This window comes from Myotis daubentonii, chromosome 1, assembly GCF_963259705.1.
Source record: "Myotis daubentonii chromosome 1, mMyoDau2.1, whole genome shotgun sequence".
Taxonomy (NCBI): Eukaryota; Metazoa; Chordata; class Mammalia; order Chiroptera; family Vespertilionidae; genus Myotis; species Myotis daubentonii.
Window position 1 is genome coordinate 2,781,289 of NC_081840.1, and position 70,694 is coordinate 2,851,982.

The 70,694-nt window shown below is 52.1% G+C and overlaps 3 protein-coding genes across 5 annotated transcripts in view; all 3 read left to right on the forward strand.

Annotated features, from left to right (window-relative positions):
- LOC132229147 (serpin A11-like) overlaps positions 1-9,684 on the forward strand; it is a 10,734-nt gene extending 1,050 nt beyond the window's left edge. Inside the window, exons 1-5 of one of the 3 annotated variants that reach the window (XM_059685907.1) lie at positions 456-668; positions 2,024-2,654; positions 5,141-5,414; positions 8,576-8,723; positions 9,437-9,684. In XM_059685907.1, the coding sequence (XP_059541890.1) occupies positions 2,027-2,654; positions 5,141-5,414; positions 8,576-8,723; positions 9,437-9,640 (1,254 nt within the window). In that variant the 5' untranslated portion in view covers positions 456-668; positions 2,024-2,026 and the 3' untranslated portion in view covers positions 9,641-9,684. Of the gene's footprint in view, positions 1-455; positions 669-2,023; positions 2,655-5,140; positions 5,415-7,537; positions 7,884-8,575; positions 8,724-9,436 lie in introns of those variants that run through there. The other 2 variants (XM_059685900.1, XM_059685915.1) reach the window with 2 other exon arrangements.
- Positions 9,685-26,428: 16,744 nt separating this feature from the next.
- SERPINA1 (serpin family A member 1) lies at positions 26,429-35,860 on the forward strand. Its single transcript, XM_059685927.1, has 5 exons — positions 26,429-26,546; positions 31,034-31,659; positions 33,399-33,669; positions 34,614-34,761; positions 35,594-35,860. Exons 2-5 carry the CDS (start codon positions 31,038-31,040, stop codon positions 35,783-35,785), a joined length of 1,233 nt encoding a protein of 410 aa, XP_059541910.1. The 5' UTR covers positions 26,429-26,546; positions 31,034-31,037; the 3' UTR covers positions 35,786-35,860.
- Positions 29,806-48,910, forward strand: LOC132229178 (alpha-1-antitrypsin-like). Its single transcript, XM_059685939.1, has 5 exons — positions 29,806-29,834; positions 43,436-44,037; positions 45,466-45,736; positions 46,514-46,661; positions 48,637-48,910. Exons 1-5 carry the CDS (start codon positions 29,815-29,817, stop codon positions 48,820-48,822), a joined length of 1,227 nt encoding a protein of 408 aa, XP_059541922.1. The 5' UTR covers positions 29,806-29,814; the 3' UTR covers positions 48,823-48,910.
- The last annotated feature ends 21,784 nt before the right edge of the window (positions 48,911-70,694 follow it).

Here is a 70,694-nt window from a genome sequence, read left to right on the forward strand (position 1 = left end):
AGGTTCCTTTGCACAGTGTCGCTCAGTGAGTGACTGCGGGGCCTTGATCCAGACCCAGGCCTGGCAGCAGCTCCGTCCCCTTTGGGACCAGACCCTTCAGCGAGTCCGGGACGCCTGGTCAGAGTAGGTAGGAAATGGTAGCCCACTCAACGGGACAGGGAGCATAAGCCAGAGACAGTTTCGTCATAGTTGTATTTCTTGTTTTCCCCTGGGCAGACCAAATCTTCAACTGCTCTGCTTCTTCCAAATCCCCCTCAAAAGAAAGGCCACGGCGAGCGGAGGGTGGTGAGCAAGCCACAGCAGCGGAGCTGCAGGCAGGCTGTGGTCTTGGAGCCGCACAGGCCTCTGACCGGCGTTTCAACATCGTAGTGTTTCAACATCACCAACACCACGGCTGCATTCATCTCCTGACCACTGGCCTTGGGGTTCGGCAGGGCACTTAGGGCACAGGCTCTGTAGGCACCTGCAGAAATATGGTGTCTCCCACACCACCGTGGCGCTGGTCATCTATCCAGAGGCCACTGGTCTGGGCAAATCGTATTCAGGTGCTGATTAGGACACACACACAATCAGGACAGATGGACAAGGGCCGCCGGGATGGAAGGGGGCGGTGCAAGTGTCCGTTTTGAAGGGAGCAGGGGACGGCACTCTCCTCACCGGGACATCAGGTGTGGATTCTGGTGGCAGCGTGGGCTCTGAGCACCTGGGCGGGTGTGGAGACCCTGAGAGGGGCGGGGCACTAGACAGGGCAGGGTGAGCAGAGACAGGCCTGTCTCCACTGCGGCTTCCCCTCAAGCTGAGCTGGCTCCTCAGGGTGGAGCCTGAAGCAGGAGAGACGCTGGACTAGTGGCCTCGGCTGCCATAACCCAGGGCCGCAGACGGGGCGGCTTCAACCACAGAAATGCACTGTCCCCTGGTTCTGGAGCCAGAAGGCCAAGGTCGAGGTGTGGGCGGGGCTGTTCCTTCTGCGCTGAGGGAGGCCGTGCGGGCCTCTCCGGTCTCTGGCTGTTTGCTGGGGCCCGGGCTTGTCCATCTCTGCCTTCCTCTCACGGCGTTCTCCCAAATGTGTCCAGGTCTAAGTTCCCCTTGCTATCAGGACGCAGTCTTACTGGGTCAGCGTAACTAGTTACTACATCTCAGTGATCTCCAGACAGAACCACACTCCCGGACACTGGGGATCAGGACTTAAGCATATGAATGGGGGGCGGGGAGGGCACAATGAAACCCATAACAGAAATCTTTCCAAAATCTCTGATCAATTAAGAGAGAGTTTGAGCCACGGCATGTGACAAGAGGTGCTCGAGGAAATGAGCCTGATGGAGGCAGAGGTGATCTCTCTCTCACGTCGGCCCCCAGGCTCCATCCAGCTCTGGCGAGGCTCCCTCAAAGGCTGCCCTCATCCACAAGGCCCCCGAGGCTGCCCATCACAGCCACACTCCGGCTATGGAAGACCAACGTGGAGAGGGCACGCCTCCCCCTGCCGGGGCCTGTCCCAGGAGTTACACACGCCTTCCTCTCCTCTCCGACTGACTGGCGAGATTATAGCTCATGGTCACACCCAGATGCAAAGGAGGACCAGCAACACGCATTGCCACCATGTCCTCAACATTCGCTCAGGAGTTCTGAGCATCGTTCTCATCTCGTTAAAACGTAATGAATTAGAGGAATGACTGGAAAGAAGGGAAAAAAGAAAGGGAGGGGGAGGGGGAGTGGGGAGGGAGGAAAGATGGATGCAGGGAAAACAGACCATGGGAGGGAGGGAGGGGACCATGGAAGTTGCTTTTATAACCCAGAGTCCTTTTCTCAGCAACATCCTGTAACGTATCAATATGTAGAGCAGACAAAGGCCCCCACTCTGACTGAAGCCTTGGGGGGAAGTGTCCCGAGCCCGGGCTGCTCACCCTCCCTCATCCTCTGCAGGGCCTCATGACCCTGTGGGATACAGTCTGGATGTGAGGTTTGTGGAGGGAGCAATGGGGAGCTGTGACGTCACTGAGTGATGTGCTCAACCTCTTGTTTTCAGAGGATGGAGCCAGCGTGGCTGTGGCTGTGGCTGCTGGGAGCAGGGATCCTGGCCTCTGCCCATGGAGACAAGAGCCCGGGGTTGCCTCAAGCCCCCAGGGGTGGGCTCCCAGAGCCAGCGCCCGCCTACCGCCAAGTCACACCCACCATCACCAGCTTTGCTTTGCGCGTGTACAAGCAGCTGGCAGCGGAAACCCCAGGAAACATCCTCTTCTCCCCGGTGAGCATCGCCAGCACCCTGGCCCTGCTCTCTCTCGGGGCCCAAGCCGACACCTCGACCCAGATCCTGCAGGGCCTGGGCTTTAACCTCACGGAGACCCCGCAGGCCAGCATCCACCGCGGCTTCCAGAGCCTCATCCACGCCCTTGACCTGCCCAGTCCCAAACTGGAGCTGAAAGCAGGCCACTCCCTGTTCCTGGACAAGCAGCTGAAGCCTCGTCAGCGCCTTCTGGACGACATCAGGGAGCTGTATGGAGCCGTGGCTTTCTCCGTTAACCTCACGGATTCTGCCACCGCCTGGAGGCAGATGAATGACTACGTGAGGAAGCAAACGTACGGGCAGGTGGTGGATGGCCTGCAGGGGTTCAGCGAGGACACGCCCATGGTTCTCCTGAACTACATCTTCTTCAAAGGTGAGTGCTAGCCTGGCAGACTGATCACTTCCTCCACCTCCAGCTCCGCCCACCACCGCGGCCCCACCCTCCACCTCCAGCCTCTCCCTCAAAGACACCATCCTAAAGTCACAAATGTTTCTTAAGGCAGTGACCCCTGCATCCTATAATAAAAGGCTAAGACACAAATCAACCGAACGGTGGAATGACCTGTCATGACATGCACTGAGCACCAGAGGGCAGACACTCAATGCAGGAGCCGCCCCCTGGTGATCAGTGCGCTGCCAGAAGCCAGGCTCACAGCTGCGAGCCCAGCAGCAGTGGTGGGAGAGGCTCCAGGGCAGCGCTAAGGATGTCTGATTGCTGGCTTAGAGACACTCCCGGCAGGGGCTCCTGGACTGTGAGAGGGCGCAGGCCCAGCTGAGGGACCCTGCCCTGAGTGCATGAATTTCATGTACCGGCCCTATAGTATTTCAATAATGTTCTTATACCACTACTTCTTCATTTGCAAATAGTTGGTTTCTCTTGCTATTTTTTCTATTCTATTTTTATTCTGATTCGTTTTGTTATACACTCAGTCTCACTTTTCTATTAACAATTCAATTTTAGAAAGATGTCTTTTACTTATTCATATATTTTTATTTCAGAGAGGAATGAGGAGGGAGAGAGAGAGAGAAACATCAATGATGGGAATCATCGCTCAGCTGCCTCCTGCACGTCCTCTACTGGGGATTGAGCCCACAAGCCCGGCACATGCCTTGACTGGGAATCAAACTGTGGCCTCCTGGTTCATAGGTCAACGCTCAACCACTGAGCAACACCAGCCGGGCAAATATATTATTTTATATTATTATTGATTTCAAAACATACAGAAATATACAAAGAAAAACATAAAACCACCATACACTCCCCCCACCAAGAATGAAAACATTAGCATTTTACCATTTCATTCATACTTTAAAAAAAATCTGACAGATAAAGTTCAATTTCTTTTTAATGCTTCCCTCATCCCCTTTGGTTCCCTCCGTCCCTCCCGGAGGCCAGGACTGTCCTCGGGCAGGTGTGCATCCCCCTCACCCATGTGTGTGCACCGTGAGCTCATTAAGGGTATATACATCAGTTACACACTAATGTGTGTAAAGATTTTACACAAATGCTCTCGTCCTGTATGTATTATTTCACACTTACGTGTTAGTGTCATTACCATGTTATAATTTATATAATTTTGACTGTTGCATTGAACATGTCACAATTTTTGTTTTTGTTTTTACTTCAGTTCTTTCCTGAATTCATACATATATCTTTATACTTTTCATGCTTTTTTGTTTTTACCTCATGTTGTTTCCTATTCCGAGGTCCCATCCATGATCTACCGTACACTCAGTCATGTCAGTTTAGGCTCCTCTTGGCGGGGACAGCGTCTCAGCCTCTCCTTGCCTTTAATGGCCATGCCGATGGGGAGGAGGACTGCCAGGTGTTTCGTAGAATACCCTCAGGGGGATTTGTTTGATGTTTTTCCCAGGAGGAAGGCTGGGTGAGAGGGCTTGGGAGATTTATGGTAAGAGACGGTTCCCCACCCTGTAGCGCAGGGTTGCACGTGCGTGCGTTGTAGATGAGGAGAAAGGCAGTCACAGCTCAGTGGGAACGGCACTCTGCAGGGGGAGGGGGGGGTGCCATGGGCTCCCGCAGAGACCCTCGCCCAGCCTTGGGGAGAGGTGGGAGGCTCCCTGGGAGAGAAGGAATCTAAGCCAGACATGAAGAATGAAGCTGTGGGAGAGGCGGAGAGAAGGGGTTTCAGAAGAGACAGCAGTGTAAGTAGAAGCCCGAGGCACAGATACCACGTGTTCTCAGGAATGAAGCACACTGGTTGGACTGAAACAGAAGGACCTGGGGGATGCCTGGGGGATTGCGAGCGCTGCAGTGAGAAGATGAGCCTGAGCTGTGCTGAGAGTCCTAGACTGTCTCTGGGACCCAGGATTCCCAAACAGCTGGAAGAGGGAAGGGGCATGGCCACATCTGTTTTGAGCAGGGGTCCTCAAACTTTTTAAACAGGGGGCCAGTTCACTGTCCCTCAGACAGTTGGAGGGCCGGACTATAGTTTAAAGAAAAACTATGAACAAATTCCTATGCACACTGCACATATCTTATTTTAAAGTAAAAAAACAAACGGGAACAAATACAATATTTGTATTTGCATGTGGCCTGCGGGCCGTAGTTTGAGGACCCCTGGTTTTGAGGAAGATCAGTCTGGCTACAATGTAGAAAATGGGTTGGGGGAAGTGAGGGTTGGAGAGACAAGTAAGGACGTTCTTAAAGTGGAACAAAGTGAGGAAGAGGGTGGCCTCGGATACAGCAGTGGCTGTGGAGAGAGGATCGGCGATACTTGGTCATTGGTTGGGTGTCCTCACGGATCTACGGGTTTGTGTCCTCACGATTCTATGGGTTTTGTGTTCTCATGGTTCTATGGGTTCTGTGTCCTCACGGATCTACGGGTTTTGTGTCCCAAGCCAAGTGGAAGCATCCTTTCCAGCGCTACCAGACCCCGAAGCAAGAGAGCTTCTTCGTGAACGAGAGGACCTCCCTCCACATCCCCATGATGCACCAGAAGGAAATGCACAGGTTCCTGTACGACCAGGAGCGGGCCTGCACGGTGCTGCAGATCGAGTACAGCGGCAACGCGCTGGCCCTGCTCATCCTCCCGGACCCGGGGCAAATGCAGCAGGTGGAGGCGGCTCTGCAGCCCGAGACCCTGCGGACATGGAGCCAGCTGCTCCTGCCCAGGTAAGCGACGAGGAGCAGGACTCCGGCACACCTGGTGCAGGTCCCCGAGCTGTTCTTAACTCCAAGTGCAAGGGGCCAACCCTAGGTTAGGATGACCAGCTGTGATCTTGGGCAATTTTCTTACCTCTGGGCCTCAGATTTCCTCCCCTGCACACCGAGGCCCTGGTCACCACCACACTGGGTTGTTTGGAGGATTAGCCGCGTGAATATACATGGAGCATCGAGGAGCAACCTGGTGCATGAGAAGTGCTCACCGGGGAAAGTGAGGGCTGAGTCATTCTCCGCCCTCCCGGGCATCTTTCTGCTCAGCCTCCCTTCCCTTGCTTCTCCCTTTGTCCAAATCATGATTTACTGTCAGAAGATGGTCAGCTGTGGCAAAAAAATCAGGTGAAGGACAATTACTATGAATAATTATGACTCCCACAGGACACTGTGAATTTCTTAAAAGTGCATCTTTTTGTTAATTAAAACATTTCTTAAAGAAATTAAAAACCAAGAAGAGCACTGTAAAATCAGATCCCAGTTTAATGGGATCGCAATCTGCCCCCCTCCTGTCTCCTGCTTGTCAGTTTGTGGTTTTCTCAGTAGTTTTAGTCTTTTCCAGTTTGGCTAGACCCCTTCAAGAGCCAGCTCCTTCTTGGGGTGTGTCGTCCCTTTTGAGGCACCTGGGATGAAAGCTGGCCTTGAGTTCTAATGACCTCTGCTGCTAACAAACCACCCCAAAACGGAATGGCTTGGAAAACAACATCTACTCTCTCTCTCCATTCTGTGAGTGGATCAGCCTCGCTGGGCAGTTCTGATGTGGGGTCTCTCCTGCATTGGAGTCAGATGATGGCTAGGGCTGGGGCATGAAGACTCCTCCGCTCAGATGTCTGGTGCCTGGGCTTGGTGGCTGTCATAGCTAAGGGCTGGGCAGGCATCTCTCTGTCTCCATGCAGCGTCTCCATGAAGCTAGCTTGGTCTTCTGTCTCCACGTAGGGTCTCCACGAAGCTAGTCTGGCCTTCTCTCTGTGTCCATCCAGCGTCTCCACGAAGCTAGCTTGGTCTTCTGCACAGCAGCTCAGCATCATTGATATTGTTACATGGCAGCTCTGGGCTCCAAGGAGACACGGAGTGAAAGCTCCTGCTCTCTTAAGGCCTCAGCTAAAAAGGACAGCTTCTGTCCTGTCCTGTTGGCCAGAGTATCACAGAATCCACCAGCGTCGAGGGGCGGAGTACAGACAAACCTCCTGATCCCTCTCTAGCCTACCACCAGCCTTCGCTCATCACCCCAGCCACACCGAGGTTCCAGGGAGAGTAAAGGGTGCTTTGTGTTTGGACAGAGATTCCAGCACCAAATAAAAGAGATATGGGTCAAGGACAGAGGCCAGGTCCAAGGACGTTTCCTTGTTGACGGTGAATCTACATAGCTCCTGTCAGTTTCTGAGTCCAACCCCATCACCTCAGCTCCCTTGGGGTGAGCTTGCCTCTTCCCCGTCTCACGAGGAAGTCTCATAGGATCTTCTAGAGCAGCGGTTCTCAACCTGTGGGTCGTGACCCCTTTGGGGTCGAACGACCCTTTCACGGGGGTCACCTAAGACCATCGGAAAACACATATATAATTACATATTGTTTTTGTGATGAATCACTATGCTTTCATTATGTTCAATTTGTAACAATGAAAATACATCCTGCATATCAGATATTTACATGACGATTCATAACAGTAGCAAAATTACAGTTATGAAGTAGCAACGAAAATAATTTTATGGTTGGGGGTCACCACAACATGAGGAACTGTATTAAAGGGTTGCGGCATTAGGAAGGTTGAGAACCACTGCTCTAGACCAATAGGTTTTCCTTCAGGATGGGTCTGTTTTGACCTCTTACTTGGACCTTCAAGAAGCAAAACCAACCCAAGTGACTTTCCTAAATCTCAGATGTTTCTCAGGCCAGAGTTAAATTTTAGAGCAGCATTTTAATGGGCTTTCAGCATGAAAACTTCAGACCTGCCCCCCTCCTCCGGTCTGGCCTCCCTCCGTCCACTCAGCTGGGAGGACGGTTCGCTAGCCTGGGGAAAGCACACTTCCTGGTAACTTCCTTCTTCACGCGCATTGGGTGGACACCTGGGGTGTGTCCAGCAGCCTGCTGGACTTGCACTTGCCAAGGTTTGCCATTTTTGGAGCATATAACCTGGAAGAGATACTTCCCCACATCGGGCTCGGCAACATTTTCAACTCAAGAGCCGACTTGTTGGGAGCCCCTGGGCGGCTGAATGGAACCATCTTCCGGGTACGGAGGCGACTCTACGCAAACCCCCCTCAAGGGTGGGGCCTGCCCTGCTCTCCACCTCCGTTTCCTCCTTTTCACAGATTAACCCCAACTTCTGACTGCCCCCACTTCACATGGGCACCTGGACCCTCACGCTGCCCCCAGGAGCTAGACTCTAGCTGCTACAGTGTAAGGGTTCCCTAACCTGGATTCGGCTCTCCAAGCTGGATTCATTAGAGGCAGAAGTTTCTGAGCTGGTTGTTCACCAGCCCAGCTTGCAGGTGCCCCCAGTAACTGTCGAGTAACTGAGAAGAATAGCCCCCAAAAGAAAAGGACAGGTTTGCTCTGTGTTCAAAGAACCTGCAAACTGAACCCAGGAAATGCCGGTCATGGCATGTCAGGAGCAGGAGAGTCACGCTGGCGATCGGTGCCCACGCTTGACGGTCACTGCCTCTCAGACCCTGAAGCTCAGACGGTGAGAGGCGAAGGGCCAGTATAGGGGTTGCCAATAGGTGGGTTTAGGAAGTAGTTCAGAGGCGAGGCCGACAGGACTTGCTGAGGAGCAGACGTGGACGTAGGAGAATGTTAACAACAGTCGCCTTAGGTGGGAAGTATGTGGATCCGAGCAGTTAGCTTTGTAAAAACCCTGGCCCAGTGCCGGGCGTCTAGAAAGCCCCCTCGCTGTGCCCCTTCTCAGATCAGACGGAGAGGCCTGAAGGGCCCTGGGAAGAGGCCACCGAGCTCTACAATGTCCGAGGAGAAGGGCTGTGGGCTGGGGGCTGTGGAGTGTTCTGGCACAGCAGGCAGTGTCCCAGGAAGACTGGTTCCCCTCACTCTGGGAAACACTTCTTCCTGCCAGCACGCAGGCTGCCCACGGCCAGGGGGGCCTCCCTGTCTGGTTCTCTCCGCAGCGTGCTGGACTTGCACTTGCCAAGGTTTGCCATTTCTGGAGCATATAACCTGGAAGAGATACTTCCCCACATCGGGCTCAGCAACATTTTCAACTTAGGAGCCGACTTGCTGGGAGCCCCTGGGCGGCTGAATGGAACCATCTTCCGGGTACGGAGGCCACCGGGCCGGGCAGGTGGGAGGAGGTCTTCTCCCCCTTGACATGAAGTGTAGATTTGAAAGTCAAGTTCTCCTTTCTCCTTCCTATGCCGGTGCGTTAATGCCACAACCTGTGAGGCTCCCTTTCCCAGCAGCACCTTTTCCAGCTCTCTCTCCAGTCCTCAGAGCAAGGAGACAGAGTCCGGAATAGAGATGACACATTCAGTGACATCCAGGTGTGGGACAACTTTGCTCTGTCTCCTACACTTCCTCCTAAGACAGAGCTGAGGCGAGCAGAGAGCCAGCACCACAGACAGCCGGTTCCACGGAGCGCATTTGAACCGCTGACTGAGGCTGAGCAGGCCATTATAGAGATGAGAAAACTGAGGCTTAGCGAGAGGAAGTGCAGCTGGTGGTGGAAAATGATACCTGGGCCTGTGCCACATGCTCCCAGGGGCTGAGAACGCTCTGGAGGGCACTGCTGGGTTTCTGCGGCCTGGCTCAGGCTCGCTGGTCTCCCCACCACGGAGCAAATGCACCTTCAGGGTGAGCCCCCAGAACATGGCAGGGGAAGAGGGGGAGAGGAGGAAAATAACACGAAGGTGCCGTCTTGGAAGGCAGGGCCTGGGAGACCTGGACACTCTGCTTGCCTCTCCTGGTGCCCCACAGGGCAGACTCTGCCCTTGGAGGGTCCTGAGCTGTCCCTGCCCTCTCTTCTCCTCTAGGTGTCGCACAAGGCAGCCATGGACATGAGTGAGCGGGGAACCAAGGCTGGGGCTGCCTCCGGCCTCCTCTCCCAACCCCGGCCTCTGAACATGACGTGGGCCCCCCACACCCGTTTCAACAGGCCTTTCCTGGTGCTTGTCTGGGAGGTGACCACCCAGAGCTTACTCCTCCTGGGAAAGGTCGCCAACCCAGCTGCAGGTTGACGCCGGGGAGGCAGGAGGGTCCTGTCGCCTCTGCAAACCCGCAGGCCGATGGGAGGAATGTTCATCTGTGCAGAGGCCCGAATAAAGTTGCCTTGGGTGTTGTGAGCACTGAGAGCAATGCTCACAAGGAAGGTGGCTCCGCATTGCCCTTCATTCGCCCCACAATCCCCTTGAATCTAGTGTCGCCTTCACCTGTGGTCAAAAAGTTGACAAAGAGAAGAGCTCCATGTTATGTCCTGGAAGATGGCCACACCACCGTCACCAAGTGTCCCAGGAAAAGGCACAAAGGACATCAGGAGAAATCAGAGTCTCCCCCTTCACAGTGGCCACCGTCAGCTCTAAAGCAAAGCGAGGTTGTCCTGAAACGTCACTGCCCAGGCGCCAGGGCAGGTCCCTTGGGAGGTGGGTGCCAGAGAAGGCACCTGGCACCATGCTCCATGCAGAGGAGGGTGGGAGGATGGGCCAGTGCACAAATGGACCAGTGCAACATGGGAAGTCACATGTCCAAGGGCAACCCAAGGTCAAAGGAAGTGGGAGAGTTAACATGGCCAGGAGCCAATGTGTATAGGCCAAACCCGTGGTTAGTGGGATGGACTGGGGCAGTATCTGGTCGCCATGGAGCATCCTTGCAGAGGTCAGAAGTCCCTCGCCCACAAGTGTGTCCCTGAGTCTTAAAGAGGCAACTGCCTGAAACTGTGGGAGACGCAGAGGGATGCCACCTCAGCTGCATGCACAGGGTGGACCACCTGCTGCAGGAAGATGGGCGGTTAGAAGGCAAGTGGGGCGCGGAGCCTTCTCCAGGGTGCAGAAAGAACAGACATGAGAGCTTGCTCGTTGGCTCACATGCTAACCCACGGGGTCTGCACTCATGGGTATAGTTCCCAAGGCCAAGTGTCAAATTCAGTTTGTGGGCCACCGGTTTTCAATCCCTACAAAATGTTCAGGCCACTAAATGTTTAAATAATATCAGGATAGAGAAGTCCATCCACTTACACCAAATAGAGTAAGATTAATGAGGCAATACTGGATCATAAGAGTCTGTGGAGATGCCTTGATCAACTTTGTGTTTGGGGAGGGGGAAATGTTTGTCAAAGTAATGGGGATCCCTCAGATAAAGAGGGCTAAAGGGTAACTTAAGCCTGTGTCTTATCCACCATTTACAAGAGAGAAGCAGAGAGGAAAAACCCACACTCACTGCCTTAAAGGCTAGTGCTGCCCCCTGCTGGTTAGAGAGGGTGGCTGATACATTCCCTCTTCTCCCTAGAGCAGTGGTTCTCAACCTTCCTGATGCCGTGACCCTTTAATACAGTGCCTCATGCTGTGGTGACCCCAACCATAAAATTATTTTCGTTGCTACTTCATAACTGTAATTTTGCTACTGTTATGAACGTAATGTAAATATCTGATATGCAGGATGTATTTTCATTGTTACAAATTGAACATAACTAAAGCATAGTGATTCATCACAAAAACAATATGTAATTATATATGTGTTTTCCGATGGTCTTAGGCGACCCCTGTGAAAGGATCATTCGACCCCCAAAGGGATCAAGAGCCACAGGTTGAGAACCGCTGCCCTAGCAGCTGGGCTGAGGAACAGCTGTGGGAGGGGAAGTTAAACCTGAATTTCAACAAGTAACCTTTTAGTGTAAATATAGCCCATGCAATATTTGGGACACACTTGTACTAAAAACTTTTGTTTATATAATTTCAAGTGAACAGGGTGCGCTGTATTTTTACTTGCTAAATCCAGTAACCCAGGGAGGAGTGTGTGGTCAGCACTAACGAGGGGTCAGAAGAAAATCCATCGAGCTAGAGGGCAGGCTGGTCTGGCATCGGGGTGGAGGGACCAGTGAGTCTGGTTAGAGAACACAGTAGGGCTGACAGAATATCCAAGGAGGCTCCCCGCCCCCCGGAGGGGCTCAGTTCGCACTGGAAAGGTGCTGTTGCAGCCACTGGTGTCAGAAGCACTGGTTCTCCAGGGCCAGAGCTGGTCTGCAGCCCCTGGACCATCGGGAGGCAGCTGTCCAAGGCATACAGAGGGAGTGAGGGCTCTGGTGTCAGTGTCGGGAGGACCACAGCATCAGAAGGGCCACAGGACACAAAAGTCCAAAGGGAAGGGTGGGCAGAGGGAGTGGGGGCTCCAGTGTGGACAGGAGGCCTACAGCTCGTGAACTGTGTGGAGGGCGCTGGGTTATGGCGGTCACGGCGCCGGGCCAGGTGGCCGAGGGACTGCACATTTCCAGCACGTCCTGGATGTCCTCACACCCTCACTGCAATCCTCCCTTCATCCTCCCCCCACACACACCAACCACCACCAGCCTGAGCAGCAGCCAGAAGCCACAGCGGAAGCCAGCCTCCTCCTGCAATGCCCCTCTAGCATCCCCTACTGAGAAAGCGTAGCAGGCCCACCGAGCAGGGAAAATATGCTCACAGGAACCAAGGCCACTGTCACAGAGCCCGCATGGAAGAGTAAACTCGGAGGAGAGGCCCTACATCGATACTGATCAGACCCAGGAGAAAAGAGGAAGTGGCTCACTCACTGAAACTGCTCAAGATAAAATTAATTACTTGAAATTTACAGAGTATGATACTGCATATATATTAGTTCTCTTTTATTTGGATATACTGCTCTATTCCTAGACTAGAGGCCTGGTGTACAAAAGGCATGCAGTGGGGGGAGGGGGAAACGAGGGGTCCCTCAGCCCGGCCTGTGCCCTCTCGCAGTCTGGGAGCCCTCAGGGGTCCCAGGACCCCTTGCTCCTTATCATCCACCTGCTTGCTGCTCCTTACCACTCGGCTCACTGCTCCTTAGGCTCCCACCACCGCAACTGCATTCGCCAGCCGTGAGCCCGGCTTATGGGTGAGAGGCGCTCATCCTGTGTGAGCACACTGACCACCAGGGGGCAGCTCCTGCATTGAGCGTCTGCCCCCTGGTGGTCAGTGCACGTCATAGTGACTGATCGTTCCTGGTCGTTCAACCATTAGGGTCAACTTGCATATTACCCTTTTATTATATAGGATATTAGGCCCTACATTTAGTGTCAGAAACGTATAAAAACATGTTAGAATGCTATTTTGGCTCATAGAATTTCTGAAAGAGAGGTTCTGAAATAATGCTCCCTTATTAGTAGTACTTTGGTTCTGCTGGTCTAAGGCTGACACTGGGTTTTCCCATAAGGAGTTCAACTCCCACTCAGCCCTTTTTCTTTCTTTCTTTTTAAAATATATTTTTATTGATTTCAGATAGGAAAGGAGGGAGAGAGAGATAGAAACAATGATAAGAGAGAATCATTGATCGGCCACCTCCTGCACACCTCCTACTGGGGATCAAACGCGCAACCCCTGGCATGTGCCCCCGACCGTAATCGAACCTGGGGCCCTTAAGTCCGCAGGCCAATGCTCTATCCACTGAGCCAAAACAGCAAGGACCAGCCCTTTTTCTTTTTAATCTTCACCCCAGGATATATTTATTGATTTTAGAGAAAGAGAAAGGGAAAGAGATAGAGAAAGAGATAGAGAGAATTATCAATGTGAGAGAGAAACATCGACCCATTGCCTCACATACACACCCCAACCCGGGATCAAATCCACAACCTAGGTATGTGCCCTGGCCGGGAATCGAACCCACAACCTCTTGGTGTGTGGGATGATGCTCCAACCGACTCAGCCACCCGGCCAGGACTCCCTCTCAGCCCTCGTGTGCTTCCCCTGGCCCGTGGCCCCTGGATGGCATGACCTGGCCTCTGAGCTGGGCCTGAGGCTCCTCTCGGCTCCCACTGGCCCACTCCCAGGAGTCGTCCAGAATCCCAACACGCCGGCGATGTGCGTCTTATCCTCCCCAAGTCACGACCGTTCCCATCACAGATCAGTGTCCTGCAGCTACAGAAGAGGCACCGGCCACGTGCTGCTCGCCATGACCCCCGGGGTGGCACCCCAACTGGCACAGCATCTTTCATCGGCTCTATTTTGTTTTCTGCAGGAAGAGACACTTTCATAAAGCACCTGCACGTCTTGAGTGCCATGGAAGTGCTATTTACTTACTTATTAAATCTATTTTTATTGATTTCAGAGAAGACGGGAGAGGGAGAGAGAGAAACATTACGGATGAGAGAAAATCATTGAACAACTGCCTCCTGCACGCCCCACACCGGAGATCGAGTACGCAACCCAGGCATGTGCCCTGACTGGGAATCAAACCGTGACCTCCTGGTTCATAGGTCGATGCTCAACCGCTGAGCCACGCTGGCCAGGCTGTAGAGTTACTTAAATACAAGTAGATCCTTGCTGCATTGCATGAGGACATTGCCTGGAGGTTGCTGCTTCTCTGAAAAAGGGACCCCGACAGGCGCCCTCCTGTGGCGGAGCAGGTTGCATACGCACCTGTGTCCCCTTCTCTGGGGTTGAGGATATTTCCACTCCCAGCTATTTTCCATATGAAAACAAATATCAAGTAGGACGAAACCTGCAATTGAATGAAAAATGAGGTAAAAAAATTCAGATGCTGCGCTGCACCCCAGAGAATTCTGGGGTGCGGATTCTGCCAGGGCCGGGCATGGGGAGGGGGCCGGGGACTCGTCCCTCCGTGGACGCCGGCTCGTGCTGAGAGCCTGTTCCTGCGAGTCTTTCAGAAGGAAAGGCTGGGAGCGTGGCCAGCCCCCCACTGACGCCTGTGTAGGAGGCCTCGCCAGAGGCACTGCCTGCGCATCTGTGCCTCACACCTGTGCAAGGTCAAAACGGAAAAACAGGCCTTTGGACTGGGCCTACGCAGCCTGTTTTCCTAAGAACTGTTTGCAGAGACGACAAGAAAGCAGTTACTATGACTCTGGGCTGCGAATGAAAACACTGTTTAGAATTAGCATCACTGTTACGTGATCTGCACAAAAGGAACGCGACCTTCCACTGATGTGATCATCCCAGTCCCTCCTCACAAATGCCCATTGTGTGTCTCCGAATGGAGCACTGTATGGCCTTCTGCCTGAGTCAATGCTCCCCCAAACAGCTACCCCTTATTTTTAATCTCAAGTAAATGCTGCTGCCTCTCCCTCTCAAAGGCCTTTTTGTTTCTGGGTTTACAGTGTCAATAAAATCAGGGTGTCTTGGGTGCGATTTATTCAGCCCTGTGACTACCTACCAAACCCCCCCCCCCGCCCCAACACCAGATGAGCACCTCTGGGGTTTTAGAGCTAGAACAATCCATAGCAGCCCGCGTCACTCGCACAGGGTGGGGCAAAAGGAGGCACAGAGCTGTGAGTCTGGGGAACACGGTGTGTCCTGGTACTACTGTGTGTCAGTTATCACATTCTTTTCCATCCCAACTATAAACCTACTTTTGCCCCACCCTGTACTTAGTCACTGATGTCTTCTCGCCGAAGACCTCACCGCCTCAAAGCATCAAATTAGAGATGCCAAATCCGACCAGGGGGCAGGCCCAGTCCTGGTCATCCACGCTCCCAGTGAGGAAGGAGTTCAAGAGCTTTTAAACCTTTAGTCCCACCCGGAGCCCTCGCTACTCAAGGGAGTGACACCAGCACCACGCCTGTCAGCGCCACGGAGTCAGTGGCCCCCTCGGCCTGGTTCACCGCTGTCCTCGTCATCCTCTCACATCCTCTCACAGCCTGGAGCCCCCAGCTGCATCACCTGCCAAGCAGAGCGCACACCGCTGCGTCTCCTCTGGGCGCCTGGCTGGCCACTGTCTTGGGACAGTCCCTCGGCCTCGCTCCCCTCCCTGCAGCTATGTATGAGGGTCCAGACCAACCCTCCCAGTTCTTGGCACAGTTTCTGTTCTTTTCTCCAGAACTTTTCAACTTCTCCCAATTCTCTAACACCTACTCTTGCAAACAGCCTTGAGAGGAAGGACCAGGCACGTAACTCGTGAGCAAGCACATTCTTAACAGAACAGACCGATATGAAAACATCTCAACGTCCTACCGAGCGCTCTGCAGGCGCCCAGCACAGGCCTCTACGCTGCAGGACAAAGCCGACACCTGCCGGCAGCACGTGTCCAGTCGCCTCGATACCAAGCCTCCCTTTTAGCCAAACCACTGACAGAGCCACCAGGCAAGGGGACCTCAGCGTCCCCTTTAGGAAATAAGGTTCTTTACTGGCTGCTCCTCTAGCTGCTTCATGGGAAAGTGGTGAACAAGCCACCCCAGGAATGGTCAGGTCACAGTTCTCTTGAGGACAAAGGGGCACAGCAAGAACAGAGAAGGAGATTCATATACAGCACGAGACCATCTGCACGCGGCCCAGAGTGTCTGCTCTGCTCTTTCCCTGCAGGGTGCTCTGCTGGAAGCTGGATGAAGAAGAGCCCAAACAGGCCCCAGGGGAGCATCCTCTTTGATCCTGGCTGGGAGCCACTAGGTGTGAAATCGCATCATGACAGAGGCACATGGCCGCAGTGATGGGTCACACTTCATAACCACTATCATCGCAAGCGACCCTCCATGCTACTCAAAACCATGCCGCCTGTCCCGGATGCTCTCTCCCATTTCCCCATGGCTGGTTCAGCTTCCTCCCGCTCCTGACACTTCCACCACCTCCTCCCCAATCTCATCTCAGCGGGTGACTTCCTTTTGTGCCGCACTGAGAAAGTAGGAAGAATCAAAAGAACACGTGGAGGAGATTCCAGCTCCACATCCTCTCGCGGTCCTTCCCTTCTGCACTGTGGAGGACGCGTCCATGCTCCCAGCAACGCCAACACCGTCCTCATGGCCTGGACCCTCGGCCTTCACCAGCTCCAGCTCCAGGCCAATGCCCAGCAACCTCTCCTGCTCCTGCACTAATCCTGCTCCCGCTCTACCCACACACTCCCTCTGTGAACACGGCGTGGCAGGTGCCCGGGAGGCGCGGAGCGGGATGAGCAGGTTCCAGAAGGCACACTTCCCCCATAGGTATCATTATGGAATTGTGCTAGGAGACAAAGGAACCCTGTTCTCCCTGCGGCGCAGTGGGAGGAGCTAGGCGCTCCACCCAGGGCCGCACGTGAGACACAGAAGACAACGCAGAAAGGTAGTGAGCAATTGCAACCTCCGGCCTTTCCGGGCTATCGTTTCTTCCGACACGGAGGTCCCTGGCAGGGAAGGTGAGCCAGTGAGCCGCTCCCGAGAAGTGCCCAGCTCACACGCATGTGTGTGCCCGCAGTTTGCCCTGTTTGTGTTACTGTCCATCTGGATGTCCAGCAGTGCCACCCAACCCCAGGCTGCTCCCCACCAAACCCCACGGTGCCCAGAAGTGCAGGGGAAACATTATCAAGTTCTACTAATATCTCTATCTCCGTGTTTAGATGCCACTTCTGTTTATTCAACCCGCTCATGGACATGCTGTGCGAACAAACGGAGAGGCGTGTTGGAGGTGCTGTCTTTTTACTGTGTTAACAGAGGTGTGCTGGCCCTTAGGCTGACGGAAGCCTCGGCCACAAGTCAGTGTGAGTCGTGGCCGCCCCGACTCAGGAGGATTGCGGCAGCCTCTCTCATCGACCAGCACGCGTAACTGCGGAGGCGAAGGCCCTGAGCCAGGGCCTTGCTGGGCGCTGCTTCTGCTTCTAGAAGATGCTCTTCAGATGCAAAAGTACTGGATTTCCCTGCGTCTCTGAATAAGTCTTTGGGTTTCCTTGCTAATGAGGCAAACAGGATAACCCTGAAATCCAGCCAGGGGCTCCCATCCCCCGGGAGCCCGTCCTCTCCCATCAGGGGGTCTGTACGTGGTGCAAACTGCTTGGTCAAAGCCAAACATGAGCACGATGCACAAGATGATGGAGATGATCGTACTGGGCTGTGCAGACAGAGGAGGACGCTGCTCTCCCCGGGCACACCTGGGCAGGTCCCTGACACTCCCAGTTTCACTGCTCACCTGCGGCGAGACAATGACAGGCGGGGGACTACTGCCCAGGGCTGCCCTGAGGCTGCCGGACACAGCCACGGAGCCTGTGCCCAGCACATGGCAGGGAGGGAAGCTGCCCTCCATTTGTCCGGAAAGTCCCAGGTGCTGGGCCGCGTGCTGGCATCTCCTTTGGCCTCCGGCCTCCACGGTGTGGCTGGGCTCCCCGAGACTGAATGGCCTTCCTACTGAACAGCTGACCGGGTGGAGCCAGTGCTGGCGGACCTCCCAGGGCTAGTCAGGGGGTGGAGGGAAGCGCAGACATGAAGAGAAACTCCAGAGAAGCCGCCTTTGCGAAAGACCCAACAAGGTGTCAGGTGTGTGCCAGCATCCTGCTTGGTTCCCGAGCTACGGAGCCCAACAGGTGCTTTCTGCCCGGCCGGCGTGGCTCAGGGGTTGAGCTCGACCTAAGAACCAGGAGGTCACGGTTCAATTTCCTGTCAGGGCACAGGCCCAGGTTGCAGGCTCGATCCCCAGTGTGGGGCGTGCAGGAGGCAGCTGATCCATGATTCTCTCTTCTCATTGATGTTTCCATTTCTCTCTCCCTCTCCCTTTCTCTCTGAAATCAATAAAAATATTTTATAAAAAGGATGTGCATTCTGGTTGTGAGAACATTTACACAGAGAATACACAGAAGAAAGTGACAGGCACTCCAGCCTGTAGGGGTGCATCCCTGATAATCACTGCCTGTCTCCTCCCAGAGCCTCCTGTCCTATGCGCTGGTTTCTAGATGTGCAAGCTCTTGCCCTAGACCAGTGATGGCGAACCTGTGACACGCGTGTCAGAGGTGACACACGAACTCATTTTTTTGGTTGATTTTTCTTTGTTAAATGGCATTTAAATATATAAATATAAAAAATATATAAATCTTTGTTTTACTGTGGTTGCAAATATCAAAACATTTCTATGTGACATGGCACCAGAGTTAAGTTAGGGATTTTCAAAATGCTGACACGCCGAGCTCAAAAGGTGCGCCATCACTGCACTAGACAGTGTATTGTGGACCGGTTTGTTCTTTTGTTTCTTTACGTGTAGGTTAAACCAAACACCAAGAGAGAAGAGGGAGAGAGGGAATCAGCATTTACTGAGCGTCCGCTGAATCTCTGGCCCTCTACCCACATCCTTTATTTTGCCCTAAACTGCCCTAAGACTTTAGCACTCTGCTCTCCACTTGCAGATAAGCCAGGAGAGGTTAAGTAACATGTCCACTGTGGACTGAGGCTGCTCTGATCGGCTCCAAATCCATGTTCTTGCCAAAGTCCACCCTGTCCCAGTCGGCATCTGGATCATCATTTTTTCCAGAGCTTTTCATACAAGAAAGGGAGTCTCAGAGTCCCCTGTGGGGGTGACAGCATGTCTATGAGTGTGTGTGCATGTCTGCATGTATGTGTGCATGCATGTGTGCGTGTGTGTGTATGTGTGTGTATGTAAAGCCTTTGCCTTCAAGCCCCTGAATGGCCCCACCCCGCCTGGCGAGCCTGGGGCTCCGGCCTTAGGGAGGGAGGACACTTCTCCTTTAACCCCCTCCTACCTACGTCCTGTTTAGCCCCATGGAGGCCGGAGAGGGAGGGCCGAGGGCCGGGGGAGGCCCAGGAAACACCTGTGTTTGCTCAGCACAGACCTCTTCCCAGAAGGCAGTGTTGACCAGCTATGTTTGCCCTGCTTGGCCAACACTGTGCAAAGTGGAAACTTAAATACCGGCCTCTTCCTCCCCGCAACCTGTTTAAGTGGAATGGAAATCACTGATTTCTCACTAAATTCCTGGAGGAATTTTGTTGTTTGTTCCCAGCCAGTTCACTGAATTAGCTTCCTCTTGCCGCCAGAAAAACATCACGCAGCTTGAGGCTGAGACAGGGGCATGATCCTGACACCATCACCACTGGAGGCCCCTGGGGTCCAGACGACCATCCCGTTCCACACGTGGGTGAGGCCCCATTCAGGTCTCGGCACTTAAAGGCAGACCTGGGATGTGAACGGCTTCCCACTCCAGTCCTGGGGGTTTGTGGACGTGAGGCAGATGGAGAGGGGAGAGCAGCGCCTTCTAAAGCTTAGCGCCCGCTGCCCAAACCTCGCCATTTCACCTGCGCGTGTTCACAGAGGCACGTAACATGATGGCCACAGGAGTGCATGCAGAACGGTCACAGCTGATGACAGCCCAGACATCTCTCCGCAGAGAAACTAGCCGAACAGGTGCGGACACAGGCAGCAACTTCAGTGAATTCCAAAAGCATCATGTGAACAAAAGAGGCCAGACACACACACAAGGCACACAGCGAGTTCTCTTGTTCACACGCCCTTCTGGGAGGAGCGAAACTAACCCGTGAAGAGCAGTTCCCTTTGGGGGAGATGGAGGGACGGAGTGACAGATCCGCTCTCTGCCTCCATCAGAGAGGTGGGTGCACAGATGTGCACAGATGTGAAGATGAATTGAGCTGTGCGTTTAGGATTGACGGTTTTGCCGCATATAACTAACACCTCAGTAAGAATAAACCCAGCCCCCGCCCCCCTCTGTAACACACGCTGGCCTGTTCATTCCTGTGTGCTCTCCATGGCAGCCACGCGGGCCCGGCAGCCAGCTGGGGCCCTCAGCAGACCACACGGGCTCCAAGCAGTGCCTGGGCACAGCGCCCGCGGAAGCGCAGAGGGGCAGAGAAGCTGAGCCTGCTGGAGGGGACAGGGTCGGAGCTGCACTGAGGCAGCGGCACAGGATTTCTGACGCTGGCCCTATTTCTGGGGCTGATGTAAGTGAGGCTGGGCTTTTTCTTTCTTTTTTAAAAATATATTTTTATTGATTTCAGAGAGGAAGGGAAAGGGAGAGATAGAAACATTAATGATGAGAGAATCATTGATTGGCTGCCTCCTGCACACCCCCTACTGGGGATCAAGCCTGCAACCCGGCATGTGCCCTTGAGTAGAATCGAACTCAGGACCCTCAATCCGCAGGCCGACGCTCTATCCACTGGGCCAAACCAGCTAGGGTGAGGCTGGGCTTTTTTGAGAGCAGGACAGAGATGGGACATCGGGAACCTGGGGATGGTCATTTATTTCCATCCCAAAAAATCTTATCACTAACCCTTATCCTCCCACGTGGGGGTCCCCAGAAATGCCTCCCTGGTGCCTCTGGGGCAGGACCCCATTTCCACCAGCAATGGAACTACGGACACGTTTTTTGTGATTACGTTTTTGCTTTTGCTTTTTAAAAATCGTGGCACGACTGTGATTATGTTTTTGTTTTTAAACATTGAAACGTTTACAGATAAAAGATAAAGTAAAAAGATTAAAAATAAAATTTAAAACATAAAAAAGGATAAATCCCTAGGAAATCAAGGCCGGGAGCGACGACGGCGGGCGTATCAAGGTGGCAGCGTGGAGAGGCGGAGGGACAGTGTCCCGGGCCTTCCTGGTTATTCCCTCTGGAGCCGCAGAGTGAACACAGCAATGGGACCGTCTCTGCGGAGCTTTGGGAAGATGAGTTTGTGCACACGGGGCCAAGCAGAGGAGGGTTGCTTCAGCTGGGCTGACGCTGGGAGTGGGGAAAAGCAGGGTCTCTGCTCCTGGGCAGCGGGACCAAGGAGAGAGGCCCCTGCACTCGCTCCTGAGCCACAGGGAGAAGGAAGGAGGGGACAGCGGGTGTGACAGAATCCCCTCCCGGGTGGCATGGCAGCCTTATAGCTCAGCCTCCCTCTAACCTTCTGCCATGAGTGTCCCCTCTTCTCGTGGGCAGACTGAGGAGGCAGCTGGCGGAGCAGCTTTGGGTGCAGGGGGGAGCCCAGGCTGGGCGAGCAGGATAACAGGCTCGGGGTCCTGGCTGTGAGGAGCACCCCATGATGGCTTCCAGCTCAGACAGACAAAACGCTGTGGGTTGTTAACCTAAGAGGTGACATGTTCAGCATCTAAAGGTTTTCACACCTTTCCCCTGGCAAACACCCTAACCATCTGATTAAGGAAATGCTACGTTTCTGCTCGACTTCATTCATTTAACGTAGTTCATCAAGCATCCTTTGCGCACCTGTTTTGTGCTCAGCACAGAGAGTAAAAGCCAGCCCTACCTTCAGGTGACTATAGTCTGGGGTTAGAGCTGAGCCTGGGTCCTGCCTCCTTGCCCTGTAGTCACACAGCCTGCCCATCTCGCCAGCTCCGTGACCTAGGGCCAGGTGCTTGACCTCAATGAGCCTTAGTTTCCTCATCTGTAAAATGGAGATAGCAAAAGCATCCACCTGGTGGGCGTACTGTGAGGATGAAAGCGGTAATGTCTCTTAGAATGGTGTCTGGCCACGCCACATGCTCAGTGGCCGTCAGCTGCTGTGATGTGTTCTCAGGGGATGGGACACTGTGCTATGGAGAGAGACCTAATCCACGGAGGTCAGGGAGGCTTATGGATGAGTTTGTCTTGGGTGGGATGGGGGGGTCCCTGAGTCAGCCATGGTCAGAGGAAGGGAAAGGTATGTGCATTGGGGATGAGAAAAACCTGGCACACCCTGGCAGCCCAGCAGGCAACAGAGCTGGAGACAAACGGAGGTGGCGAATGGGATGTTCTCTTGGGCAGGAAAGGGGAATTTGTTCTGGAAAGGCCAGCAAGCAGGCATTTTCAGTTTTGCAGGCCACGGGGTTTCTGTCATGACTCCACTCGGCCACCGTAGCACAGAAGAGCCACAGACAATAAACGAGTGGGCATGGCTGTGTGCCCATCAAACCTTTCACATGGACACTGAAAACTGAATTCCATGTAATTTCTGTGGCACCAAATATTGTGCTCCTTTTGAGGTTTTTTTCTCAACTATTTAAAAATGTAGAAACCATTCTTGGCTTGCTGGCCATACAAAAGCAGGCATCATGGTTATGCCCTGTGCCTCGGTTTCCCCATCTCCACTGAGTGGCTATTATTGGCACCCACTGCACGGCACTGACACAGAACCTGGCAAACAGCACATGCTCGAGAAGTGCAGGTGGTGGCAGGCCACACCGTGGAGGTGGCCTGAGGGTATGTTGCAAAATGAAAGCAATCGGAGACTTGTTAAAACCAAGCAAACAGACCAGCTTCAAGTCAACAGGAAAGATGACGCCAGGGGAACTGACCCATTCCGGGCCAAGGTCGGCGTTGGGCAACACTGAAGAGCCTATTGCTCTCCGTTAATTGAGCCACCCACTCGGGGCTTACGTTTTTCTGAGAAACAAGTCCCAAAGTCCGTGGGGGCCTCCCACAGCCCCCTGGAGGGTCTCTGACACCATGTCCAGGGCAGGAGAAAAGAAGATGGGCCGGGGCCGGGGTGCCGGGCCAGGAAGCAAGTGCGGGCTTTGTGCAGCGTCAGCAAGGACCGCCAAAGGGACAGAGAACTCAGAGGAGCACCCGTTGGCCACGGTGTGGCCACCTGACTGTCCTCACGGGAATAAACACCAAAAATAGTTCAACAGGACAAGCTGAGTCTCCCAACGGCCGGAAGTCTGTAATGACCACTGTAGGCCGTAAGGTCAAAAGGGTAAAGTTAAAATGTACAAAAGGTTACTTTTTAAAAAATTGATTTCAGAGAGGAAGGAAGAGGGAGAGAGACAGAAACATCAATGATGAGAGAGAACCATTGATTGGCTGCCTCCTGCACGCCCCACACTGAGGATTAAGCCCAAACCCAGGCATGTGCCCTGACCAGAAGCAAACCGTGACCTCCTGGTTCATAGGCCAATGCTCAACCACTGAGCTATGCTGGCTGGGCAACGGTTACTTTTTTAATGAAAACATTGGTTCTTTTTTGAATTTTAAGCAGTAGGGGATGAAGCTAGAGGCCAGTGCTTTATTCCTTCTATTAAATATACTGTCACGTATGCTGCATAGATTCCCTTCTTGTTCTCCATCTGGGTAAGGATGAGGAGTGAAAACAAGAAGCTGTGAATTGGCCAAATTGTTCCAGAAAAAGCAAGAACTACACACAGGAAGGGGCCCCGGAGAAAAGGGGAAGGAGGAGGGCCCACTAGGGTGCTGCAAGTTGGTAGATTCGCAAGACACCAAGACGAACTGAGCTAATGGTGCGAACTCAGTTCATCTCCTGGGAGAGAAAACCTGGAACATCTGACTGACCCACTCAGTGAAATGGATTGTAAGACATGTCAGCGATGCTGGCAGAGCAGGCTTGCTGGGAAACGCCCACAAGCATCTCCTGGTGTAGCCTCACGCAACCCTAAGAGAAAGAGTCCCCCATATTACAGATGACCCCCATTGATCCCCACATGATCCCCATTTTACAGATGCGGGACCTGAAGCTCAGAGAGGTGACATGAAGTCGGCGTGGCTCCAACCAACCCACGCCCGACTCGGCCCTCCGCACCTCAGAGATGCTCAGAAAGATGCTGATTGCATCTGGCCTTGTACCTTCGAGAAGCAAAATGAGCTCTTTGTCCTCCCTGAACAATGAGTGCTGCTCCCCCAAGTCTTCCTCCTGCTCAGCCCCCTGGGACCATGGGAAAGCTTTCCCAGGTCCAGAAACACATCCAAAGATCATACGGTGGCTGGCATCCCCTTAGGGTCCACCTGTGCCTGAGATGGCCCAGATCTTACATGTCATCATCTCCCTGGCTCTTCACAGTCCTGGTAGAAGTGACCATCCTCTCCTCCATCTCACAGACGGGAAACTGAGGCACAGAGAGGTAAAGTAGCTAAAGAGCTCACAAAAAGACAGGGGTGGAGTTAAGGGTTGAACTCAGATGCTTAGCTCCCAAGCCCACACCTGGGTCACACAGGCCAGACATGGCAGGAGCAGCAGGTGACATGCAGGACTGCCCGGGCCGGGAAGGGCCATCTAAAGTCCCCCTGGTAAATGACAGCTTTGTGCAAGGCAACTTCCTGCCCCAGTTTCCTGCCCCTCCCGGGCCTGCTGCCTCCACCAGCCACCCAGACCTCCTTCCTCCCAGACGAGCAGAGACGGGAGGCTGTGCTCCGGGTGCACATGGCCTGTGTGCTGTGGCCCTCAGCGCCCCAGGGCCCCGAGAAGCAGGAGCAGGAGGTGTGACTGCCAACAAAGCGTCGGAAACTGGAGGTAGAGCAGGCCATACCCTCCTACTAACCCCCAGGCTACTGGGCTAAGGGGCCGAGATTGGACATTGCCATCCAGTGCGAGAGTTGGGAGGGACAGCTGGTCTTGGAGCTCCATTGTGAAGATGGAGAAACTGAGGTACAGGAAAGAGAAGAAATGCCCATGAGGTATGGAGGGCAGGCTCACCTCGGCCACAGCCTGGCTCCCTCAGCTGCCAGCGGACCTAGAGCCTGGGGGGAGTTGCCCATTCTGCCAGCTCAGGGGAAGAGTCGGGGCCCGGCAGCCAGACTGTGAAATGGGGGTCAGGGGGATATGAGAGAGGGGATCCTCCCTTTCTGGGCTCAGTTCTGCTCCTGCATGAGGAGGGGTGACAGAGAGGACTGCACAAGAGAGCCGGGAGGACAGCTTCTGGAAAGCCCCTCACCCACCTCGAATGACACCAGGGAGGGCAGGGGCGGGCAACATCATAAAGGCTTACTGTGCGCACAGCACTGGGCTCAGGCTCTGGGCTGGCCGTGAACGGCTGCACTGAATCCTCGCAGCAGTGCACGGGGGTGGGTGCTGTCCTCATCCCTATTTTACAGATGGGAAACTGAGCCACGAGGAGGTCAAGGCTTGCCTGAGACCTCACAACCAATGAAGGGGGAGCTGGGTTCCGGGCTGAACTGTGTACAAGGGGAACCTGCAGGTCATTCACCTGGCAGAGCCCACAGCTGGGACAGGGGCAGTGACAGGAGGGATGAAAATGCACTCATCACTCCATCAAATATCCAGAGAGTAGATGTGCCAGAGAGGCAGGGGGTGTGGAGAGTGGCTCTTAAAGGGACCACAGTCAAGTGGGACCCTACTGGCCTCAACCCTGTGCCATACCCCCAACCCCACCTGGTCTCAACCCTGTACCATGCCCCCAACCCCACCAGTGCCCCTAAGGGCCTGCAGAAGCTCCAGAACAGACCACGTCCCCGAGGAAAACCCCAGGTATGTGGGCTGCACAGGTCTGCGGGCAGAAACCAACAGGCCTGTGGCTGCCCAGGAACCGGGCCTCTGGGGTTCAGAGAAGCCTGGAGGGCAGGCTGAGCAGAGGGCTGAGCAGACCAGCTCTTTACAGAAGTCATTCTGCACATCCCCGGCGACCACGCTCGGAAGTGGGATGGAAACACCTCCAGCAGCGGCTCTTCCATCTAGAGCAGTGATGGCGAACCTTTTGAGCTCGGCGTGTCAGCATTTTGAAAATCCCTAACTTAACTCTGGTGTCGTGTCACATATAGAAATTTTTTGATATTTGTAACCATAGTAAAACAAAGACTTATATTTTTGATATTTATTTTATATATTTAAATGCCATTTAACAAAGAAAAATCAACCCAAAAAATGAGTTCGCGTGCCACCTCTGACACGCGTGTCACAGGTTCGCCATCACTGATCTAGACCAACTCTCTCACCCCTCACCTGTGCCCAGGGCCACCCACATCAGCCTAAGGTGGCTGTCACCACCATCACGCCCACCTTCGCCTCAGGGAGCTGGGAGTTTCTGCAGCCAAGGCTGGCTTAGTGATTTTGAGTGAGCAGCCCCTCCGCTCTGGGCCTCAGTTCCCTGTCCGCCAAATGGGCACAGAAGCCGCTGCCCCCACCCCCAGGGCTGCCGTGTGCCTTCGGCAGCAGGTATGTGGAGGCAGCTCAGTGAATGGCAGCTCCCAAAGCGCCTGAGTCATGCCGCCCCACCCGGACGCGGGACGCTGCGGTTTATGAGCAGCACAATGACATCCTGTGGTCTGGAGAGCCGAGGCCTGCGCACCCGGGCGGGGCACCCACAGGCAGCGGGGGGGTGGCTGTGTCCAGCAGATGGACTTAGTCCCTGTTTGCTCCTCTGATAACTGAGTTGACCTTGGTTAATATTCACCAGCAGCCTCCCCCAGCGCCCCCCGAGTCCACTGCTTAAATACGGACGAGGACAGGGCTCTGTCTCCTCAGCCTTGGTCACCAGCCCCGGCCTGGGACAGTCAATCGTAAGTATGCCTTCCCCGGGGAGAGCCTCTGGAGGGGCTCAGACGGCCCCGGGGATGCAGGGAGATGGAGCAGGGTGGGGTGGGCCTCTGTTGTCATAGTAGCAGCGCTCCTGGAGGTCCTGTCCTGCTCCCTCAGCTTGTAGGGCCTCCTCAGTACTCGCTGGTGAATACTGGCCCTCTGTACACAGAAGTGGGAGTGGGGCCTGGCTCTGGTGGCCTGGACCCAGGGAGGCGTTTCTGTTGGCCCAGCTCCTGTGTCTCTCCTTCTGTTGTCCCCTCCAGGCCTCCCCTCCCAGCCCCTGGGGGTATCTTTTTCCCCTTCTACAGTTGAGAAGGTTAGGGCCCAGAGAGGGGCAGTGAGGAGCCCCGGCTAACGTAGGGGGAGAGGAGCCAGGCCAGACTGGAAGCCCAGAGTGCCAGCCACTCGCGGGCCTCCATTCTCAGCAGAAACGCTGAGGAGAACTTGCCAGGCTCAGCACCGAGGCACCAAAATGGGCCCCCCTGTGCCAGTGGGCTCTGGCCGCCCTCGCATATGGTGTGAGATGGGAAACCCTGGGAGGGGCCCATTGCAGACGCTTCGAGCTGCGCTCCGGAGCCCTTGCTCCGGCCAGGCGGCATTGAGCTCCTTACTTGCGGTCCAGCCTTTAAGCCTCTCAGCAACCTTCTGAGGCGGTTCCCATGGTTAGTCACATTTTCCAGATGGGGACAGTGAGGACAGAGAAGTTCTTCAGCCCCCAATACACACCATCCAGGATCCAAGCCCCACCCACCGAGTTCCAGAACCCACGCCCCTGATCCCATGCCCATGGTCAACATTAATTCTCTTGGGTCTCAGGCACCAGATAGGGAACAGGACACCTGGGCTGGCCTCCCGGCCTCATCGCTGCTGGGGGACCCTGGACAGTTATTCGACCTCTCTGTCCTCTTGGGCAAAATGTCAATAATCTTGGCCCTCTTTCTTCTCACCCCACCCCACTGGGCTTGGTTGCTGGAATGCTAGAAGGACATGATTTTTCAGCCATTGGATTCTGGAGATGAGGTGACAGAGATGAGTATGCCCAAGGCCACGGCCCCCAGACTCCCACACAGTGCTCTGAAAGGTCCACCACAAAATCAAGGACAACTGACACTTCTGAGAGCTGACTGTGCGCCAGGCACCTCTTGGCACTCTGCAAGTAGTTAACTGCACAATAACTCTCTGAGGAAGTGCAACCTTATCATTTTCAGAAAATTGAGGTTCAGAGAGGTTAAGTAACTTGTTCAAGGTCACACAGCTGATAGTGGATGAAACTCAGGCATTCTAGCCTCGTAATCTCTGATCTTAGCCACCAAGCGATGCCGCCCCCTTCATGTGGCCAGGCCAGCTGTGCTGGTTTCTGTTTCAAGGCCTCTGGCTTCAGCTTTATACATGGAGAAGGGTTAAATGCCAGGTTCTGGAATCAAAATGCCTAGGGTTTGATCCCAGCTTCGTAAGTAATTGGCTCTGTGGTTCTCGGTAAGTTACGTAATCTCTGTAGACCTCCATTTCTCCATCTGTAATATGGAGCTAATGCTAATTCCCACCTCAAAGGGTAGGCTCTGAGAACAGACCATTTAAAATGCCTGACGTTTACTAAGCGTGATGACAGGGACGCCGATGTTTGCTGGGCACAGGCTTTGGCAGCTCAGAGGTAATAAATAACTACTTGGAGACCTGACTTTAAATTTTCCAAACTCGGAGGTGGGTCTTTGCTGAGCCGGGGCCCCTTCCCCGGTCCTGGGCAACACGGCAGGAAAAAGTCGGCCAGCTCTCACGCGTGGCCCTGCCTGTGTGCAGTGTGGGGGTCCTCCGCACCCACACCTCGTTTGTTCCTCACCTCCGCCTGTGAGAGATTCTTTTCTCTACTTTGCAGGCAGGAAGCCGAGGCTGAGAAGTCAGGCCACTTGCCCATAAGAGGCAGGCCGGGTCACACGGGGCTTAGTTAGTGCCAGGGTTCAGCAAGTGTTGACCTTGCGGTGCAGTCGCTTCCCTGGACCCCTGGGTCACTCTCAGCCCTTCACCTTATGCTCCTGGGTGGGACGGTGTGAGATCAGGCAAAAGGGCTGCTCCCACCGGCCTGGAAATATCACTGTGCCATCGTCCTCGTCTGTGCTGTAAAGCCTGGCCCACAGGCCTCTGGGTACTGCACCACCTACTTTCTCATCCCTGGGTGGCTTCCCCAGCATGAAGCTTGGGGGGGGGGGTGCGTGCTGCCTTTGAAAGAAGGGCAAGGAGACAGCAGACATCTTCTACCCTGGTGTTGTAAGGAACAGACTGGAAGGCTAAATGGAGCCAACAGGAGGCTCCGGGCCAACATCAGGTCCCTCGGGGCCCAGTTCTGACATTCATGGGATCTGAGAACTGAGGACATGGCTGAGAGAGTCTGAAGTTCAAGTGCTGGGAAAACCAAGGCTTGTTACAGCTCTGACTGGCTCGCTGTGTGGCCTTGGCAAGGCCCTGACCCTCTCTGGGCCTCACTCCCCTTACTGTAAAAGAAGGAACCAGATGAGGTGGTGCAGCACCCAGGCAGGTGGACAGGGGGCGATTAGGTGTTCACCCAGCTGCAGCCCCTCCCACCTCAGCCCCACACCAGCCTTGCCACCTTCTTAAGAGGCCAGCAGCCCTCTGACTGGGAGGGCACCTCCCCCAACCCTCCCCTCAGGGAGTGCATTCTGCTCCCCAAACCAGACACCCTGTAATTAAGAGTCCACCGTTAGCACACAGGGACCTCATCTAGGCCACCCCCCACCTCGACTGCTCAGGCGGGAGAGCCAGGCCCAGGACAAGGAGAGGCCAGTGGGCAGTGGTGTCCTGTCAGGGTGGAAGCCACAGCCTCTGGCCCCAAAGCCACTCGGCACATTTAGTGTCCCCACCCTGTTGGCCCAAAGCCTCCTGATCTGAGTCCTGCAAAGATGGGCAGTTTCTGCCACCCCTGAAGGACATGCCAAATCCAGTGGGAAATGGGAGGGAGAGGAAGACACAGAACTAACTTAGCCGTCTTCAGCTCTAAACCACAGGCGACGCAAAAAAAAACAGATGCCATTAGCTAACGGGGGCCGCCCGTTGGGTTATTTACAAGCCTCCAGGCCAGGAACAAGTGGTGGAGGCAGGCCAGTTTGTGCCTCATCAGGTTGTTTTCCTGGGAAAGAAACCTTTCACAGTCCACGGGGAGATGAAACCAGCGTTTATTTCCAACTTTCCCAGGTTTTTCTCATTCGAGGTTCTGGGCCTCCTTTGCCGTTGTGCTCTATGAAAATGGTCTCCGTTCTGTGAGTCAGAGCTAGCTGTGGGCACAGGGAGTCTCCTCCGCTCAGACCTCAGGGTCCCCAGCTGTGAAGAGGGCAGGTTGTACCCAGGGGTGCAGCTGCTGGGCCGAGGCTGGGCCCGTCCGAGCAGAGGGAGCTCTGTGGGGAAGGCGGGCTCCGTGTCCGTGTCGCTGTGGTGGCACTGACTTGGACATCACTAGATAGAGTCTGCCCAGGCCCGGCTGTCCCTCTGTCTCCCAGCCACAGACACCTCTCCCTCCCGCCTGTCCTCAGCAGGCAGCCAGTCTGCCGCCCCCCCCCACCCCCCCCCCGCCCCCGGCTCTCCCTCGTAGAGCTGCTGGCTCAGATCCCCTCGACATAGGGTGTGGTGTCCAGACTTATTTCACTAACTTCTCCCAACGGCCTCACTTCCTACATGAGGCCAAGTGAGGGCTAGAGACACGAAATGACTTGTACCTAGAACCCAGGTCTGTCTGAAAAGAACAGAGATGCCTCCCCCCACCACCACACACACACAAACAAACAAACCCCGATACTAGAGAGCCCAGCATCTCTACCACCCACATCCCCTCTGAGCCCGGGCTGGGGCAGGCAGTGACAGGGTGAGCAGGCCGCCCATTCCTGGCCGAGACCTCAGATGCATCCTGAGGGCAGCCCTCCAGAGCAGGAAGCCACCAGGGGCGGGGGCTCCCTGTGAGGGTCCTCAAAACTCCACCGTGGGCCGGCGGTGTCCTGGGGCAGGATCTCTCCCCCCTGGCAGCAGCCTCGCTGCCCCTTAAGACACAGGGCTCCACGGCAGCCCTCGTAGGGCCGCTCCAGATCCAGGCACCCCTGGGCCTGGTCGGCCTGCTTTCCTGGCTCTCAGCCTGCCTTCCTCCCTCTGAGTGATGAGATGTACAGCGTGTACATCATGCATCCCTCGCCTCAGTTTCCCCCACTATGAAATAGGGGCTTTGGCACTGGCCCCTCAGGGTCACTGCAGATATTAATGGAGGCATCAAGAAGGTGCACTCCACACCCAGGCCATCTGGAGCTGTGATTCTGGTGAGTCACGCCGATGAGGACGTAGAACGTGCCTGGCACAGGGCTGCACGAAGTAGATGCTGAATAAACTCTGGTTGCTTCACATGGTGTGAATCAGGGGCCAGGGGGACTCACTGTGTGGCCTGACTTGGGTGCGATGCCCCTTCTCTCTCTCGCAGGACAATGCCGTCCTCTATCACGTGGGGCCTCCTCCTGCTGGCAGGCCTGTGCTGCCTGGCCCCTGCCTCCCTGGCTGTCCAGGACACAGATGCAGCTGAGCACGATCATGAGTCCGCCAGCCACAAGATCGCCCCCAACCTGGCCGACTTCGCCTTCAGCCTGTACCGCCAGGTGGCCCATCAGTCCAACACCACCAACATCTTCTTCTCCCCAGTGAGCATCGCTACAGCCTTTGCCATGCTCTCCCTGGGGGCCAAGGGCAACACTCACACCCAGATCCTGGAGGGCCTTGATTTCAACCTCACAGAGAGAGCAGAGGCTGACATCCACAGAGGCTTTGAGAATCTCCTCCATACCCTCAACCAGCCAGACAACCAGCTGCAGCTGAACACCGGCAACGGCTTGTTCATCGATGACAGCGTGAAGCTGGTGGATAAGTTTTTGGAGGATGTCAAGAAAACGTATCACTCCAAAGCCTTCTCCGTCAACTTCAAGCACTCCGAAGAAGCCAAGAAACAAATCAATGATTTCGTCGAGAAGGGAACCCAAGGGAAAATTGTGGATCTGGTCCAAGAGCTTGACAAAGACACAGTGTTAGCCCTGGTGAATTACATCTTCTTTAAAGGTAAGGTGGTACCACCAGCCTGAGCTGGTTCCCATGGAAACATCCAAAAACATTCTCAAACATCAGTGCCTAAGCTTTCCTGGACGGTGCAGGAAGCCATGTGACTATGCATCTGGGCAGGGGGATTCCGTTCTCCCCACACAAGTACGAGAAACACCCCCTGATCAGTAAGGTCAGCGAGCGATGGGTCAGCAGTCAGAGCATCATCTTCCCTGCAGGACGTGTCAGAGCCTTTGTGCGTGGTCCACATGCCTCGTAAATCCCCACCAGGCACAGAGGTACAATATGCAGGGTGCCCCCCACACACAACACAGAGCCAGGCAAACACACGTTAGCAGACCTTGCAAATGAAGGAGGTCTCCTGGACCACGCCAGTGTCGTGGGAGGAGTGGCAGCTCTAGAGTCAGAAAGACGGGGTTCAAATCCTGCCCCACCACCGTCAGTGTCTGGCTCTCGGCAAGTCTCTGTACCTCTCTGAGGTTCCAGTTTCCTATCTGGAACATGAACCTAATAATCCCTTGCTGCCAGGTTTCTGTGAGGAGTAGCATGTTACACAGAACATGGGACTACAGGCTCACAATGTGGGTGCTCAACTGAACTTGACTCTCAGCCTGCCTTCCTCCCTGGGAGTGAAGAAAATGCCAGAGACCTGTGGGTCCCAGAGGACATTCTGAGGCTGCTGGAACAGTCCCAGGAAACAGCCTGGGGCAGGGAGGTGAGAGTCAAGGGCAGGGCTGCTTCCTTCTCTCTGTGGGCTCCTTGGCCTGGGGCAGAAAATGCCCTGGAGAGCGCAGAGCTCAGAGTCAGCACATCCTGGGCCCCAGCTGAGCTGTGGGTCTCCAGGCGGGTCCTGTCCCCTGTCCAGCCTCAGTCTCCACCTTCCATCCAATGAGGAAGGGGCTCAGGGGTCCCTGAGACTCCTGTGTGCTCTCACCTGGCAGGATGGTGACGGTCTCTTGGAATAGCAGAGGGGATGCCAGGCCTCCGCGTCTCACATGTTGGTCCAGGAAAGGCCATTAGAGTAAGAACAAGGGTGATTTCCCTGAATGATAAGAAGCCCGATTCAAGGGGCAGGGAGACTCAGGCAAGGAGCTGCCAAGCATGACTGATGCCAATCATTTTCATTTAGCCCCTTCCAAGCGACCCTCCATTACTAGTAAACAGGCATGAAATTCAAGTTCAAATGCTTACTCTGCCCAGCCAGGCTGGCACCCTTTAGCCTCTACAACAGTGGTTCTCAACCTTCCTAATGTCGCGACCCTTTAATACAGTTCCTCATGTTGTGGTGATCCCCCAACCACAGAATTATTTTCGTTGCTACTTCATCACTGTAATTTTGCTACTGTTATGAATCGTAATGTAAATATCTGATATGCAGGATGTATTTTCATTGTTACAAATTGAACACATTAAAGCATAGTGATTAATCACAAAAACAATATATAATTATATATTTGTTTTCCGATGGTCTTAGGCAACCCCTGTGAAAGGGTCGTTCGACCCCCAAAGGGGTTGCGACCCACAGGTTGAGAACCGCTGCTCTACAATATAGACAATGTGGGCCCTCCTCCAGTCTGGCTTTCTCCCCACTGAAGTCCTGTCAGTGAGCTGAGGTTCCTTTCAGCTCCATTTGACAGATGGGGAAACTGAGGCTCAGAGAGGGTCAGGGCTCCTGAGTTCTGCCACAGGTACCTAACCCTTCCCTCTCCTGGCTGACCTGCACCTTCGCCTCTCTCCAGGCAAATGGGTGAAGCCCTTTAATGCTAGTGAGACCACCGAGAAGGACTTCTACGTGGACGAGGCCACCACGGTCAAGGTGCCCATGATGAAGCGCCAGGGCAGGTATAACCTGCACCACTGCGACAAGCTCTCCAGCTCGGTGCTGCTCATGGACTATGTGGGCAATGCCACCGCCTTCTTCATCCTGCCCGACGAGGGGAAGATGCGCCACATGGAGGACCTGCTCACCAAGGAGGACCTCAGCATGTTCCTGAAAAACAGACACTACAGGTGACGTCCCTGACCTGCGGCTGGCTTGCCCCTCCGGCCTGGCAGGGGTGGGGGTTGGGGGGATAGGGTTGTGAGAGTGGACCCACACCCTGTGGGCCAAGCAACTGTGCGTGACCTTGAGCTTCCAGACAGAGGCCAGTGTCAGCTCAGGCAGCACCCCCATGAGAGGGGCAGTGCCCACAGCTCAGGGGGCAAAAGTCCTGTCCATGGGGACTTCCTCCCCGGCACCCACACTGCCCTTCCTGGTGCCAGCAGTGGGTGCAGGGAGAGCAGCACCAACGCGCCCTGAGAGGCAGCAGCTGCGTGTGACGTGAAGGATAGAAAGTCCACGCTGCGCAGGGGAAAGGGGGCTTGGAGAGGCCAGAACAGCGAAGGCGTGATGTGGGGACGCTTCCTGCTCCGAGGCCGCCAGCTGCGTGGTTTCACCGGGCCCGGGGTGAAGTGACACTGGAGCATGCGCCCCAAGTTAGCGCACATCTCTCTGCGCTCACAGATGCCTGTCCTCATGCATAGTTCATCACGCACATGGTAAACTACATGTAATTACATAAATGTGTGCAATGCAAACATATAAACAATCAAAAAAATCAGAATGTAAAATAAATGGCTAAAATCAATAACACAGAAAAGAATACATTACAAACGTATATATAAATGAATATAAAAATACACAACAGTCTGAGGTGAAAGTTAAGAGAGACGGAGGAAAGCACCACCCAGCAAGCCCAGTCCTGGGTGCCTTCACCGGAGACTGGAACAGAGAGCAAGGAGGGGCTGCATCTCGCTTGGGTCCAAGACGGCCCGAGCGCCAGGCAGCTCACTCCTGTCAGACCTTCTCGGGGCCACACTCTGCCCCCAGGGAAACAAGAGAAGTGGGAGAAATGACCAGAAAAGGAAAACTTTCCATGTTGTGAAATTCCTTTCTTTTCTAACCCTCTTGACAGTTCTGCCCTTCTGAGTATGCCCAAACTGTCTATTTCTGGAACCTACGATCTGAAAGCCATCCTGGGCAAAATGGGCATCACCAAGGTCTTCAGTGATGGGGCTGAGCTCTCGGGGATCAGCGAGGGGGCTCCCCTGAAGCTGTCCAAGGTGAGCCTGTCCCTGGTGTCCACGGGGCAGATGTGTGCGGGCTGCAGCCAGGGGAGGGGGCGAAGGCGCACAAACACCCCGCAGACTGAGGGCTCTGGGGAAGGCCCTTGGACACACCAAGACTGGGACGTGCTCAGGCGCCCGAGGGAGGGGTGGCCTCCCGTCCTGGCCCTTTAGGGATGTCCTCTGAGGTGGTGTCACTGACCCTCTGGCTCATCTCTGGTCAGGGTCTTCTCCTCTTTGGGCCTCGATGGACCCATATTTACAAAGTCAGACTGAGGGTCAGGGATTTCAAAGGAATTTTGCCCCCTCCTCCCTTCCCGTGACATTGGAGCTATTGATGAATCAGGAAGTCCAAGTTAATGAGTGATTTGGGCTAAAGATGCCACTTATCAGGAGAACTGAAAGAAACAACTTCGGCTCAGTACTGGCTACAAACTGAGTGCCTGACTGTGGACTGGACACTAGAAGGGGTCCCCATCTATGCCCTGGTCCCCAAGGAGCTTACAATCAGACACTAGAAACAAGAGACACGCCCAGGGACAGAAAGTCCAAGTCCAGCTTCTACCTCCGGAGGTGGGGCTGTTTGCAGGGAAGATGAGAATGTTGGTCCAGAGGCGTGAGGGTGCACAGGTGGAGTTGTGAAGGCCTTGAGAAGTGGAGAGGCCTGGTGTCCCCTGCGGAGGGGGGACCTGGAAGGAGGGACAGCTGGTGGGGACAGGCCCAGGAAGCCTCCCCTCCCTGGCACCACTGCCCTCACCAGCTGAGCTCCCAGGCCGGGGTGGGGTTTGCCTGTGTCGCTCAGACCACAGCTCTGCTCTCTCCCCTCCAGGCCGTGCATAAGGCTGTGCTGACCCTGGATGAGAAGGGGACCGAAGCTGCCGGGGCCACATATCTGGAAATCATGCCGATGTCGCTTCCCCTGAGTGTTGAGTTCAACAGACCCTTTGTCGTGGTCATCTATGATACAGTCACCAAAGTCCCCCTCTTTGTGGGCAAGGTGGTGAATCCCACCCAGAAATAGCTGCCTCTCTGGTTCAGCCCCCGCCCAGGCAGGTCCTCTCCGAAGGTGACAATAAAGAGTGACTGGCCTGGCCCACGCTGGAGTGTGACTTGCCAATCCCTCCTCCTCCTGTCTCTGAGTCCCCGCTCTCTACCTGGGGGTGGGGGTGGGGGTGGGGAGGGGGGTATGTCACGTACCCACTGTGTTGGTATTCATTAGACACGTACACTATCCAGCCCTGTGCGGGGCCGGATGTGTGGCTGCTGACAGCACAGCCTGCTGCCTCTGCCCATCTCCTCGGAATAGCCCCAGGTGCCAGTTGTGCCTGGGAAGTGCCCAGGGGGCATTGCATGGCTCAGAGTCCAGCCCGTGGCCCCTCCACCAAGCGTCTGCTGGGTCCTCCTGCCAAGCCCCACCCTGTGGCCCTGGGAGGCCCTCCCCCTGCAGGGCTGCTTGCCCACCACCAGGCCGCCTCCCTGGTGCCCCAGCGCAGGCAGCTCCCACGGGGGTGCTGAGCTGCCATGTGTCCAGCACAGAGGCAGAGGGAGAAGCCAGGTCCCCTCTCATCCCAGAGTCTCCTGAGCCAGGCTGGGCCCCGACGATGCACAGGTCTCTCTCTCCAGGAGCCCTTTCCAACGGGCTGGACGGCAAACACCCGCTCTGCCCTTGTCACTCCTCTCCCCAGGTCCCTCAGATACGCTGTCCTAGACACGGGTCTCTTGTCCCAGGTGAAGAAGAGGGTCTCTGGTCGGGTTGGCAACACCCGCTCAAACTCGGCGGGACAGTTACCCCCCAAGACACGTACCCTACGCCCTCCTGTCCCCTCACCATGCGGCAAGGATGTCCTGGGAGGCTCTGCAAAGTCATTACAATGATTCCTTTGCCATGGGAGAGAAGTACAGCAAGCAGCGACCCCACTGGCCCGCCTGCCCTCCCCTGGCTGAGTTCTGAAGGAGACACATTTCAACTTGCCTTGTTCCTGCCCCATGGCGTCCTCGTGGTCCTCAGAGGGAGACCACAGCTCCTGGGCCCCAGCGGGAGGCCGTCCCGAGAGCAGCCCCCCACTCCCTGCCACACACACACCCTACAAGCGGCCAGGAAGCCGGGCTGGCCCCGCAGCCTGGAGGAGCCAGCTCCCTGGGCTCTCAGGAATGGGCTTGGCCTGGGATTGGGGACAAGGCAGAAGGACCCCCATCCCACACTGGCTCAGATGGGAACCAACAGGGTCCCTCCATGGGGTGGGCAAAGCATTGGGGCAGCCTTGTCCTAAGAGAGCAGGCCTCAGGCAGGCCGGACGCCATCAGCCTCAGCTTTGCCTGTTCTTTCGTGTTCCCTGTGTATCCACCGACCCTCAAACTCAGTCCTCAAAGGACACAGGCTAGGACTCATTACCCCCAATGACAAGTGGGGAGCTAGGGTTCCAGCCGACAGAAGACCCAGGCCTAGAAGGCAGGTCCCTCACTTCGGCCGGGCCGCCCCTACGCCATACATTCCCCAGACCATCTCAGACCTATGACCAATTCCAGCCTCCCAGTCCACATGGCACCTGCCTCTCTGGCCCACCGCCAGCTGGAGTCACCGGTGCTGGGGCCTGGGCTGGTGCTGGTCAGTCTCCCCTTGAGCAGGGACCCAGCTCACCTCTGAAATGGAGAAGAAGACTCGCAGCGACCTCTGGGAAGCCGCAGGGACTGCCTGGCAGTGACAGTCACGCCTCTATTGGTTTGCAGGCAAGACACAGCTATTCAATTTTAAGCATAAATAACACACTTTTGAGTTTAAGTGGGAGCTCTGCCCTGACGGGTGGGCACCAGCTGCCCTCCTGTCACTGGGGATGACGATTCCTAGCCTGTGTCCTTCAAGGGCTGATTTTGAGGGTTGGGGGATACATTGGAAAGACTAAAATAAGACCAAGGTCAAGGGGGCTGCAGGCTCTCACACATGTGCACTGACTCAGAAATGGAAACTACAGATTACATATTGATTTCCACCCCAGGGGCCCCCTTGGCCCTCTCCACAAGGCCATGGGTGGGCCCTTGTCCAGCAAGAAAATGCAAACAGCCCGGCTGGCATGGCTAGTGGTTGAGCATCAACCTGTGAGCCAGGAAGTCAGGTTCAATTCCCGGTCAGGGCACATGCCCAGGTTGTGGGCTCAGCCCCAGTGTGGGGCGTGCAGGAGGCAGTGATTCTCTCTCATCACTGATGTTTTTCTCTCTCTCCCTCTCCCTCCCCCTTCCTCTCTGAAATCAAATTAAATAAATATGTAAATATTTATGTAAATCACCTAAGAAGCAAGCCTTCAATTATGGCTTAGATTAGAAAGGACCAGGGAAGGCAGAAGGGCAACCCTCAGGGAGAAAAAATATTAGAAAGTGCCAGAAAAGGGGTGGTGAGTTCACACCAGGAGGAAATGGCCCAGGTGCTGCGGTGAGCACGTGCCAGGGAATCTGGGGGTGCCCTGAGAAGTCACACGGGAGGGGGTAACAGCAGGACAGTCCCTCAGGGAGGGCCTGACCGCAGGCGGAGACAACAGATACGAGCAGGGACGTGTGCTCTCTGAAGCCCAAGCTGCCCCCAAGGCCAGTGCTCCCTGTACCATTATCACTGTGCGATCCGGGAACAAAGGGCACACCATGCAGGGGAAGCTGGGAGCTGCGAGGATGCTTTTTAATGTCACGGTGGGGCTTTCACAGAGAGCACAGCCAACAGAGCAAGTGAGAAGTCTGTATTCACCTTATTCTTATTGAATGTATTGGGGTGACATTGGTTAATAAGACCATACATGTTTCAAGTGTACACTCTGTAACACATCATCTGCATGCCTCCTGCATCGCGTGCTCACCACCCAAAATCAACTCTTTCTGCCCCACATATCCCCTTTCACCCTCTGCCACCTCCCCCACCCCTTTATCTCCTGCAATCACCACATTGTTATCTAGGGGTTTCTTTCTTTGTGTTTTTTTTTTTTTGTTTTTTGTGAAGTAGCCCAAGTGCCCATCAGTAGATGAGTGGATAAAAAAGCTGTGGTACATTTACCAGGGGTGGGGAACCTTTTTTCTGACAAGGGCCATTTGGATTTTTATAACATCATTCGCAGGCCATGCAAAATTATCAACTTAAAAATTAGCCTGCTATATTTGGTCAAACATGTAATTAACTTACCCCTAATGCCTTGGCAGGGCCACACCAAATTATTTCATGGGCCTTTATATGGCCCTTGGATTGCATGTTCCCCATCCCTGATTCACACAATGGAATGTTACTCAGCCATAAAAAAAGGAAGGAAATCTTACTTCTGAGCCAGCATGGATGGACCTGGAGGGTACTGTGCTAAGTGAAATAAGCCAGTCAGAGAAAGATAAATGCCATGTGATTTCCCTAATATGTAGAATCTAATGCACAAAATAAACTAACAAACAAAACAGAAACAGACTCACTGATACAGAAAACAGACTGTATTGATTTTTAAAAGCCATTTTCCCCTTAGTCAGCAGTTATCAATAGCCTCAGTATGCTCTGAGTGTGATCACTGTCACTTCGTTTCATCCTGAGGTGACTTTCAGCATTAAAATGTTAGGATGAAAATGCTAAAGGCAGTACCACAAAGCAGAAAGAATGCAGGAATCCCAAATCAGCTTCCAATTAGTACAGAACCATGAGCTTTTCCGATGTCTGTGTGCCTCAGTTTCCATCACTGCAAAATGGGGATAACGAGACCCAACTCTAAAGTTTCTTCTGTGGACTATTCTGCAGAGTGTTTTGTAGCGCTGGTTCTTACCAAATATTACACATTTCTCAAGACTGTAGATTCCAGAAGTAATAGTTCTGGGCTAGCTTCCCGCTTCCCTGTCTCAATTCACTGACAAAACTAACAGAGGAGTAACTTGCAGATTGCAACAGTTGGTTACCATGGACAAGGAGCAAGACCCAGATGGCCTGGGATCTTCCACAGCCTCCCACTGGCATGCTAGCGAGGTCCCCCCCCCCCCGCCCCCCGCCTCCCCGCCGGGAGCCTTGGTTTTCTAACTAGCAAAACAGGAACATTAAGGTCCCTTGAGGCCTTGATACTTTCAGGGTGGCCCAGTGTCATTCTTCCACAGGGTCACACTGAGTCTTGGCACCTGGTGGTGCCTGTGATCTCCCGCCCGACTGGATAAATGCACTTTGGAGGCCGATTCCAGGTCCCGACATGAGCTTTCCTGGGCCTGGCACCTTGGCAGCCTCAAGCCCAGTGACTTCAGGTGCTGACATTTATTGAAGGTCAACCATGTCTCAGGCACAGTTCCAGGCTCTGGGTATGTCTTCCTCATTTACTCCTCTCCACAGATCTGTGAGGTGGGCATCAAAGCAAGACGGCCCTTTGGTCTTATATGACCACGGCCGCACCACCCCACCCTCATGTGACCTGGCACATGTTGGCTCCGCTAGACTAGGCTGCTTCAGGGAGGCACAGCAAGGTCCCGATGGTATCAGGCCCTTGCTGGCTGAGCGCTCAAGGCTCCCAGGCTCATTTCTTGCACGATGGGGGGGGGGGGCGGCGGTTACTGGGCCATGGAATTTCACATCCCCACCCCGAGATGCCCTATAAGTAGGTGAAGCCCTGAGAGACTGGGGCAGCCTGTGAGATGAGTGCAGCCCGGCGAGGCTCTCTGGAAAGCAGGTGAGTTCCACGTGCTGAGTGTGTAACCCTCCCACAAACTCCTCCAGAGCTGCGCTGGGGTGAGCGCTGGGGTGCCACGATGGTCACCTCCACTGACAGAGGAGGACACTGAGGCGCAGCAGGTTGGGCTGCAGTTGCTGGGTCAGGATGGGAAGCGGGTCAGTGAGCCTTCTCTGTCCTGCTCCGCAGTTGTGGGCTCGCTCCCCTCAGACTACCAGTGCTGTGGGCACAGCTGCTTTCTGCCACTTCTCTCTTCATCCCCTCCCTGTGGCCTCGGTGACATCACCTGGGATTCTCCCACTTGCAAAGGTAGGGACCCATCCCCTTGGAAGCCCCTTCCCCCTCCCCATTCTCTGCCCTGCTTCTTTTTTCAATTTTTTTTAATAGTATTTCATGGTGTAGATGTCCACAGCTTTCTTATCCACTCATCTACTGATGGGCACTTGGGCTGTTTCCAGATCTTAGCTATTGTATATGGTGCTGCTATGAACATAGGGGTGCTTACATTCTTTCTGATTGGAGTTTTGGGGTTTTGAGGGATATATTCCCAGAAGTGGGATCGCTGGGTCAAATGGAAGTTCCATACTGTTTCCCACAGTGGCTGCACCAGTCTGCACCCCCACCAGCAGGGAACTAGGGCTCCCTTTGCTCCACATCCTCACCAGCACTTGCTATTTGCTGATTGCCCAGCTTCTCTACCTCAGTCTTCTTTCTTACCTGGTTCCTTTAAAACTCAGTCAAAGACAGAGACCTTGACCTTCCCTTCAATTCCACGCCCTGTCCATCTCACTGGAGAAAGCAGATGCCTGATGAGCTTTTCCCACTTTCCGGAGGGTGGCCCGTGGTCTCCCCTCTGCTCCCTGGGCCCCGACCTCCTACCCTACCAAGCTGGCCTTGATCTCTGGAAGGCTGACGGGTATTCATTAACTCTTGCGATAACCCTCTTCTCTCACCTCTTCCCCTCTCTTATCTGGGTTCACGGCCCATCTTGATATCAGTTGGCCCCTCATGGATCCTAAAGGTTTTACTTTGCAAAACCCACGACCCTCTTCCCCCACAGAGCTGATTGCCGGTCTCTTTCTGGCTGTGAGCTTTGATGACGAGGCTGATTTCACTCACTTCTCCCAGGATTCTCACTTTAAAGGGGAAGCTCAGAGATTAGAATGTGGGCCCATAGCTAGGGAAGGACAGGGGCAGATCAGAACCCAGACCTGTCCAAGGCTAACAGAAACTCGCTTACACCACCCCCTGCCCCCCAGCCATCCTATGTCACCGCAGAAAGCAGCATGTGAGGCCCTGTCACCTGAGCCCAGGGCTGGGGGTGGGTCCTGCCCGTGTGGGCAGGTGAGTCCACTGCTGACCATGTGGGGGATGGGACCTGAGACTCGTCGTGGGGCCAGCTTGGAATGGCTTTGAGGGGCTGTGGCCATGTGACTATTTAGTGGGAACAGCCCTGACACTCGGAGACTGTGCCATTTAGCCTTGTAGAGATGATTGCCATTAAGTTCCCAGTGCCCAAGCTCCCCAGGGGGGCAGGAGAGGAGGTTCACTGCATCTCCTGAAGGCCTCGACACAACCTGCCACCGTGGAACCCTGGGGTCCCTAGACAAGGTCCCCACCCAAGAAGAATGAACGCCCCAAACTCACGGGTCTACTGAACACCTTGGCCCCCAGGAGCAATCTCAGTGGGGACTCATGTGACACAAATCCATCCTGAAAAGAGAAATATGACTAACCAGGGAGGAGGCCTCCCAAAGAGCCGCATGCCCTGAGGCCCTCATGTGCCACCGGGGACCTCCACATGGCACTTCTGACCCGAGAAGACCTGGCCATGTCTGGAGAGCCCCCCTGTCACACTGAGGGCTGGTTATTCTGGGAGGCTGCCGCCCAGGACAGCCCGGTGCCTGGGACTTCGCTGCCCCCAGTGTTCCTGAAGCTGCACTGAGCCACTGACTCCTTGTAAGCCCGACCCCTACAAGCAGCCAGGTTCCAGCTTGGGAAGAGTTAGCAGGTGACCCCGCCCGGCACAGAGGGCGGGACCAGAAGCCAGAGGCCTGTCTGTCCTGGCTCTGCTTGGCCAGTTGCATGGCCACGAGCAAGTTACCAACCCTCTCAAGCCTCACTTTCTGGCATCCTGTAAAGTGAAGATAAGGAGACACTCCTTCCGACAACGGATATCCAGGAGGGCCTCCCAGTGAAAGGCTCACAGGTGCTCTTCCTCCCAACAGCCCCAGGCTCCCAACAGCCCCCAGGCCTGGCACATGCAGGATCAGGTGGCCCACATGTGAAAGCTGCAGTGGTTGTGAGAAAAGGGAGATGGATGAAGTGTGTGGTGTGAGGGAGGGTCTGGGCCATGCCAGGCAGGATGGGATTCCTCAAAGCTCTGGGGTGTTCTGGCTGTGTGTCCTGGGGCAAGATCTTCCCCTCTCTGGGCAGCAGCCTCTCTGCCCATTAAATAACTAAGTCCCATGGCAGCCGCCGTGGGGCTGCTCCATATCCAGTCATCACTGAGGCAGATCTGGCTGCTTCCTGGGTAACGGTGTGCATGTAGCATCTGTGTCCTGTGCCTCAGTATCCTCTTTGATAAAATAGGAGCTGTGGTACTTGCACCTCAGGGTCACTGCAGATGTCAGGGTAGCTGTAGAGAGAGTGAGCCACACTCCCTGTGTCCTGCTCCTTTCTTTGCTCTGTGACCTTGGAAAAGTGACTTAAGCCTGTGGCACTTCGGTCTCCGCCTCTGGAGATTGAGAATTGGCCTATGACCTGCAACTACGATTGCTATAAGGGGACAAGGAGATGTGCGAGCGAAGTGCTCAGAGAGGAGCTCGACACCTGGGAACACTGTGCAAGTCTTAGCTATTGTTCTGAGTCACACCGATGAGGATGCAGAACTCATCACTGGCACAGGGCTGCACGAAGTAGATGCTGAATAAACTCTGGTTACTTCACATGGTGTGAATCAGGGGCCGGGGGGCTCACTGACGTGGGTGCGATGCCCCTTCTCTCCCTCGCAGGACAATGCCGTCCTCCGTCACGTGGGGCCTCCTCCTGCTGGCAGGCCTGTGCTGCCTGGCCCCTGCCTCCCTGGCTGATAGTCTCCATGGAGTCGCTGTCCACAAGATCGCACCGGAACTGTCCAACTTCGCCTTCAGCCTGTACCGCCAGGTGGCCCATCAGTCCAACTCTACCAACATCTTCTTCTCCCCAGTGAGCATCGCTACAGCCTTTGCCATGCTCTCCCTGGGGGCCAAGGGCGACACTCACACCCAGATCCTGGAGGGATTACATTTCAACTTGAAGAAGGTACCTGAGGCTGACATCCATGCAGGCTTACAGCACCTCCTCCACACCCTCACTGAGCCAGACCGACAGTTGCAGCTGATCACTGCCAACATCTTGTTTGTCAATGAGAGTGTGAAGGTGGTGGACAAGTTTTTGGAAGATGTCGGGAAGCTGTACCACACAGATGTCTTCTCCATCAACTTCAGAGACACCAGGGCCAATACACAGGTCAATGATTACATAGAGATGAAAAGCCAAGAAAAAATTGTAGATCTGGTCCAAGACCTTGACAAAGACACAACTCTTGCTCTGGCGAATTACATCTTCTTTCAAGGTAGGTTTTACCACCAGCCTGAGCTGGTTCCCATGGAAACATCCAAAAACATTCTCAAACATCAGTTCCTAAGCTTTCCTGGACAGTGCGGGATGCCATGTGACTATGCATCTGGGCAGGGGGATTCCGTTCTCCCCACACAAGTACGAGAAACGCCCCCTGATCAATAAGGTCAGCGAGCGATGGGTCAGCAGTCAGACCATCATCTTCCCTGCAGGACATGTCAGAACCTTTGTGCCTGTTCCACATGCCTCGTAAATCCCCACCAGGGACAGAGGTACAATATGCAGGGTGCCCCCCACACACAACACAGAGCCAGGCAAACACACGTTAGCAGACCTTGCAAATGAAGGAGGTCTCCTGGACCACGCCAGTGTCGTGGGAGGAGTGGCAGCTCTAGAGTCAGAAAGACGGGGTTCAAATCCTGCCCCACCACCGTCAGTGTCTGGCTCTCGGCAAGTCTCTGTACCTCTCTGAGGTTCCAGTTTCCTATCTGGAACATGAACCTAATAATCCCTTGCTGCCAGGTTTCTGTGAGGAGTAGCATGTTACAGAGAACATGGGACTACAGGCTCACAATGTGGGTGCTCAACTGAACTTGACTCTCAGCCTGCCTTCCTCCCTGGGAGTGAAGAAAATGCCAGAGACCTGTGGGTCCCAGAGGACATTCTGAGGCTGTTGGAACAGTCCCAGGAAACAGCCTGGGGCAGGGAGGTGAGAGTCAAGGTCAGGGCTGCTTCCTTCTCTCTGTGGGCTCCTTGACCTGGGGCAGAAAATGCCCTGGAGAGCGCAGAGCCCAGAGTCAGCACATCCTGGGCCCCAGCTGAGCTGTGGGTCTCCAGGAGGGTCCTGTCCCCTGTCCAGCCCCAGTCTCCACCTTCCATCCAATGAGGAAGGGGCTCAGGGGTCCCTGAGACTCCTGTGTGCTCTCACCTGGCAGGATGGTGACGGTCTCTTGGAATAGCAGAGGGGATGCCAGGCCTCCGCGTCTCACATGTTGGTCCAGGAAAGGCCATTAGAGTAAGAACAAGGGTGATTTCCCTGAATGATAAGAAGCCTGATTCAAGGGGCAGGGAGACTCAGGCAAGGAGCTGCCAAGCATGACTGATGCCAATCATTTTCATTTAGCCCCTTCCAAGCGACCCTCCATTACTAGTAAACAGGCATGAAATTCAAGTTCAAATGCTTACTCTGCCCAGCCAGGCTGGCACCCCCTGAGCCTCTACAATATAGATAACATGGACCCTTCTCCAGTCTGGCTTTCTCCCCACTGAAGTCCTGTCAGTGAGCTGAGGTTCCTTTCAGCTCCATTTGACAGATGGGGAAACTGAGGCTCAGAGAGAGCCCCCTCACACCGGGCTCCTGTGTTCTGCCAAGGTACCTAACCCTTCCCTCTCCTGGCTGACCTGCACCTTCACCTCTTTCTAGGTCGGTGGAAGGTTAAATTCGAGGCTGAGGGCTTTGTAGCAGAAGACTTCCACGTGGACAAGAAGACCACGATAAGGGTGCCCATGACCCACCGTTTGGGCAGGTTTGACCTGCTGCACGACAAGGCACTCTCCTCCTGGGTGCTGCTGCAGCACTACAGGGGCCAAGTGCCCGCCTTCCTGATCCTGCCCGATGAGGGGAAGATGCAGTACCTGGAGGCCAAGGTCTGCCAGAAGCACCTGGCCAGGATCTTCAAAAACATCGACATACGGTGATTCCAGCCCAGGGCTGACCGGGAGCCGCCACGTTGGGCCTGACCATTGGGCCAGGGGAGGAGGACCCACCTCGTGCATGACTCTGTGCTTCCAGACAGAGGCCAGCATCAGTTTAGGTAGCACCAGCCGGGCTCTGCGAGAGGGACAGTGCCGGCAGCTGAGGAGGCAGAGCCCTGTCCTGGGGGACTTGCAGCTGGGACACGGCCCCTTCCCCCTGCCAGTGCCTGGCGCAGGGAGAGCAGCACCCCACTCACTAGGAGAGGAAGCGGTGTGCTTCCTGGAGGAGGCTGAGTGTGGAGTGAAAGGACAGAAAGTTCCCGGCTAGAATCATGTCAGACCTCCTCAGGGCCACAATCTGTCCCCATAGGAAACAAGAGCTGAGCAATCAGCCCCGAGTGTCACTCAACACTCACTGGGCAAATGTCACTCAACACCTGAAACCATGCCCCACATTCCCTTGGGATTCCAGCCCCGAAGGCCCAGTCGGGGGGTGACCAAACCCTGCAGGGCAGTGTGCAAAGTGCTTCCCAAGGACACTGCAGGTCTGCCCGGAGGGCTTCTCAGAGGAGGTGACATTTAAGAGGCTTTCAGGATAAGAGGACCCACATAATTCTGACATTCTCTGACAGGGCAGAGCACCTAAAAATACAACAAACCAATAAGGACCGCCATCCGCCTGTGGGTAGAGAGGTAGGGGCCAAGTGGGAGAAATGACCAGAAAAGGAAAACTTTCCATGTTGTGAAATTCTTTTCTTTTCTAACCATCTTGACAGGTCTGCCTCTCTGAGTATGCCCAAACTGTCCATTTCTGGAACCTACGATCTGGAAACCATCCTGGGCGAAATGGGCATCACCAAGGTCTTCAGTAATGGGGCTGAGCTCTCGGGGATCAGCGAGGGGGCTCCCCTGAAGCTGTCCAAGGTGAGCCTGTCCCTGGTGTCCACGGGGCAGATGTGTACGGGCTGTAGCCAGGGGAGGGGGCGAAGGCGCACAAACACCCCACAGACCGAGGGCTCTGGGGAAGGCCCTTGGCCGCACCAAGACTGGGACGTGCTCAGGCGCCCGAGGGAGGGGTGGCCTCCTGTCCTGGCCCTTTAGGGATGTCCTCTGAGGCGGTGTCACTGACCCTCTGGCTCATCTCTGGTCAGGGTCTTCTCCTCTTTGGGCCTCGATGGACCCATATTTACAAAGTCAGACCGAGGGTCAGGGATTTCAAAGGAATTTTACCCCCTCGCCACCCCCTTCCTGTGACATTGGAGCTATTGATGAATCAGGGAGTCCAAGTTAATGAGTGATTTGGGCTAAAGATGCCACTTATCAGGAGAACTGAAAGAAACAACTTCGGCTCAGTACTGGCTACAAACTGAGTGCCTGACTGTGGACTGGACACTAGAAGGGGTCCCCATCTATGCCCTGGTCCCCAAGGAGCTTACAATCAGACACTAGAAACAAGAGACACGCCCAGGGACAGAAAGTCCAAGTCCAGCTTCTACCTCCGGAGGTGGGGCTGTTTGCAGGGAAGATGAGAATGTTGGTCCATAGGCGTGAGGGTGCGCAGGTGGAGTTGTGAAGGCCTTGAGAAGTGGAGAGGCCTGGTGTCCCCTGCGGGGAGGCCTGGATGGAAGGACAAGGCAGGTGATAAGAAAGGACTGAGTATGGTGCAGGGAAGGGCGCAGCTCCTGAGGAAGGAACGGTAAAGGAGAGGAGTCTGGGATGAGGCTGAGCAAGTAGGTTCGACCAGTGGATGGTGCCCCACAGTTACCAGGTAAAGAGCTTTGAGTCTGTTGTGCTGGTGCACACACATATACATGCACACCTCTAACACAGGCACACACATATGCATGCACACCTCTAACACAGGCACACACATATACATGCACACCTCTAACACAGGCACACACATATACGTGCACACCTCTAACACAGGCACACACATATACGTGCACACCTCTAACACAGGCACACACATGTACATACATGCACACCTCTAACAGGCACACACATGTACATACATGCACACCTCTAACACAGGCACACACATATACGTGCACACCTGTAACACAGGCACACACATATACGTGCACACCTCTAACACAGGCACACACATATACGTGCACACCTCTAACACAGGCACACACATGTACATACATGCACACCTCTAACAGGCACACACATGTACATACATGCACACCTCTAACACAGGCACACACATATACGTGCACACCTCTAACACAGGCACACACATATACGTGCACACCTCTAACACAGGCACACACATATACGTGCACACCTCTAACACAGGCACACACATATACGTGCACACCTCTAACACAGGCACACACATATACGTGCACGCCTCTAACACAGGCACACACATGTACATACATGCACACCTCTAACACAGGCACACATTTATGGAGCACCTACACTGGCTGGGGTTCTCACATAAAGCACTAAATGGCCCTAGGTGGTCATATCATGTAGCTCTGATTTTCCTACTTAGGAAAGCGAGGATTCAAGAAGAGTATTCATCTCCTTGAGTTGGCACAGTTAGTTAGTTAGCTAGTTAGTTAGCTAACTGGTGGGGGAAAATGGATTGGAACCCCATTTCATGTTCTTCCCACCGCACCATGATGATTCAAGTTGTGAGTCCAGTGGTTCTTTAATAAAAATGCTCCAACGGCAGACACCCAGCTGGCAATTCTGCTTGTTTGTCATTGTTTTGTTTTTCAATCAAGGAAATTCTATAAAGGTCCAGGTCCCCACTGGGCCTCTGTGCAGACCCTTCCCTGAGCCCCCAGCACAGCTCCCCCATATCTGGCCTTGCTCCAAGGCCTGGGTAAAGAACAGCACAGTCTGCCTCTGCCCCAGCATGCCTCTGCTCTCTCCCTTCCAGGCGCTGCACAAGGCTGTGCTGACCATCGACGAGAGTGGGCATGACCATTCTGGTGCCATGCCTTCGGAAGAGCGTCACAGGTTTAAGCATCTGACCATCAAGTTCAACAGGCCCTTCTTAGTCATCATCATGGATGAAAATGCCAACATGCCTCTCTTCATGGGAAAGATGGTAAATCCCATGTAAAAGTAACTGCCTCTCCGGGTCCAGCCCTTCACTTCCCAAGCCAAGCTCCCTCCCTTGGTGACATTAAAGAATGGATAAACTGGCCCGAGCTTGAGTGTGACATGCAAATCCCTGAGTCTCTGAGTCTTCTTTCACATCCCCAGGATGTGTGTGGAATCCAGGTCACAGCATCTTTGTATCCATTTAATATTGATTAAGTATTTACACTGTCCTGGCATTGTGGTTGGCAAGCATAAAGTTTTGGCTGAAACCGTAATTTACTTAATGTGTATATATATATATATATATATATATATAGACAACCAGCAATGACTGGAGATGGGTGGGGACACCTAATTAACTAGTTAGACTTTGGTAGAAGAGTGGTAGGAAAAGAGGGCAACAGTGAGGCAAGGCTAAGCCAGGCAGACCACACAACAGGAAAAGAGTTTAGGGGTCTGCACTTATTTAGGGGACCCAACTATTTCAGAATATTAAAGGCTCAAGTCACATTAAATAACGGTGTTTGGACCTCTGGGTAGAGCAAATGTTAAAATATAAAAATACACATGCTTCAGAAGAAAGCACTGGTTAATTTATTCCTTGATATTGAAGTGCCTAAAATAAAGCCAAACCCATAAAAGGAAGGATTATCATATTTGACTTTATAAATGCAAAATGTCTGGCCAAAAAAATACAATTTGATTCACCAAGAAGGTATAACAAATATAAATACACTAGAGGCCTGGTGCACAAAATTTGTGCACTAGGGGGCAGGGAGGGTGGCCGGTGGGAGATGGGCAGTGGCTTCAGCTCGGCCTGCGCCTTTTCACAGTCCAGGATCCCTCAGGGGATGTCCAACTGACAGTTTCGGGCCACTCCCCGCAGTTGGGCATCCTTAGCGCTGCCCTGGAGGCAGGAGAGGCTCCCGCCATAGCCACTGTGCTTACCAGCTTCTGGCTGTGCAGCGCTCCGGGGCAGCTCCTGAGTTGAGCGTCTGCCCCCTGGTGATCAGTGCGCATCATAGCGACCAGTCGTTCAGCCATTCCGTCAATTTGCATATTAGCCTTTTATTATATAAGATATGCACCAAACATCAGAGCTCTTAAATATATGAAGCAAATACTGACAGAAGTAATGGGAAAAACAGGAACACAATATAGTAGGAGAAGCAATACCCCACATTAAATAATCAATAGAAAAACCAGGCAGAAGATCAAAAAGGAAACAGAAGAGTTGAACACCTCTACAGAGCAACTGTACTAATGGGCATATCAGAATACTGCACCCACAAGAGCAGAATAAACATTTTTCTAAAGTGCAAAGGGAGAATTCTCCAGAATAGAACATATGTTAGGTCACAAAGCAAATTTTAATACATTTTAAAAGATAAAATCATACAGTTTAGCTGGCATGGCTCAGTGTTTGAGAGTTGACATATGAACCAGGAGGTCACGGTTCGATTCCCGATCAGGGCACATGCCCAGGTTGTGGGCTCAATCCCCAGTAGGGGGTGGGTAGGAGGCAGCGTTCAATGATTCTCTCTCATCATTGATGTTTCTATCTCTCTCTCCCTATCCCTTCCTCTCTGAAATAAATAAAAATTTATTTTAAAAAAAGATTGGAATCATACAAAGTAGCTTGTACAATCACATTAAAATGAAGCTAGAAATCAGTTGCAAAAGAAAGCCTGGAAAATCCTCTTGGTCAAAGAAGATATTACAAGATAAATTTTAAAATATCTTGAGACAAGTAAAAATGAAAACACTACTTACCAAAACTTACGGATGCAATAAAAGCAATACTAAGAAAATTTATAGCTCTAAGCATTTACATTTAAAAAAAGAAATATCTCAAATCACCAACCTAGCTTCACACCATAAAGAACTAGGAGAAAAGCTAACAAAAGAAAGAACATAATAAAGACTAGAGCAGGTTCTCAACCTGTGGGTCACAACTGCTTTGGCGGTCGAACGACCCTTTCACAGGGGTCGCCTAAGACCATCCTGCATATCAGATATTTACATTACGATTCATAACAGTAGCAACATCACAGTTATGAAGTAGCAACGAAAATAATTTTATGGTTGGGTCACAACATGAGGAACTGTATTTAAAGGGCCAGAAGGTTGAGAACCACAGGACTAGAGCAAAGATAATAAAAAAAGACCTTTTTTCAAAAATCAACAAAACTGCCCTAACCGGTTTGGCTCAGTGGATAGAGCATCAGCCTGTGGACTCAGGGGTGTCGGGCAAGGGCATGTACCTTGGTTGCGGGCACATCCCCAGTGGGGAGTGTGCAGGAGGGAGCTGATCGATGTTTCTCTGATGTTTCTCTCTCATTGATGTTTCTAACTCTCTATCCCTCTCCCTTCCTCTCTGTAAAAAATCAATAAAATATATATTTTTTTAAATCAAAAATAAAAATTAAAAAATCAAGGAGAGGAGTCTGGGATGAGGCTGAGCAAGTAGGTTTGACCAGTGGATGGTGCCCCACAGTTACCAGGTAAAGAGCTTTGAGTCTGTTGTGCTGGTGCACACACATATACATGCACACCTCTAACACAGGCACACACACATACATGCACACCTCTAACACAGGCACACACATATGCATGCACACCTCTAACACAGGCACACACATATACATGCACACCTCTAACACAGGCACACACATATACATGCACACCTCTAACACAGGCACACACATATACATGCACACCTCTAACACAGGCACACACATATACATGCACACCTCTAACACAGGCACACACATATACATGCACACCTCTAACACAGGCACACACATATACATGCACACCTCTAACACAGGCACACACATATGCATGCACACCTCTAACACAGGCACACACATATACATGCACACCTCTAACACAGGCACACACATATACATGCACACCTCTAACGCAGGCACACACATATACATGCACACCTCTAACGCAGGCACACACATATACATGCACACCTCTAACGCAGGCACACACATATACATGCACACCTCTAACACAGGCACACACATATACATGCACACCTCTAACACAGGCACACACATATACATGCACACCTCTAACACAGGCACACACATATACATGCACACCTCTAACACAGGCACACACATATACATGCACACCTCTTGGAAATGATCAACAAAATTGGCAAACCTTTAGAGAGTCTGACTAAGAAAAACAGAGTGAACACTCAAATAACTAAAATCAGAAATGAAGAAGACATTACAAGTGATTTTGCACAAATAAAAAGGATTATAAGAGAATACTATGAAAAAATTGTATGCCAATAAATTGGATAACTAGATACAACAGATAAATTTCTAGAAACAGACGGTCCACCAAGAATTGCTCATGAAGAAATAGAAATTGTATAACTAGTAATGGAAATTGAATCAATAATCAAAAACCTCGAAACAAAGAAAATCCTAGGACCTCATGCTTCACTGTTAAATTCTAACAAGTATTTAAAATGTAATTAACACATGTTATCATCAAACTTTTCCTAAAAATGAAGAGGAAATAATCCTTCCTAACTCATTTTATGAAGTCAGCATTACTCTGATACCAAAGCCAGACAAAGACACTATAAGAAAAAACAAAACCACTATAAACCAACATTTCTGATGAATTCTGATGCAAAAATCCTCAACAAAATTCTAGAAAATATAATTCAACAGCACACTGTAAAGATTATACACCACCATCAAGTGGGATTTGTTATTGGACAAAGTAAGGATGGTTTAACATATGAAAATCAATCACTACAATATATCACATTAACAGAATGAAGGAGAAAACACATGATTATCTCATTTGATACAGAAAAATAATTGAAAAAATTCAACATCCTTTCATGATAAAAACACTCAGAAAACTGGGAATAGAAGGTAACTACCTCAACATAATAAAGACCATATATAAAAAACCACTGCTGATGGTTTTTTATATATGGTCTTACTCAGTGATAAAAGGCAGTTTTTCTTCTAGAGTCAATAAAACAAGACAAGGATGCCTGCTTTGGCCTCTTCTAGTTAAGTGTCGTAATAGAACTTTTAGCCAGTGCAATTAGGCAAGAAAAAACAATTAAAAGCATCCAAATTAGAAAGAAGTAAAATTCTCTTTGTTCACAAACATGATTTACATGTATAAAACTCTAAAGATTATACACATACACTGTTAGAACCAATAAACAGAGTCAGCAAAGATTCAAGAGACAAAATCAATAGGCAAAAATCAGTTGCATTTAACATACTAACAACGAACAATCCATTAGGGAACTTTAAAAATAAATTCTATATACAATAGCATCAAAAAAAATAAAATATGCAGGAATAAACTTTCACCAAGGAGGTGAAAAATTTGTACACCGAAAACTTCAAAACATTGCTAAAGAAATTAAATAATATATTAACAAGTGGAAAGACATTCCATGTTCAGAGACTTGAAAACAACATTGTTAAGATGTCAATAGTACCCAATCAATCTATAGATTTAATGCAATCTCTATCAAAATCCCACAAGCATCTAGTATAGATGCATCCTAAAATTCACATGGAATCTCATGGGACCTGAACAGTCAAAACAATCTTGAAAAGGAACAAAGTGAGAGATTGCATATTTCCTGATTTCAAAGCTACAGCAATCAAAACACTGTGGTCTTGGCTTAGCAACAAACATAGAAACCACAGGAATAAAATAGAGAGAGCAGATATAAACCCTCATATATACGGTCAAATGATTTTAAAGGTGCTAAGACTAACGGGGATAAAACAGTCTTCTCAACAAGTGGGTGCTGAGAAAACTACATCCACAAGAGAATAAAGTTTGATCCCTACCTTACAGCATATACAAAAAATAGCTCAAAATAAATAAAAAATCTAAATGTCAGTGCTAAAACTATAAAGCTTGTAGAAGAAAGCATAGGGCAGTGGTTCTCAACCTTCTGGCCCTTTAAATACAGTTCCTCATGTTGTGACCCAACCATAAAATCATAACTGTAATGTTGCTACTGTTATGAATCGTAATGTAAATATCTGCTATGCAGCATGGTCTTAGGCAACCCCTGTGAAAGGGTCATTCGACCGCCAAAGGGGTCGCAACCCACAGGTTGAGAACCGCTGGCATAGGGGAAAGTTCCATAACATTGATGTAGCAGTGATTTCTTGCATCTGTCGCCAGAAGCACACACAACAAAGTTAAAACACACAGACTATATCAAATTTCAGAGCATTTATGCATCCAAGAGCACAATCAACAAAGTGGAAAGGCAACCTGTGGAATGGGAGAAAATATCTGCAAAGTATCCTATATAATAAAAGCCTAATATGCTAAGTGTCTGGTCGTCCAGTCGTCTATTCAGCCAATCAAAGCGTAATATGCTAATAATATGCTAATAATATGCCGTTTAACTGCTGGCTATGACGTGCACTGACCACCAGGGGGCAGACGCTCAATGCAAAAACTGCCCCCTGGTGGTCAGTGCACTCCCACAGCCAGCCAACCTCTCCCAGTCCCTCCCCCCGGCCAGCAAACCTCCTGCAGTCCCTCCCCCTGTCCCTCCAGCCCCATCCAGCAGGCCCTGTATGGCAGCTGGCATGCCCCCAGGCCCTGGCCGGCAGCCCCAGCAGCCCCACCCAACAGGACTGGGTAAGATGGCCCCCAATAGGCCCTGATCACCTGCCAGGCCTAGGGACCCCACCGGTGCATGAATTTTGTGCACCAGGCCACTAGTATCTAATCTAATAAAAGCGAGACATGCAAATTGACCATACCTTCACTACGTCCCAAGCCACGCCCACCAGCCAATCAGAGCGATTATATACAAATTAACCCAACCAAGATGGCGGCCGGCAGCCATGGAGCTAGAGCAAGCAGGAGGCTTTGTTGTCCCAGCAATGGAGGAAGCCAAGCTTCCCTGCCCTGGCCGGCTCTGGCCTCTGCTGAAGGCAACAAAGTTTCAATTATAGAAGATAAATAAACCCCAGATACCTGCTTCCAGCCAGCCTCCACTGGGAGCTTGGGTGTCTGGGGGCTGTAGCCAGCCTGCAAACAGCCATCAGCCCCTCACCCAGGCTGGCCAGGCACCCCAGGGGGGACCACCACACTGAAGGAGCTGTGGCCAGCCTACAAACAGCCCTCAGCCCCTCACCCAGGCTGGCCACATCCTCTTTGGGTACAGGCCACATCAAACGGCCCCCAGCCACTCACGCCCCCTGTGGAGGCTGGCTGGAAGCAGGTATCTGGGGTTTATTTATCTTCTATAATTGAAACTTTGTTGCCTTCAGTAGAGGCCAGAGCCCCATCCTGAAGGAGCTGTGGCCAGCCTGCAAATAGCCATCATCCCCTCACCCAGACTGGCTAGGCACCCCAGCAGGACCCCCCACCCTGAAGAGGCTGTGGCCAGCCTGAAAACAGTCCTCAGCCCCTTTCCCAGGCTGGCCACATCCTCATGGGGTGAGGGTCCCTGCTGGGGGGCTTGGCCAGCCTGCAAACAGCCATCAGCCCCTCATCCAGACTGGCCAGGCACCCCAGCAGGATCCCCCACCCTAAAGGAGCAGTGGTCAGCCTGAAAACGGCCCTCAGCCCCTCACGCAAGCTGGCCAGGCACTCCAGTGGGCACCCCCACACTGGAGGGGCTGTGGCCAGCCTGCAAACAGTCACCAGCCTCTCACCCAGGCTGGCCAGGCACTCCAGCGGGGGGGGCCCTAACCTGAAGGGGCTGTGGCCAGTCTGAAAATGGCCCTCAGCCCCTCACCCAGGCTGGCCAGGCACCCCAGCAGGACCCCCCTGATCCAGGACACCCTTCAGGGCAAACAAGCTGGCCCCCACCCATGCACCAGGCCTCTATCCTATATAATAAAAGGGTAACGTGCAAATTGACCCTAACAGCAGAACAACTGGGAATGACTGGTCACTATGACACACACTGACCACCAGGGGGCAGACACTCAATGCAGGAGCTGCCCCCTGGTGGTCAGTGCATTCCCACAGGGGGAGCTCTGCTCGTCACAAGCCAGGCTGACTGCTGCCAGTGCAGCGGTGGTGGTGGGAGCCTCTCCCACCTCCTCAGCAGCGCTAAGGATATCCGACTGAAGCTTAGGCCTGCTCCCCGCTGGCAAGTGGGCATCCCCCTAGGGCTCCCGGGCTGCCAGAGGGATGTCTGACTGCCAGTTTGGCCCAATCCCTCGGGGAGCAGGCCTAAGCCAGCAGGTGGTTATCCCCTGAGGGGTCCCAGATTGCAAGAGGGCACAGGCCGGGCTGAGGGACACCCCCCACCCCCCGAGTGCACAAATTTTTGTGCACCGGGCCTCTAGTTATCTAATAAGAAGTTAACACCCAGAATATATAAAATAGTCTTATAACTCACCAATGATAAAAAACAAACAACCAAATTTAAAAAATGAGCCAAGGACTTAAATTAACATTTTTGAAAAAAAATATATATATATGACCAACAAGCACAAGAAAAGATGCTCAATATCACTAGTCAGTAGGGAAATGCAAATCAATGAGATACCAATTCACACCTGATTATTTTTTTAAAAGAAAGTAACAAGTGTTGGCAAGGAGAAATTGGAACCTGTGTGCACTGTTGGTAAGAATGTAAACTGAGCCCTAACCGGTTTGGCTCAGTGGATAGAGCATCGGCCTGCAGACTCAAGGGTCCCAGGTTCGATTCCAGTCAAGGGCATGTACCTTGGTTGCAGGCACATCCCCAGTAGGAGTTGTGCAGGAGGCAGCTGATTGATGTTTCTCTCTTATTGATGTTTCTAACTCTCTATCCCTCTCCTTTCCTCTGTGTAAAAAATCAATAAAATATATTTTAAAAAAAAGAATGTAAACTGATGTAGCCACTATGGAAATAATATGGTAATTCCTCAAAAGCTAAAAACTGAAATATCATATGATCCAGCAATTTCATCTCTGGATATATATTCAAATAATTGGAATCAGAGTTTTGAAGATATCTTGTAAATCTATGTTCATAGCTGCTTTATTCACAACAAACAAAAGATGGAAACAACCCATATGGCCATCAACAGGTGAATGAATAAACAAGATTTGGTATATGCATAAAATAAAATATTATTCAGCCTTAAATAGGAAATATATTCTGAGGCATGCTACAGCATGGATGAATTTTGAGGACATTATACTAAATGAAATAAGCCAGTCACAGAAGGAAATGAGATACTGAGAGTACTCAGAATGATAGCGAGCGCAAGAAAACAGAATGGTGAGTATCAAAGGCTTGGGGAGAAATGGGAGGTGATGTTTAATGAGCATAGGGGTTCTGTTTTGCAAGATGAAAATTGTTCTGGGGGTTGGTTACACAACAATGTGAATGTACACTTAAAAATGGTTAAGATAGGAGTCACATCAAGCATCATGGTGGTATGAGAAGGCCCCCTTTTTAAAATATATTTTTATTCATTTCAGAGAGGAAGGAAGAGGGAGAGAGACAGAAACATCAATGATGAGAGGGAATCATTGATCAGCTGCCTCCTGCACACCTCCCAACGGGGATTGAGCCCACAACCCAGGCATGTGCCCTGACCAGGGATCGAACCTTGACCTCCTGATTCACAGGTCAATGCTCAACCACTGAGCCATGCTGGCCAGGCAAGAAGGCCCCTGTTTACCTCCCCTTAATATATAATTAGTCATCCATCTATAACCAAACAGGGGTTTCTCTGCTCGACACACTAGCATGTCTGAGATGCCCACACGTTGGTGCATCTGAATGTGTTGCCTATGGACCCATAGACATGTTTCCCCACAGACCCAGCTAACACAGCAAGAGCAGCGGGTAGTGTGCAGCCCCACGCTACAGCGAGACAGAGGGTAAGAGGGGCAGGAACAGTGCCCAAGGGTCCAGCTCCCTCCACCAAATGCTGTGGAGCCAGTAGCAGCAGCAGAGATGCTTCTACAAAGTCCCAGCTACAACGCAGCAGTGCCAGCAGCCATGGGGAACCAGGTAGCAGTGCAGCAAGCTCACAGGCACACTTGGGAGGGAGTGAGCAAAAAAGAGAAAAATCATGAACTCACCACTGGAGTGGTGACTGCCGGGGGGGGGGGGGGCGGGGGGAGGATAAACAGTAATGGACAAGCCCTGACTTGGGTGGTGAACGCACAGCACAGTGTAGAGATGGCGTGCTCTGGAATTGTGCACCTGAAACCTGTATAATTTTGTTAACCAGTGTCACCGAATAAATTCAGTAAAAAGGAAAAAAATAAACCCCCCAAAAAAATTAATGAGAAAGAAAGAATTCTTAAGGCAGCCAGGGAAAAAAGACAATAACCTGCAAAGAAAATCCCATCAAATTATCATCAGATTTCTCAGCAGAAACCCTACAGGCTAGGAGGGCATGGAATGATATATTCAAAATATTGAAAGATAGAAATCACCAGCCAACAATGATATACCCAGCAGAGTTATCCTTCAGACACGAAGACAAAATAAAGGCTTTGCCAGACAAGCAAAGGCTGGGGGAAGTGACCACAAGACCTGCATTAGAAAAAATGTCGAAAGGAGGTCTTCGAACTAACATAAAAAGACAAAAGCATATAAAAATCTGAGTGAGGTGACAGACAGACAGAAGCAGAAAATTGCAACTCTACTTCAGAATAGGGTGTTAAACACTTAATTATAACATAAAGATATAAAGAGGAAAAAGTATTAAAAACTAGCGCTACTGCAATGATGGGTCAACATTCACAAATCAATTGACATCACACACCACACTAACAAAATGAAGGATAAAGGTAATGTGATTATCATAATAGATACAGAAAAATATTCGACCAGATACAACATCCATTTATGACTTGTTAAATTTCAATAAAGTACCTATAAAAGTTCCCAGAAGAAAAATGGGCAAAGGACTTAAGCAGAAAGACTACAAAAAAAAAATTAAAATAGGAATGGCCAATGGAAACATGCAAGAATTCTAAATGCTATCCATAATTTAAAAACACAAATCAAATTAACAGAATGCCATTTTCCTCCCGTTAGATTGGCATAAATGTACAAGGTTGACAATGCTCATTGCTGATGAGCATGTGAGTAAACAGATGTTTCCATACAACATAGTAAAAATCAAAATACAAAAGTGTGTATGATTTCTTCTGTGAACACACACATTTATTTAGCTAACAACTATTTACTGAGTATCTGCTATGTGCCAAGCACTGGTTGCGCAACTGTGAACAAAAAGACACAAGCCTGCCCACAGGAGCTCAATGGGGGGTCAAGCAATTGACCAGGTTAAGTCAATACTATGCACAGAATAGGGGAAGGTGATGAGTCCTATTGCAAAAAATCCTATATAATAAGAGCATAATGTGCAAATTGACCTACCGGCGAATGACCAGTCGGCAGGGGGCGGGCTGGTGAGCAGGTGGCGCCAGGCCAGCCAAGGCGCATGCCAGCGGGTGGAGGGAGGGAACAGCGATGGGGGGGGGGGCGACCAGTGGTGGCGGAGGGGCGATGGGGGGCCAGCACTGTCCCCTGATGGGCCCATCCAGTCGCCGCCCACAGAGGGAGGCTGGGCAGCAATGGTGGAGTGATGAGGGCGGCACCGTCCCCTGACCCCCTGTCCTCGCCTCCTGTAGACAGGGGCTGGGTGGGGGCAGTGACAGAGTGATGGGGGTAACACCGTCCCCTGACCGCCCGTCTGGTCACCTCCCATAGAGGGAGGCTGGGCGGCAGCGGTGGAGTGATGGGGGCAGTGCTGTCCCCTGATCAGCCGGCCCGGTCGCCTCCCGCAGAGCAAGGCCAGGCTGCAGCTTAGTCATCAGTAGGACATCCCCTGAGGACTCTCGGACTGTGAGAGGGCGCAGGCCAGGCTGAGGGACACCCCCCCAGTGCATGAATTTTTGTGCACTGGGACTCTAGTAATAATAATAACAATACAGGGACAGGGGGTGGGGAGTGTCGGGGTCTGAGACACCCTTGGAGTGGTCAGGGGAGGCCTCACGGAGAACGCAGCACCGAACCTGAGGCAGGTGAGAGAGTGAGCTGTGTGGGAATCTGGGAGAAGAGCAGCCAGGCAGAGAATAGGCTGCGCAAAGACCCTGGGGTGGGAATGTGTCTGGCATGTTTCAGGGAAGCGAAGCGAGGGGGCAGTGCGCCAGGGCATGGAGAGTGTGAGGGAGAGAGGAGCAATAGCAGGGGCCAGAGATGCGACTGCAGTGTCTGCTTCGGGAGGGTGGACTGCTACATTGAACACCTGTGGGAGTGGCTTTTGTCTGAGTGACCTGGAGCCCAAAGAGGGTTTTCAGCGGAGCAGGGGGCAAATTACATTTGGACAAAATCCCATAAAGATATGGGTGGCACAACCATAAACCATTTTGCTTTCACTAGAGTTTTCTACATTTAACAAGTATTAACCATTTATGCCATAAGCGACTATAGATGCAACCGGAGGACCTTTTTTAATTCAAAATATTGTGGCAGTTAACTGGTTACGTATTACTTTAAGGTTAAAATGGAAGGGGATGCTGGGAGGTCGGGAAAGGTAGGGAGGGCAGGTGGGTGCTCAGGGAGGCAGCTCTGTCGTGGCCAGAGAAGCAGGGGCCATCCTGAAGGCAGGCGTCCCCCTGGCGTTTCCCTGGGGTGTTCATTTGTGTTGTGGGGGGAAGTCTCCTTAGTGAAATGAGTTTGGGAAACTCTGGGTAAATCTTTACTGCAGGACATCTCAGCCCCTAGCAAATATCACCATCCAAGTGGGAGCAACAATGCAGAGTTTCCCAAACTTATCTGAGCAGGGAGCTATTTTTTTAATCACCTGCAGGGTCCCATGGAACACACTTTGCAAAATGCTGCTGTGGGTGAGAAGGTCTGCCGTGTCGTGCCGAGGGCAGATGGCAGGTAGTTAGCCCTCTCGGCCATGGCCAGGGAACTGGTTGGTGAGGCATGATGAGGACGCCGAGAGCTTCCCCTCCCTCGCACACACCTGTCGCGCCTTCTGGGCTCACATGCCCAGGTGCTCAGAGACGGTGATTCAGATGCGGGTTGCCTTGCCCTCTGCAACTTGATGGCATCCGCTGAAAGTCTGCTCATACAGCAGAGTGATGGACATTCCTGGTTCTGAGTGGCAGCACCACCTGCTGCTGCCGGAGCCCCAGCCCACCAGCCTCCTCCCTGGGCATGACGTGGAGGGCAGCTGAGGTACAAGAGGCCGCGTGGACAGCCTGTCAGACAGCGGGGAGGTGGCCGGCCGTGGTTACACAAGCCATCACCTTGGGCCTATTAATATTAACTCAACCTCCAGCACGGGGAACATCAGCAACCTCCCAGTCACCGCCCTGATAAATATTATTGTGCTCCTGTTGCTGGCTAGAGCTCCATGCCTCTCACCTGGCCTTCAAGTGTGATCTTGCCTAATCCCTCCTAACTACGCAGCTTTCATTCCCTGTGGCCACATGTGGGGGAACGTCTCTCCCATGGGACAGGATGACTGAGCAGGAGCCGGGGAATGGTCAGCCAGGGGATTGCAGAATCGCCACCTGGAGCCATTTCAATAGCTGTGCCATCAGGGCTGCTGCTCAGAAGATATTTCTTCCCAGTGGGCATTTCCTGGATTGCTGTCTACCTTTTTGATGCCTAGTCACTGCTCACATGAAATGAGCTTATGAAGAACTAGACTCAGTCAGCCAACCATTGTCTCATTCAACCCTCTTGTACTGAGTGACTCATTCATTCATTCAATCATCTCATGCTAAGTGCCAGCCATGTCCAGTCCTGGGCCACACACTGTGCACCGTGTAAGTTTCATGTAAGCTCTGCAAACAATTATGAATTATAAACAGCTTTGTAAAAGGTGGCAAGAGCTTGGCAGAAACTTTCTTTTCCTGCTGCCGCTTCAGAGCACTGTCTTTTGGGACAATGGGGACAGTGGTGCAGGCTGTGGCTGCACATGGATGCCTTGTAGAGGTCACATGGTCTGAAATCCAGCCCATGCTGAGCCTGCCCTCGGGTGCACCCTGGTATATGCCAACATCCATCTAGTAAAGGAGGTACTCTTTTTATTTGGAACAAAGATGCTACTACTCCAGAGGGTATGTGGGGAAACGAGCATAATGAAATGTTGGCACAATCTATATGGTCATTTAAGGCATTCACTTTTTAAAAAAATCCTTCTACTTTGCATTGATTATTTTAAATATATATTTTTATTGATTTCAGAGAAGGGAGAGGGAGAGAGAGAGAGATAGAAACATCAATGATGAGAGAGAATCATTGATCAGCAGCCTCCTGCATGCGCCCCACTGGGGATCGAACCCACAACGAACCATGGCCTCCAGGTTCATAGGACGAAGCTCAACCATTGAGCCACCCCAGCCAGGCTACTTTGCACTGTTTTAAACTGTCAGAGTAAAACGTGGGGGGGGGGGGGTGCCATTCCTCATGAAGTTATGCACGGGCCAGAGAGATGCTGCTTTGGGTTGAACTGGGCCTCACCCCTGCCAGATATATATGTTAAAGTTCTAACCCTCAGCACCTTACAGTAGGAGGTAGAGTCTTTATAGAGGTAATCAACTTAAATGAGGCCTTTAGGACTGGCCTCAACCCACTGGGACTGGTGTCCTAGTAAGAAGGGACATTTGGGCACAGAGACATGAGCATTAAGGGAAGATGGCATGAAGAGGCAGTGAGGACACCCTGTGAGCACGAAGATGAGCAAGGAGAGGGGCTGGAGCAGATCCTCCCCTCAGAGTGCTCAGGAGGGACTGACCTTGCCAGCAGCCGGATTTCAGGCGGACAGCCTCCAGAACTGGGGGGAAACATCTCAGTGTGTGTGGCACTTAGCTACGGCATGCCTGGCAAACGAACACCAGTGCCTTGCCCTAGTCTGTGTAGAGGGAGGCACCCTGGCTAGCAGCACCTGATCGCCTCCTCGAGCTCCCAGGGTGGGCCCTAATGTAAGGAGAGCTTGGGCCGGGGCTTAGTAGAGGGACGCCCTACTGCAGGGCTTGGAGAGCTGGGAACGGCCAGGGCTCATGTTTGCCGTGGGAAGAAGTGAGTGATGAGGGAAGTCATTGCCCATTGGGATGGAGACCAGCTACCGTCCAATAATGACCATATAGGCCAAGAGCTTAGCCACCACTGACTGTGACACCCAGTGCTATTCCACAAATAAAGGCACGACGAAAGGTTTAAAACCCACAGGAACCCAAGCAAACAGGCATGGCGGACAGTGGTTGGAGACTGGGTTCTCTCTTGGCACTAACACTCCTGAGCTGTATTGCCTCGGGGGAGCCACATAAACTCAACCTTCCCATTCACAACGCCACAGGGTGCTGGGAGTATTAAATAAGGTATTACAAGCCATGCTCTAAGCCCATAGTAGGTGCTTAAGAAATAGGGGGAGAGGATCCAGAGACAGGATTGAGAGAACCTCACGAGGACTTACACACAGGCTCAAAGGCTTGTTTATTCAATAAACAAACAGCTACAGGTGAAGGCCAGCAGGACTGGGAGGTCAAAAACCAATCCTTGGCTGATATCAAGAGTTTATCCTCATTAGGCACGGTGAGAACTGGCTATGATTTCTTGTCGTTCAGAGAAAATACGCAGTGGAATAGAAAGAACACTTGCTCGTAAGGTAAGAGATTCTCATTCTCACTTGGCCTCGGGCTGTGTGACCATTGGGAAGTAAGTCCCTGAGGCCTGTCGGAACCTCTGCTTTCTCATCTATAACGTGAGGGTGCAGTCTAGACTACAAGCAGGAAACATGCGGCAAGTGCAGCTCCTGCTCTCACACCCACAGACAGACATCACCCATCACCATGGCCCTATTTTCATCATCCTGCAGACACGGCCTCAGAATCCTCAAGGTGATCCTCCAGGAACCACCCGCACAGATCCAGGCACCGTGTGCTGTGCTGTCCAGATGGCCTCTAAAATGCCTTCCAGTTCCTGTTTTCTGAGCCTGGTTCCTTTCTTGGCCAGATAAGACTTCATTTTGCATCTTTCAAAACTGTCATTATTATTTGGGAGATTGCACCGCCCGGGGTCTTGCATCTGCCGTTGTCCTACTTCTCCCCATCTTCTTTCAGACCAGATGTCCCACATCCTCACCAGGTCCTGAATTGGGGTAATTCCAGTGTTTTAAGTAAGCTGGCTTCCACTGCTCAGCCCAAGAGAGTCATGGTTAGAAGTAAGGTACCCTCACACAGAGAGATGGGAGTCTCAGATGCCTTCTCAGTTTTCCAGGCATTCCTATCAATTATTTACAATTGATGGGTCAGAAAAAAAATGGTCACTGGCCATTTTATCCCTAAAAAAGTATGTTCAAAGAAACTCCAGAGCAGTGGTTCTCAACCTGTGGGTCGCGACCCTTTCACAGGGGTCGCCTAAGACCATCGGAAAACACATATATAATTACATATTGTTTTTGTGATTAATCACTATGCTTTAATTCTGTTCAATTTGTAACAATGAAATTGGGGGTCACCACAACATGAGGAACTGTATTAAAGGGTCGCAGCATTAGGAAGGTTGAAAACCACTGCTCTAGGGCAAATTGAGAAAAAACTAGGTGTGTGTGTGTGTGTGTGTGTGTGTGTGTGTGTGTGTATTTATAGATAATGGCTCCAAACCAGTGCCGTGTAAATAGCTTTCTTTTTAATACTCAAGACTAAACCTTCAAACCACCCTTCCACCTCTCCTTTTACCTCTGCGGCAACCTGAGAATGTGCCCATTCTCTAGAAGTTACCTGTTATAGTAGGATGTACATATGGGTATCACAGCTCTTCATGCCAAGCCTGCCTCAATCTCTACAAACTGTTTGTTTTTCAACAAGTTACTCAATCTTTCCTGGAATTATCTGCAAAATAGGACCAACGCCTCCTCACAGGGGCATTTTAGCACATAGCACATATTATTACTCAGAAGACATTCAGCAAATAAATAAAATTGGCTTCTATTCTTGTATGTTCTGTGATCATTATTAGCACTATTTCTATATTGATCTGTCAGCCCTTGGGCTTTTGCACAGAGAAGTGCGATACTGCTCAGGCCCGGGAGAATGCCAACGGGTACAGCGCTAATGAACGAGCTGGAAGCACGGCGGGAGCCCAGGGACGCAGAGCCCGCCTGGAGCACTACTCAGAGGCTGCTTGGCCTGCACATCCTCTTCCCGCTAGTGGCTGCCCACATTCCGCCCACCCTTCAGGACCCAGCTCACGTCCACTGAGCATTCAAGCCTCTTACTCTGTCTCGGGGCGAAGCTTAACCTTTCCTAATTCTAGATGATTTCTATTTGCTCAGCATAACCTTGTCAAGTCAAGGGTCTTTCAGTCAATTCAGGTTTGCCCAGTCCAGAGTTTCATACAGAAGAAATAGGCGCCCATAGTCTCAGGTGAGACATGCCACTAATGGCAGCCATAGGATTACTCTAAATCAGCGGTCACCAGCGGGTGGTCCACAGACCACTGGTGGTCTCTGAGGTCCGAAAGGTTGGTGACCACTGCTCTAAACCCTCCCTCAATGCATACTCAGGGTTAAGTATATAGCAAGTACTTCAAAAATTGATAGATGGGAGGGAGGATAGATGCATGGATAGATGGATAGATGCTGAATGGATGGACAAATGGACAGACAGGTGGGAGGATGGATGAGAAGATAGATGAATGGATGGATGGATAGATAGATGAATGGATGGAGAGGTAGATGGGAAGATTGGTGGGTGGGTGGATAGGTAGTGGCTACATGGATGGATGGATGGATGGATGGATGGATGGATGGATGGATGGATAGATATAGAGAGAGAGAGATGGGAGGACTGGTGGGTGGGTGGATAGGTTGTGGTTGCATGGATTGGATGGATGTAATGATGGATGAGTGGATGGATAGGTGGGTGGAGAGGTGGACGGAAGGATTGGTAGATGGATAGATAGATGGATGGGGGGGTGGATAAGTGGATGGATGGGTGGGTGGAGAGGTGGATGGGAGGATTGGTAGATGGATAGATAGATGGATGGGGGGGGGATAAGTGGATGGGTGGGTGGGTGGAGAGGTGGACGGGAGGATTGGTAGATGGATGGATAGATGGATGGGGGGGGCGATAAGTGGATGGATGGGTGGGTGGGAAAACACTTTTCCTACAGAGTGTGGCATCTGTCCTTCCTCCTCAGCCTTTCTGACAGTATAGTGAGGCCACGCTCTATGGCCAGGACCCTTCAGCAGTTCCTGTTCCTCTAGATCCCCATGCACTAGTAAGCACTGCACACCATGTACCCAAAAGATGTGGGTGCAGTGGGATGAGGGCTAGAACATTTGCCTGAGGAGGAGCCCTGATCTTCCCACGTGTTTCTGCATCTCTGGCCACCAGAGTCAGCTGTTGATGTTGGCTACCCTCTTTACTCCTCAGCCAGGACAGCTGACCTTGGGTAAGCCACATTACCTCCCTGGTTTGGTTGTGAGGATTACAGAGAGTGTGACTATGAGTCCTCTCAACGGTTCAAAGGATGGTGCTTTTGTGAAGAGACCATGTAGAAAGTTGTGGGAAGGGTTAGAGGAAAACCCAGGAGGGTGTCTGGTGAGACACCCAGCGGGTAGCAAAGCCAGGGGCTCTCACCTGCCCAAGAGAGTCCTTAGTTCTGGGGAGCAGTTGCTCTGTACTTGGGCCCTTTCATGCTCCCACTGTCTTAAGTAAATACTTCATATCTTCACTTCCCATCACACCTCCAGCACCTCCTGCCCCAATCACTCTCAGCTGGTCACCTTATTTCCTTTTTCATCTGCCCACGGCCTGCCGCTGGGCTCACGTCCCACCTTCCCTGAGGTCACCCCTCCACCTAGGCATTGGTTGTGTTTTATCTTACCCACTCAAGGACCTCACACAGGCAATCCTGCCCTGTCTCATCCATCACAAATCTTCCCTACCTTCTAGGCTTTTCTACCAGGATGCAGACATGCTCTTATGTCTGCTATCTTACAATGGATGGATGGATGTTTTGGGGGCTTTTTCAGGCTGACAACTTGTGAATTCATAGGCCACACCGGGACCAAAGGGTGCAATCATATCACCCCTCTATACCTGGACCCAACACCGCCATGGACCCTCTGGGCCCCAGAATCAGCCCTGGGGGATTCCTCAGGATCAAGCCCATTACCTCTTCTCTGACACAGGACAAGGCAGGGAAGGAATGAATGAAGATGGAGGCAGGCAAGCTCTGTGTAAGGGCTTTAACTTAGGTATCTAGGCTCAAATTCTCATTCCTCTACTCAGCAATGTGACTTATATGGTCATCTAGCTGTTCTGTGCCACAAGTTCCCAGTCTGCCAGGTGGGAAAAGCAACAGTCATTAGCATTTTCAGCACCTACTAGGCCAATGATGGCGAACCTTTTGAGCTCGGCGTGTCAGCATTTTGAAAAACCCTAATTTAACTCTGCTGCCATATCACATATAGAAATTTTTTGATATTTGCAACCATAGTAAAACAAAGATTTATATTTTTGAGATTTATTTTATATATTTAAATGCCATTTAACAAAGAAAAATCAACCAAAAAAATGAGTTCGCGTGTCACCTCTGACATGCGTGTCATAGGCTCGCCATCACTGTACTAGGCTCTGCTCTCTGCTCTCTCCACATATTTCCTCACCTAATCTTCACACAACCTAGAGATTCCCAGAACTAGGCCCTCCATTTCTCAGCTGAGGCACAGGGAGTTTGCCTAACGCTGCTCAATATGGCTCAGCTAAGGTCTGGATTCGAATCCGGAGTCCGTGCTCTTGACGGCTACACTATCCTAGATGCTAATAATACCTCTAGCATATGGCTCTTGTGAGGATCAATTAGGTTAATACACTCAAAACGCCAGAGCTGGCACCCGGCGAGGGGTCGGGAAACACCAGCCACTGGCCTCTCTGGGGGCAGCCCCAGGGCTCAGCACTGTGAACCAGAGCAGCAGGAACTGGCAAGTGGGAAGTGAGAGGAAGATAAATGGTGCGAGCCAGCCCAAGTGGAACAAACTGATGGTCCCGCTGGGCTGTGTTACTATCTGTCCAGGAGGAGGACAGCCCAGAGGCAGCACAGACCTGCTCCATCTAGGAATGTAGGAACGGCCAGAGGCTGAGTTTTAGGTAGAACCAGTGGTCCCAGCAATGCTGGCCTGCACAGTCACAGGGAAGGGACCCAGGTGTTTCTCCTGACCCCCGACAGCCAAAAGGCAGGCTGCAGGACCACCGACGGCCACCTCAGGTCCAGCCTCTGCAGCCCGAGATTTAGCCCAAACCTACCCATGCCACCCACCCCTATGCTGGCCATGAGTACTGGTTGGCATCCTTCTTGGCCAACACAGAGCATGATTCCTCAGTTAAACACCTGGCCAAAGGTCAGCAAAGGCCAGCCAAGACTCGTCCCTTGGCAACTCTGATCACGGCAGGTTCTGGCTTGACGTGACCTGTCCCATGCTAGACAAGACCCGCACCCTGTCTTCCCAGGGCCCAGATTTCAGAGGGTGCTGCCTTAGCCACACAAGCTGAGGAGGTTAGGGGACCCTGAGCCACACTCCCAGGCCCAGCTTCTGTGAGTGGCAGAGTTGGAATAGAGGAACCCAGAACAAGACCTCTGTAATAGATTTCAGACGAGGTGGTTAAGACTTAGAGAGCTGGGGCCAGAAGCCCTCCAGGATTTGGGGTGAACCCTGAAAGACTGTAAGACATTCTCAAATGAGGCCCAGATGCAGCAGTGACTGTTCCAGAGGGGACAACTGAACTGGCCTCCTACTAAGCAGGGAGCAGGTCCCACTCACCTGAAGGTTGCTAGGTTCTGGCGGACACAGACCAGTGGTTCAGGAAACACACAATAAAAGAATGAACATCTGACCCAAAAGGGCTTCTGAGCCCTGACCCGCGTGGCTCAGTTGGCTGAGTATTCTTTCATGCACCAAAGGGTCATGGGTTCAAGTCCTCATCAGGGCACATATCTAGGTTGTGGTTTGATCCTGGTACAGGGTGTGGTCAAGGCACATAGGGGAGGCAACGGATCATGTTTCTCTCTCTCTCCCTCTCCCTCTGCTTTCCTCTCTCTCTAAATATTAATTTTTTAAAATTATCTTTTAAAAAGTGCTTTTGAAAAATGGTATTTTCTTTTTAAAAAATTACTTTTCTATCTTAAGCGGCTAAGAGGTTGATGATTAAAGAAAAGATATTTTTGGCCTGGCTGGTGTGGCCCAGTGGTTGAGCATTGACCTATGAACCAGGAGGTCATGGTTTGATTTCCAGTCAGGGCACATACCAGGATTGCAGGCTCAGTCCCCAGTAGGGAGCATGCAGGTGGCAGCTAATCCATGACTTTCTCTCATCATTGATGTTTCCATCTCTCCCTCTCTGTTGTCTCTGAAATATACATACTAGTGTCCTGGTGCACGGATTCATGCACATTGAAAGGAAATTAATTAGAAGAAATATTTTAATATTGCTATTCACCCTTTCTCTATAATAGAAGTGTCAACCAAATTCATGATAGACAATGACAGATTGAAACACATGCATGCAATTGGCACCAGCAACAGTTTTATATGTATCACACATGCGTGAGTCAACTTAGCCTTTATATATATATGTATGTATATATATATATATATATATATATATATATATGTGTGTGTGTGTGTGTGTGTGTGTGTGTGTGTATATATATATATATATATATATGTGTGTGTGTATATATATATATAAACTTGCTTAATTAGACCTGGTTTCTGATTTAGCTAAACTTTTTCCAGCCCAGTGAAACACCCCAACTTCTCTTTCAGGTAATTGTCAGCAACACAATAGTAAATATCAACATGAAGCAGATTATTACTGTAAATCATGCAGGGAAAACAAAGGGTAAAATATTTACCTGCAGCAGTGTTTGACTATGTTCTGCACAGTGAGAAAACCTGGTCATTTTCAAGATCCACCACTTCTTACTTCTTTTCAGTCGGGTCAAGTTTCTAAGCCAATGGTTCTCAACCTTGGCTGGGGAATCTTTTTAAAATCCTGATTTCTGGGCCTCATCCTCTGGAAATTCTGTTTCTTTGTTATGGGGGTGAGGCCACAACATTAGGAACAAAGAAACAGAATTTCCGGATGATGTGGCCCAGAAATCATGATTTTAAAAAGATTCCCAGGGGATTCTAATGTGCAGCCAAGGTTGAGAACCACTGTTCTAAGCTTTCTAAATCTCCGTTTTCTGGCTAATGAAAAGAAAATAGTGAGTTTGTGTGTGTGGGGGGAGGTTGGGGGTTAATGGGGGGGATGAGGACACATTTGTAATACCTTAACTAATAATAAAAAAAAAAAAGAAAGGTAAAAAAAAAAAAGAAAGAAAGAAAGAAAAAGAAAATAGGATTCCACCGAGTCTCCTATCTACCTACGCCAGGACTTCTGTAAGGTTCAAATGAGATGAGGCATGTGAAAACACTTCACAAACATTTGGTTAGAGTGTGAAATGTTTGCACCTGGCTATATAGCAAGTCGTGTTCCTGGGCTGAAGAAACTCCAAGGAGGCTAGTCGCTAGGGAGAGGAAGCCGGGTGTTGCTATGTGACGTCATTACCTGGCACCCACAGAGACCATTTCTGGGTTGGGCTGGGCTGTGGGCCGCATTTTGCACTATGGGGTCTTGGCAGTGTTGGCTGCAACTTGGTGGGGTGTCACTCCAGGATGGTGGCAGGACCTGTGTTCCACTTGGGGGAGCCGAGTGTTGGTTTGTCAGCACCAGTTCCGTGGTGCTATTTTTAAACTAGAGGCCTGGTACGTGAATTTGTGCATGGGTGGGGTCCCTCAGCCTGGCCAGCGATTGGGGACAATCAAGGCCATCTCACCAGTCCCTATTGGGACTGATCAGGGCAGCTGGGCC

Excerpts from the sequence above, each read along its gene's own strand:
- LOC132229178 (XM_059685939.1), top strand. The coding sequence starts at position 29,815 with ATGAAAATGGTCTCCGTTCT. Across the intron at positions 44,038-45,465 it reads GAATTACATCTTCTTTCAAG|GTCGGTGGAAGGTTAAATTC; the intron begins GTAGGTTTTACC and ends ACCTCTTTCTAG. Across the intron at positions 46,662-48,636 it reads CTCCCCTGAAGCTGTCCAAG|GCGCTGCACAAGGCTGTGCT; the intron begins GTGAGCCTGTCC and ends TCTCCCTTCCAG.
- SERPINA1 (XM_059685927.1), top strand. The coding sequence starts at position 31,038 with ATGCCGTCCTCTATCACGTGGGGCCTCCTCCTGCTGGCAGGCCTGTGC. Across the intron at positions 33,670-34,613 it reads CTGAAAAACAGACACTACAG|TTCTGCCCTTCTGAGTATGC; the intron begins GTGACGTCCCTG and ends CCCTCTTGACAG. Across the intron at positions 34,762-35,593 it reads CTCCCCTGAAGCTGTCCAAG|GCCGTGCATAAGGCTGTGCT; the intron begins GTGAGCCTGTCC and ends TCTCCCCTCCAG.